Source organism: Diplotaxodon limnothrissa, linkage group LG15, assembly GCF_057381915.1.
Source record: "Diplotaxodon limnothrissa isolate DT_005_m linkage group LG15, D_limnothrissa_male_GT1.1, whole genome shotgun sequence".
Taxonomy (NCBI): Eukaryota; Metazoa; Chordata; class Actinopteri; order Cichliformes; family Cichlidae; genus Diplotaxodon; species Diplotaxodon limnothrissa.
In genome coordinates, this window is record NC_140610.1 from 38,032,099 (window position 1) to 38,103,953 (window position 71,855).

At 41.4% G+C, this 71,855-nt stretch overlaps 3 protein-coding genes across 3 annotated transcripts; all 3 read right to left on the bottom strand.

Moving 5' to 3' along the window:
* Positions 1-16,698: 16,698 nt before the first annotated feature.
* On the bottom strand, positions 16,699-26,578 carry LOC146617945 (uncharacterized). Its single transcript, XM_085373651.1, has 9 exons — positions 26,389-26,578; positions 25,927-26,079; positions 25,179-25,284; positions 24,860-24,983; positions 22,235-24,592; positions 21,935-22,103; positions 17,942-18,104; positions 17,703-17,835; positions 16,699-16,865 (listed from the first exon to the last, which is right to left on the bottom strand). The coding sequence occupies exons 1-9, from the start codon at positions 26,451-26,453 to the stop codon at positions 16,699-16,701; spliced, it is 3,438 nt and encodes a 1,145-aa protein (XP_085229777.1). The 5' UTR covers positions 26,454-26,578.
* A 1,332-nt stretch (positions 26,579-27,910) lies between these two features.
* On the bottom strand, positions 27,911-35,471 carry LOC146617946 (alkaline phosphatase-like). The gene is made up of 11 exons (XM_085373652.1): positions 35,396-35,471; positions 35,053-35,169; positions 34,015-34,130; positions 31,910-32,084; positions 31,359-31,531; positions 30,926-31,051; positions 30,728-30,797; positions 30,315-30,453; positions 29,245-29,435; positions 29,040-29,156; positions 27,911-28,182 (listed from the first exon to the last, which is right to left on the bottom strand). The coding sequence occupies exons 1-11, from the start codon at positions 35,469-35,471 to the stop codon at positions 27,911-27,913; spliced, it is 1,572 nt and encodes a 523-aa protein (XP_085229778.1).
* A 2,329-nt stretch (positions 35,472-37,800) lies between these two features.
* LOC146617947 (alkaline phosphatase-like) lies at positions 37,801-56,709 on the bottom strand. Its single transcript, XM_085371822.1, has 11 exons — positions 56,616-56,709; positions 55,844-55,969; positions 46,246-46,361; positions 44,763-44,937; positions 41,548-41,720; positions 40,620-40,754; positions 40,455-40,530; positions 39,577-39,711; positions 39,227-39,418; positions 38,914-39,030; positions 37,801-38,081 (listed from the first exon to the last, which is right to left on the bottom strand). Exons 1-11 carry the CDS (start codon positions 56,707-56,709, stop codon positions 37,801-37,803), a joined length of 1,620 nt encoding a protein of 539 aa, XP_085227948.1.
* Between the last annotated feature and the right edge of the window lie 15,146 nt (positions 56,710-71,855).

A 71,855-nucleotide genomic window follows, 5' to 3' on the forward strand; every position in this document is an offset into this window, starting at 1 on the left:
TTGCAGCTTTTTTCACTGATTATTAATGCTCTTCTGCTCTATGTGCAGCCCCCCCCCCTCCAAAAAAAAAACAAAAAACCAAAACAAACAAAACAAACAAAAAAATAAAAAAAACAACCCACTTGTGTTTGCGCTAAAGCAGCAACACATTGGTCGTGTTTCGAGGTGTATTTTTGTGACAAACTCCTACCAAATGCTTAAATGCTTAAAAGCAGTTGAACAACCAGTGGAAACTGCCTGATGATCAAACTCCTTGTTTACAGTAGTGATGCCGTTGCTCCAGAATGAATCTGTTATTCACTTACTAATGATAAAATGCTACACGTAAGTACATTTACTTAACTAGACAGGTGTAAAATTAGGTGCTGAGGAGGAGTTGGGCTTCCCATTACTGTTTTCCCGTATGTGCGTGTTTGTGTGTCTGAGTCTGAGAAGGAAGATGGCACTGCTGTCTAGTTCCGAAGTAGATGATGGACTGTAGCTCGTATTCCCATTCCCTCTCATTAGCTCGGCCCCTGAGAATATATGAGGTTACTTACCTTCCCTTGCTCTCAGTTCGTGGCCAAACGCCAAGCGTCGGATCAGGGTCATTAGCCTCGCTATTTGGAACAAATGGCCTTCGATAGTATCTCAGCTATAATACAACAGGAGCAGATTAACCCCTTGATCCTTGAAGGATAGCATGTTGAACACATTAGGACGAAAGCAGCGATCAAGGCGGTGATGATGTTTATTTTTACTATCATTATTTGTCTGTTTCTGGCCTCTTTATTCATGTGTTCTTTGGTTGTTTTGAGGGGATTTTTTTTCTTATCTCTCTCTCTCTTTTTTTTTTTGGTTGTTGTTGTTTTTTGCAGCAGATTTTGACAGTTGGAATCTCATTGCATTTCAGCTAAACATCACAGCTGTTTGCCTGAAAACAAAAACCACAGAGAGAGAAGTGGGCAGACGATCAAAGCCCAAGGAGGATTTGTCTGGCAGATAGAGGCTGGGGCTCTGCCTGCGTGGACTCTCTCAGCACAAGGTTGCCCCCTCATATCGCCAGCTTGAAAATTAGAGCTCACGAAAGGGAGCAATGCAGTCACAACAACCTCCTCCCTATTGCAGTTGCCTTCTTAATACATTGCGCGTGTGCGTGCGTTTTCTTGTCTTTTCTCCTTTATAGCCAGGTGCCTGACACTACACAGTTTTTTAGTGCAGTATCACACCACTCGTAGTACTGTAAATAATTCACCTGACTGATTTTGAAACCCTTCGGATTTGTTATGAAAAGAGCCCTCTACGGGAAATTTGGGATTATTTCCAAATCCGTAGGTACAAAAGGAGATAATCCATGACTCGTTTGTGTTTTGAGCCGCCAAGGGAAAAAAATGCAGCATGCTATATGTTTATTTCTGTCTAAGGTCACCAAAACCATCTTTCCATAAGGTTCCTTATGAGGTTTGTGGCCTATCGGGGGGGGGTGTCTTCTGATGTCTGTTTTGAGCAGAAAGACACACCCAGAGGATGGATATAATTAAGACTAGTGCCTTTTTGTGAGTAAGGAGGGTGTTTGGATAACTGCTCTGGGTGGTCTAGCACTACATGTCTCTACCAGTTTTATTACAAACAGACACAATGCGGTAAGAACACACATGCATTCTAAGAAAGCGGACAAAGATTAGCATGTACTGTGCAACGTAAACATACACGTGAAAACAGCCATGTCGCTGGTTTCCTGCTTCCCTGGGACGTTGTTTGAGCATGGCACAGCAAATTTAAAAGAAAAAAAAGATGAATTGATCAAAGCAGCGGGCAGACATATGTGACGTTCAGGGATGTGCACTTAAATTTACACTGTTGCTTTACAAAGATCATCACATAGCTAACTTTAGCTTCGCCCCAACCATCACTTTGGCAGTGAATAGAAGCCAGATGAGCCAGAAGGGGATCATTTATGTACATAAGGTACACACAAAAACCATAAATGCTACTCTGGAGTAGATTGAAATATTTTATTTTCTTAGTGCAATTATGGAGCTTAATGAACCTAAGACAAAACCTAATTAAACTGTGGGATTTTTCAGTAAAGAGCCCTGGTAATTGTTTGCATTTATATAATGCTTTTCTGGTCTTAGTGATCGCTCAAAGCACCACTTTGTACCAATAGCACATTGGGTACGATGACACTTTGATAAACACATACACAGATACACCCACATTTTTGGTATTTCAACTCAAGGGAGCCCAATAAAGGCTAAATTTTAATTTAAGACTTGTGACTGAAATGTACAGTTCGCTGCTTTGTCAACTATCCGATAAATCACTGTGGAGTTTAAAAACTGTCATGCTAGCTAACCGCTTGATGACAAACTATATTAAGGAGGAAAATCAAAATATAAAGAAGTGCTCTCAACCATATAAAAGTTAAACGTCTAATTAACTCTTTTAGAAACAAACTCTAATTTATTCAAGGCTTTCTTGTACTTGGTGGAAAACAAAATGCAATGCCAGTCAATCCCACAACAAGGGCTTTTCTACCAGTCACTTCTGATTAATAGCGTCTTCTTGTTAACACATAAACACCGCGTCTACCATCAGACCCTCAAACGTCTGTTAATTTGCAGCTTTTTCCCCCCTTTGTGTGAATTGGCTCATTTAGTCAGCAGGGAGAATGCTGATCTTGTAGCATTGGGTTTGAAAACACATGGGTGGTCCTGCTTTCTTTCTGGGTTTTTTTTTCTCTTCCCCAAATGTACTGAGCATAAATTTGTGACTCCATATAGGGACTTTAATGATGAGAGTACTCTCCAGGGTCTCGTGAGTCTGCTTACTGGAGCAATAAGAGGGAGATGGCAGTAAGAGAGGTGGAAAAAAATACAGTGAAAGAGAAATGGAGAGGTGGGAGCGAAGCAACGCACCCTTAAAAACCGTCCAGACAGAAATAGTAAATTGCATATTCTCAAAGATGCAGGAACTGCAAACGGGTAGGAGGGATTTCTCCTTCATTTGTAGTGAGCAGCTTTCCTCTGCTGCACTGTTTCACTGTATTTAACATCAAAGCAAACTATGAACAATTGAGGCAATTTTTCATTCGGCCAAGGTCAATCATTGTTCTTTCTCTGGGAATGTAGATCTGGCTGCGAAATTCAGAGGAACCACATTTCACTGGCAAGTCTATTTTAGCAAGCCACCTTTTAACTAAACCGCTGAGTGTGTGTGTGTGTGTGTGTGTGTGTGTGTGTGTGTGTGTGTGTGTGTGTGTGTGTGTGTGTGTGTGTGTGTGTGTGTGTGTGTGTGTGGTTTAGATTGTACATGTAATTATAAAGAATCTTCAGGTCCATTTATTAAAGCTGCATTGTGATTTTTTTTAAACCATAGTTTTAATTAGAGCTGTGTCTAGACTGCTTTTAATAAACCTGTGACTTATGTATGTAATATGAAAGGAAAAGCAGATACTGCATACAGTAAAATGCCACACTTGAAATTGACCTTAAATTCTGCTCGCAAATTTATACAACCCTAATCCTGGATCAGATTCAAGAACCAAAACTCCACTTGCCATGTTTACATAAACAAAAAGTGGAACTGGTTGACATATATATAGTAAATGCTTAAACACTGAATATTTAGACACAGAGATATATTTAGACCTCAGCTCTTGTACTTGCTAGATCTAACCACGACCACATGAACTTTCTTGCCAGGAACCAAACGGTTCTTGAACCAAAGAATATAAAGCTAAAAAGGACTCTGAGAGACTGGTTAAATCTATGAACAGCAGGCAGCTTAAAGAAGTCATTAATACAGCTAAAGTAGCTTAAAAAAGGCATTTATGAATATGTCTTCCATGGGAACTTTGATGTGTTTTTTGACCACAAATGAACAGGCAGCTTTGAGAATACACAGAGTGACTCATTATTTGTCTCAATGGGAGTCCAAATGGCACTTGAATCAAAGAAAACATCAGGGGATGCAGAGAGGGAGGAAAAAAACGGAAAAACACAAAACATGACTCACTAATGAAGAAACTGAGTAGATGCAATTTTGAAAAACTACAAATAATGTAATTTATGCTAACTATGTTTAATTTCTTGGTATTGTCAGATGATATTACCCAGTGCCCACATATGCCATTATTAGCGTAGTCATAGTTTCATATTCTTTGGATGACTTCTTCTCGTTAATTCGGCTTTTTGATTTGCCAAAAGTACAGAAAGTAAGTTCTGTAAAATGTAGGACTGGAGTTGAATTATCAGGACCAACATCTAACTACACACACACACACACACTGTACACTTGAAACAATGTTAACACAACAAAACACATTTTTAATTTTTTTTTCTTTTATTCAAAATTCCCTGATATTGTTTAAAGCGAGCAAACCAGAAGAAGAAAAAAGGGAAAAAAAAGTATAAAAACATATTAAGCTTAATATAAAAATATTAAATTATTTATAGGTTTGGCTGAATTTTACAGAGTCAAAGTCCTTTTTTCCCCCACCTTTCCATCTGGTCAACCTAAGATTTTCTACTCAAAAATTCTTTTTGATAATTCATTCTGCCTCCGTGCACATCCCTCTCAGCCCTGGTGTGTAGAAATGTCAGACACCAAGATTTATAAGGCATTACATTCCCTGCCGTCATAATGCTGAAATTCTTTCATGTTGTGGGCATCACATAATCACTGATATATCATCTTTAGTAAAACACATGTAGAGGCTACCCCGGCACATGATCACAAGCAGGTTTCTTTTTTTTTTCTTTGACAGACTCCAAAGTGACTTCAAAAAGGCTCGTTCCTCATATCCGTGATATCAGGATTCTTGTACTTCAGGCAACAACGTACTGTCTTTCTTTCTTTCTTTCTTTCTTTCTTTTTAAACACTTACTTTCAACTCATTTATTTTCTTTCTTCAAGATGAATCATGTATTAATCTACACACATGCTGGCTCTGTGTCATTGTTCCTTAAGACCACCCAGAGTGTTTATATGAATCGGCTCATGAGTGGGCTCTTTTTTTTGTACATAAAAAATTGTGTTGGTTCTTTTTTTATTTTTTAGACGGGGTTTGGTGACGTGCTGACGTATTACACCTAATAGTGTTGACACATCTGTCTGCGATGTTGAATCATTTACGACATATTTCACCACCACAAAAATATTTTTGGAAATGGAGGCATATATAAACTAGTCAGCGTGAAAGCGCCGCAGTGGATAATAATGCGGGAAATAAAACCCCGAAACACTGTGTCGATTGCAAGAGTGTGTGTGTACGTGAGTGTCTTCCTTTTTGAATGTACGTGCATCTGTTTCTTTGTGATTCATTCACAGAGATTACGCATCCGTGTGTGTGTGTGTGTGAACTCCTGTGAGTGTGTGTGTGTGACATTTTAATGACAAGCTTTACCAAACAACACCTGAATTTATCCTATGCTTTCTTCTCTGTTTGTTTTCTGTCCAGGTCCAGACTTGAAGGAGGCACGCAAGCACAGAGACACACACATAATGGCACCTAGAGGCTGTCTGCGGTCTACCACCACCCTACCCCACCACACACACACACACACACACACACACACACACACACACACACACACACACACACACACACATGCATGCCAGTTACGCTAAAAATCTGAACACTGAAGGAGGATCATTATGGCCTCCTTCAGGAAGCAAACAATGTTTTCTAGTTTTCTTCTCCAAGGAGAGAAACATTGACAAGTTATATTCGAGAAAGCTACAAAATTCAGTCATTTAAAGAGCTTTGTAGTTTCCAGTACCAGCACTGTTAAAAGCTGTTTTTTGGTTTGATTTAATGCGAGATGTAAAAAAACAAAACAAAAAAGCTTAAATGTCAAATTTAAATTCTCACTTTTTTTATTTCTAATTTTCCAAGTCTTTGCTCATGTCATATCTCATATCATTTGCGATTTGTCCACGTGTGCACGTGTGCTTATGCCTGCTTCGTTTTTCAATTTCTATTTTCATCAGTCAAAACCCATCCACACAAGTCAAATTTAACAGCTGCACCACATATCCCACAAGCCCCCTAACCCACCCTGTGTCCCTCCCAGGGTTCCCAGCATCCTGCTTTGCACACACTACCAAAAACCCAGGCATGCTGAAATTACAGTGTGTGGAGGAGGATTGTGGGAAAGTGTTCCCTCCCTCTAACTCTGTATTTGCCCTTTTCTGTTTTTTCCCCCTTCATTCTGCTACAGTTTCGGACGTGTTCGGCTTAGTTTGATGTTCGGTTAAGTGTCAAACCGAACGTTAAGTTGCAATTTGCATCAGCAATAAGGGTGACTAAAGTTCAGCGTGATATTAACGAGGCACGAATGTGGCGCTAAATAAGATTGACCCTGTTGTATTGATTAGTCTACGGCTAGGGTGATAGTCTGTCCTGTTCTGATACCATCAGGGAAACGGCGTGTTTGTGCATTTTATGAGCTTGCACGCACACAGCTCATTAGCATATAAAGATTAATTCATTTGGTTTGATGTTCTGTTCAGTATGTCTTCAGAATGTCACACTGAGGTATGTGTGTTTGTATTTATACTACAAACACACTCAAATGTAATAGGATTTGTGTGTTGAATTCAATTTGCGAGGTTAATAGAAGTAACCAAGAACAGTGTTGGACATAGAGTTACACACGATCTGCTGCCAGCTTGCAAATAACTGTGATTTGCCAGATAAGACCAAGTAGTGTCAGCTACAGAGGCTTGAACTTGTATTCAGCAGAAAATCATTGGATTATGCAAAGTGCAGTGCTCCTTGAATCAGTTGTGGCATTGTGCTCGCGGTTTGTAGCTTCAGGTTAACTGAAAGCACCGCCCTCGCACCGACCGTGTTCCTAACCAGCTCTAATGATACACCCCATCAGTTCAGCTTCGCCTGCACCGGGGTTAGCTTGGTTAACAGTCGGCTGAGGTGAAGCGTGAGAGTGTGTGTGTGTGTGTGCCAGCTATTAAAGCACTTCAGAATCAGAGTGGAAAGGACTCGCACTGCTAATGGACGTGTCTATTGATGTTCCCATTTAGCGGCACACTGTAAACGATAGGCCAATGATTGTGTTCAAGACGGAAGGAGGTGGAGGAGGATTGAGAGCTGTTTGGCTGGGCGATGATAATGACAAAGAAGGTTATTATTTGGCGCCCCATGGAGTCTCTCTGGGCTTTGTGTGTGATGGGGAGTAGCGAGAGAGGGTGAAGAGGTGCACTCTTTCTCTCTGTCTCTGTCTCTCTCCCTGCCTACTAGCTATTATTCCTTTCTCGCCCCCCCACCCCTGTCCACTCCTCTCATGACATTACTTACTGCAGCCAGTCTACATCCATCTCTTTTTTAGCATCCTCCTCTATTTCTCTTTTCTTTGTTGCTTTTTTCTTTTTTAACTAGATAGCACAGATAGCTGTTGTGACAGTAAATATAAAATAACAGTAAAAGAAGTCAAAGACAGAATAATGCAGCAGTGGCAACAAAGTAGTTTCTCTTTGTAAATTTTTTAGGATAACAGGTTGCAGTTAAAATATAGATTTTTTTTTCACACAGCTGTGTGTGTGTGTGTGTGCTGTCAGTTCTAATCACTGTGTGTGTGATGAATATGAAAACAGTCAGGCTGCCTGCAGGTTTGGCAGGAGACCACCTCCAGCTGGACTCAGACCCCTACTCAAGTGTGTCTGTGTGTGTTTTGTGAACGGGGTTGTACAAGTCAGCTTGTATCTGTCAGTGCTGTGACAACCTCAAGAGGACATAACAAACAAACCCCCAAAAAACAGTTATATAAATAAAACACTGCAAAACACACAACAAATCAAAATCCCACTAAGAAAATTCATCAAGTTTAAGCAGCTTTAATAATTGAATTTGATGCTTTTCTTATTTATAATGTAAAACTATGCTATATAAGCTAGAATGTATTGAGACTGGATTTAAAAGGTAAGGTAACGCTGCTTTTGATAATGTCCTGTGTTACATCATCTATCCTTACTTGCTTTTTGGATTTAAGCAACCTAATTCTTTCCATTCTAGCTCGTCAGTCCTTTGTTTTATGAGTATTTGTGTCTCGCGTTCTTTTGCACTGCTGATTCTCAGGCCTTAAATACTTAGTTTGTCCCAAAAATTGGGAAATTGCTGTGTTGCAGCAGTCAAAACATGGGGAAAAAAACCCATCTTATAATAATAATCACAGGGTGAGACTGCTTAGAAAGGTTGGGGGCAAAAACACTAAAAAGATGCTTAATTAACCAGCAATTAGCCTCAAAAGACTCAATAGATTTATTTAGTATTTAAAGTTGGAGCTTAAAGTAGAGCTTAAACATAATAATGCTGATGCTGTGGTACGAGCTGGTAAAGAGTCTCTTATCTGTTTTTTCATCAGTGGAGCTGAAACACATGTTGGGGAAGGTGTCAGCTGCATGCCTGGTTAGTGGACACAAATATCTCATCAGTGTAGTAAAAATCCATCTATCATTCTGCGTGTGCACACGTCTGTAATCGCAGGGTGGCAGATAAAGAGGGAGATGCCATTCCAGCTGTGAGGGGACAGCGGAGGTCAACACACACACACACACACACTCAATCACACAGAGCCGGAGGCGCGTGAGCAGGTGAGCATTAAGTCAGGCAGCTAAACAGATCACGTCGCGGTATGATATCTGCAGACAGGCAGACAGAGGAGGCCGGTCTGTACCTGCAGGCAGAGAGCAACAACTCGCAGCACCCTCGCCAGGAATTTCCTCCCCCTCCCGAGAGAGAGAGAGAGACATGGAAGTGAAGGAGAGAGACGGGCATTAACTGGGGTTTCCAATTTTGTTTTTATGCATATCCAGTTTCTTCAAGCTATTTAACCCTAAACCTGAATCCATTTTTTTTCTTATGATATTTTAATCATTTACTGCATGTGTGGGAGCTCCAGAATTCTGGCACACGTAATTTCACCCATTAAGGCCTTTAGAAATGTTACCATGAACATTTTTGTGTTAGTAGTGTACCGAACAAAAGTGGATAATCTAAAATATATTCCTTTTGTTAACTCACAACCGATAAGAACCACACAATCTGAATTGAAATGTTTTTTCTTAGTTTTCTTAGTTTCACATCTCACCAAGAAAAAAATCTGTGTGTTCCTCTGCCAAAATAGGCATCAGTAGTAACCTTCTACACTAGTGAGACAAAGATCGAACGAGAAGGGTACAAATCTTACGTAGAGAAAATGAATCCTAAACCTTATGGTTGGTGACATTTCAGCCCAACACTTATCTTTAACACCATCTGATGAAACTGTATAGACAGACATTACAAAACTCGATACTGTGCTATTGGGTGCAGTCAGTTCTTTTGTTGTTTTTCGAGTAATTTAATCACCTCTTGCAGATGCCTTTCTGGAATTACAGGTATGTGGTTTTTTTTTTTTCTGTTTTCACAGTACTAACTGTGAAACACTGACAGTATCCATTACACCAACTTGTTCTACAAGTTTCTGTATTGCTGGGACTCCTTTAAAGTAGTTTTGTAACAGTACTTTGTTTTAAGTCTGTTCAACATATGTGGTGGTAATCTGCGGCATCCTGTATCACATTCATACTGTGGTCTCTTACTCTGGACCACCAAATAGCGTCACCGAACCAACTGTGGGATGCGCCGTTGCTCAAGAGAACGTCAGCATTAGTCATTAACTAGAGAACCCCTTGAGTCACTTCTCCAGCTTGTGCACAAATATTATTTTCCCCTTTAATTTCCTCTCCTTATTCTTAATGTTTGCGCGGCCCCTTTTCAAAAGCTCTTTATAGCTTATAGTTAACCTAAAAAGAGAAAAAAAAACCTCCTGAAATTTTCACAAGTCTCAAATCTGCCTCCACCGCATCCACTTATCTAAAAATGTTTCAGTGGTTAAATGTCAGAGCTGTCTGTGCCATTAAGGCCAGCATGTTTGAAGGAAGGACACCCATGCCAGCCCTCTCCCTCCTCCCTTTTCTGTCTCTTCTTATTCCTCTCCCCACTTAGCTTTCTCATAATGCTCTAGCACAACCCCCCCAACCCGTGCTGGTTTGAGGGCTGATGTGCAGACCTTGTCATTCAGATAAGGGCCACATTGTCAGCTCAGGGCCCTTCTCTCTCTATAGTTGCATGTCCCAGATCTTTCTTCCTACTGTCATCTTCATCCTGCGGCCAGAGAAGACCTTATAAAGCTACATTCCTTCTCATCCACTTCTGTCAATTCCAGCGCTGTCACTCAAATCACTGTTGTGGAGAGTGAAAAGAGACCAAGTTAACGTGTCCCTCGCAGCAAGGACTGTGCTTTTTGGTCCAAGATTGGCTGTCATCAGCTAACAAATTAGTTTTATTATTACTATTATTATTATTATTATCATTATTATTATTGCTCGGGACCTAAAAGCTTCAGAATGCCAAATTAACACATGCGATCTAAAATTCTTCACAAATGAATACTGCTCATTGTTTTCCTGCCTAACAGTAAAGACAGAGCCATCTTGCTATTTTTAACTCTCTGTTTTCTGTGTAAAAGGAGTATGTGGCATGCGATGAGATATCCGCCACATCAGCTTAGTCACTCCTTATCCTGCCCTGGAAAAGCGTCCCAACAACGTTTTTATCATCCGACCACATCTTGACTCACTGCCACAGTTGCCGTCACATCGTATCTAATTGCTCCAGCAGCTCCGTGGCATTTGATTTCTGTGCTTCTCACAAACCCTGCAACTTGTTTTTTGTTTTGCTTTTTTCTCTCTCTCTCTCTCTCTCAAGTTGATTCAGCACTGTGTAATAAAGCCATTGATGCAAAATGGTGGATAGTTTCTTTACTGTTTTTAGTGTAAGAAGAGGAGGAAAGAAAAAACACCCCAGTCTTTGGCCACAGCGCCACATCATAGCGAAATGGCAGCCGCTATCGATCAGGGTGAGTCGGCAGTTTCATACCCGGTGTCTTCCTCATCCTGCAGCTTGCATGAAGCTATTCAGGCATGCTGGGGCCTCTCTAGACACCACGCCACTGTGCTTTCAGTAAACTATATGCCAATTGGCTGCAGCCTCCACCCAGGTGATACGTTTACTAAAACCCACTATGAGTCAGGAGTTTCAAGATGACTTCCCTTTTCTAACTGTTATTTACCAAGGAAATGTTTTCTTACACACTGACGAGTTCTTTGGTGTAATAATGACCATGTGGCATGGAAGTCATTGGTAAATGCAGCTCTCCAGGCTTGATGGAAAATGTTCTTCTACTAAGAAATCCAAATAAATGGGTTTAGTGAAAAATTATTCTTGCTTAAAGAAGTTCAGCGTATATTTTAAAGTCTTCTTTTATACCTTTCTAGAGGTAGTGGATGTAAAAAAGGAAAAAAAGCTCCAAAAAGATGTGAAAGATGGCAGCATTGTGATTAACCGAACCTTTAAAAATAATGTTTTCTTATAATTTATCACTATTTATTGTCAGTTTATATTAACTGGAAGTTTGACTTGGATAGTATTAGTCATCTGATTAGCCTAACTGGAAAAGATGGTATAATTCAGGTTTGTTACAGTCATGACCTTGTCAGTGTTACTAAGAAAGGGAGGTTTGGTGAGAGAAGAAGAAAGAAGCTTTTCCCTCACAGAGAAGATATGCTCCCGCCAAGCAGACTGTCATCCCCAGTCACCATCAGGTCTCTGCTTGCCCCAGTGAACATTCAACGCTGTCGGTGAGTTTGAGCTAAATTGAAAGAAAAAAAACCATCGACCGTTGACTGTACCCTGTGGCTAGTCTTTGTCACAGAAAAGAAGAAAAGAACACATGCAGAAATCTTTGCACAGACATGGTCTTAGAAGGGGTGGGGCTCACGAGGAACGCATCGTCCATTCTCCAGAAACACAAAATACTTGTAGCTTGCAAACCACAGCAAAGGTCACAATCAACATTCATTGCTGTCGGTGGGTTTAACTGTGTGGGAGAGCTCACTGAACGATGAATGCAACTGTGTCCCAGATTTCATCCGACCGTCACAAGGAATAGTGTCACGTTATGCTGATGATGGTGTTTTTTAGTTCTCTGCTTGCCTCTGTCCCTTGCCTACCCTTAAGAGCAGTAAACATGGACGGTGTGAATTGACAGGCAGTTCAGATCGCATCACGATCACTTTGGGGGCTGTAGACTTGGGGGAGTGGGAGCTGGGGAGGAAGAAAAATGTTGCAAGAGGTAGCTTGTGAAAAAACTGACCTTTGAAGAAACGGTGCACATGCCTTGTGTGTGCATCGGGGATTGTATCAATGATTTAGAAATTGTAAATACTGCATAAGAATAGTAACTATTAAAGGTTAATATAAAATACTGGTAATTATGGTTATTGGACATATATTCTATCAGCCTTTTAAATGGTAATTTGTCAGTTTTAAAAAAACATTTGTTTTTCTAATACAGTGAATATATAAACACATTATTATGCATTCCTGTTGTTGTATATGTGTATTTTTTCTGTGTTATAAAATAAATGATTGAGAATTCAACCCTTGGTGATGTGATGAGTCTTTCACATAGATCTTTGTTAAAACCAAGTTAAAAACTATGCAAGACATTAATGCAACTGAACAAAGCTCCATAACACTAATATATTTATATATATTATATACATATTTTAATGTAGTCAAGATGTCACGTTTCGTCTTAATAATTAAGGATTGTTATGTATTTTATAACTGAACTTGCAATATTTGTTAAATGATGTCTTATGCTCTTAGTTTTTACTAATCTCTGAACTTTTGTTCACTGAGAAGAAATGTTATCTAAATTATGTAGCACAAGTGCCTCTATATAGTTATACAAATGTAATATTGGTGAATAAATTGAGTTACAGTATTAAAGTAGAGTGTGTGTGGGGGTGTGTATATAGCTTTATACATACACAACACCAGGACTTAAAATCCAAACAATCGAAAAGATGCAAAAATAACTTCCACAAAATTGTTACACATTAAATACACAGTTTTTACCCTTTGATTTTTTGTAGTGTGGTTTCCACTTGCCATTTATAAATTACGCAATATATGCCTGCAAAGAGTTTTCTATTTGAAAATAGCATTAAATTTAAGGATTCTCTTAAGTTGTGAAAATATTCTTGTATATGCGAAGCTACTCTTTAGACTCTTTCTAAAGTTTACAAAGTGCAAGGCCAGAGAGATGCTTTTTTTGCCTAGGGTTTGCTGAGCTACCTTACCAGGAAAGTACCTGCTTGTTTTTCAAATGAAAAACTGATGTGTGCCGATTCTGTATTATAACACTTCTTGACCAGCAAAAATCAAGAACAGTACTGGTGGAATTGGAAAACCCCTGCAAGTGGTCTTTTAGTTTCACTTTAGTTTCACCACATGTACTGTAACAGTAATTTGAAGCTTTAAAAGCAGGCCTACTTTATATTCTTTAATTTTAGACATACCTCTATTTTTGCGATTGCTTATATTATGTAAGTTAATGTCCATCATTTTAAGATGTTATCTAAAGAGTCTAAATTCAGAAATGTTTGCAGGGGAAAGAAGCAGTTACTTAATTTACCATTTATAAGAGATGTGCAGGCCTCGTTACTGGCTTCAGGACTGACACCAGTGGCAAATAAGAGTACACTTAGTGTTCTTGTGCAGATCATGTGAGAAATATTGCCTAACCACTAACAAGAAGCTGTAGATGATACAGAATGAGTCATGATAACAGTAATTAAAGAACATTCTTTGAAAATTAGTTGTGAATATTTTACCAAGTAGAGAGATAACTCATTCTCACAAAGCAGTTTTATGCGCACTGTTAATGACTTTGTGTGTTTCTTTGTGTGTGGGTGTGTAGGAAAGATGCAACCAAAGGTCACATTGATTTTTTTTAAGGGGGGGAGGGTACAAACAAAATGAAGGCGTATCAGACTTAAGCACAGTTCAACGATCTGCATGACATGTGGGCTACACCAAAAACCACCTTCAGTGAACTACAGCAGCTAAAGAGAAGTTATTACGTCAAGAGAATTGCCTTGTACACATAATAACAAAATTAATTACTTCCTTTGTCCACTAGAGGGCCACCAAAGACTGGGAATAAAGAAAGGACAAACCAGTGAAGCAGTTTGCAGATATATTTTGTTTCTTTTGTTACATTGAAATCACAGAAAGTCAAAATAGAGCATGTGATCACACATTTACATAAGTTGCAACAATGTATTTTTGTGCATGACAATTCAAAAAACAGTGAAAATAACAGACTACAGAGAAGGGGCTTTATTTTTCATAACAACATGAGGGCTAAATAAATCTACACAGTTTTCATGCTATTACACACTTAAAATAGTAGAGTTTGTTTTCATACCACTTGTATAAGAGTTAAAGGTTAATGCTCTCATATATCCAGCGCTTTACTCGCTCATGGAAAAGTTGAACGTAGATTTTTATTTGGGGGGGGGGGGGGTGCAACTCATGTATATCTAAAATGCAATTCCAGTTGTTAGAATTAGTGTTGTTTTGTGATATAAAGTAATACCTGGAGCTTCCACATCATCCTGACACTGTAATAATGTCACTACTTAGCCTTCCTTTTTTTACATGTCTTATGAGATAATTGAGATATAACTTACATTCAGAATATCCTGAGTACCACATGAAATGGCCTGAAACATTGAAACTGTTTCTGCTACTGACTCAGAAAGTCTGCTGGGCTTCACATATGCAGATCATGGAGATATACTTCCAACCAGCTAAAGCATTCGTGTACTTCCTTAAATGGGTCAGCCACAGTCAAATGGCAAAACTGGGTTTAACACTATTATTTTCCAGTAAACTATGTAATTGTATATGGAGTTGGCCCTAGTGATGAAGCTCACCCGGCTTTAGTTGGAATCACAAAAAATAAATTGCTGCTTATTTTATATATGAACAGAAATACCCTCCAAAAACAATGGAACACAATTTCATTTGCTCTAATACCAGTTTGTAAATGGTACATTTGTTTTTCAAAAACATAGCAAAAAAGTTCATAATGATATTTTTTTATGATATTGATGAAATGATATTTATTTAGTTTTAACTGAGCTTTTTTTTTTATACTTTTAAAATAAGTGTTAGAATTACTGAGCATATCTTTTTATTATATTATTATTCAAAGCCATGCATGAAGATCACCTGACTATAACCATTTTCATATCAATCTGCTATGTAACTGTATTACAGACTGTGGAGAGGATGCTGCAGGGTGCAGTGTCAGTAAATGGCATACGTCAAAGGGCACAAATTAATATGCACAAAGGAGAAACATCAATGCCAAAGGTCAGATTTAAAAACACATGATTTAAAAATTAAATCAATTTTAAGCAAACTTTCTCTTATTAGTATGTGCTTGTTATTCATTTGACGTGGAATGTAACATCTCCATTATTTCAAGATAAAATCCAAATTGTTGCTGCATTACATTAACATTTATTTGTGTGTGTGTATATATATATATATATATATATATATATATATATATATATATATATATATATATATATATATATATATATATATATATATATATATATATATATATATATATATATCTCGTTCCATATGGGTAACCTGCAACTGCTATTAAGTGCAACCACTCTGTAGTGTCTGATGCACAAAAAAAAAAAAAAAAGGTTCCTTTTAAAGTTGTATATCTTTTTTTATTAATAATGGATACATCTATTTCATAACATCAGAAAGTTGCAGAAATAATCATAATAGATCAAATGTTTTGCCAATAAAGTGTAACATTTGTCTGTAGCTGACCCATAACGCTAAAGCATCCTGCCTCTACTGCTGATTTTGTAAACACCTGGATAGAAATGTACCCACATCAACTTTTTTTTAATGCAATTTAACTGAAATACTATATTTACAAATGACAAAAGATCCTATTTTAGAACACAATGAGGTTCTAGGAAACCTAACATGCTAACCCACAGTTAAAAAGCCCTGATAAGTACAACATTTTTTTAAAAACAGAAATAGTAACCTGATTAGGTGTTCCTGTGTTTACTGCTCTCCTTGCTTCTTTGGAAAATTTTGCAGTCATAACCAATTTATTCTACAAGAGTCAACAAAAGTAACCAAATGGGAATAATGTTTGTAGTAAATAGCTTGATCTTGATTTCTATTATTAAAATCTTGAGTTTTTTAAAGTTTTGTGATAATATTGTGTCATCGTGTTAACCACATCTGGCCAGACCAAACAAAGTATGCTCAGAAAATAGCTCTTCAATCTCCATGAAAAAATTAAATGCAAAATGTGTGTTTTCAAAGTGAAATCCTCAAGTACTCTTTAAAAAAAACTACAAGTAAAAGATCTCAGCTAGCATAATATGAAACAATAGAAAATGTCTGCTAGTTGGGGTTCAAATCCATCATTCTCTGCTCATGGCGCAGCGTTAAATACGCTAAGAGCACTTTGAAGAAGGATATTTTAAAATATGACCACGATATACATTTAAGATGCTATAACTGAACTTAATGTCACATTTGTCAAACTGCAAATCCCTGGGTATGAGGATTCAGTGTTAGTTTATCAGCAAAAGATGATAAAATTCTGGTAAAAGTTCCAGAGCTCTTAATTTTAAAGTCATTACTCAATCTTTGTAAAATGAAGGATTGCGTCGTCTTCTGAAGTAGTGGTATTTTCCCTTCTGGTGTTTAAGCAGTTCACACCCCACTGCAAGTGGGTGTCTCTACTGTCTGATGTCAGCTGGTCTAAGCTGTCTTTCACCCTCAGCCAGGAAGATCTGCATGGCACGGTACAGCAGGTGGATGCCGAGCTCCCGTTTCTTCTTTGTCTGCCAGTTGGACACGATGCCATAGAAATCCCCTCGCTTCTGATTCGTGAGCATCTTCAACCCTGCAACAGTTGAGAAAGTCAAGTTGCTTCACTGACAAATCTATCAGTGTTGTCAAACACAGTATTGCGTTTAGCAGTTTGTGAAAACCAAACCGAGCACCTATCACAGGTTTAAACAGTAAAATGTTGGTATTAGTTAATATCGCTCAAACTTAATGCTGCTATTAGATACAATTTCTCTATTTTTCCTGAATGTTTGTGTTAATATCTTAAAATAATACAGTTTCAGGGTTTTTTTGTCCTCTATCCGCCCATTTTTATTTTTTAACTGCTTATAAGCCATTCACATAGAATGCAACATGCACCATGCTCTAAAACCCATTCTTTTCCATTGCTTGCACTGCACAACAAGAGTTTCCTGTGGCATTGAGAAAAGCGTGCCAGCCAGGGCACACTCGCACATGGATCTCCACAGGTAGACCCAAGCGGCTGGTGGATCTGAACCCCAAACCTTTTTTGTTTTTCCTTAAACACTGCACCACTGTTCCATCACTTCAGAGTAACTTAATATATGCAGGGTTGCCAAAGAAAAAAGATACTCAGACAATTATCAATATTAAAAATTACAATATTCCAAGAGGTCGCTAGGGCTCAACAACACGGACGTATTAAACATGGAGGTGTACACTTCAACAGTAGTAATTTAAGGCACCAATGAGGCAGTGATGAGCCGCTAACATCATTGGTCCTTCCCCTATTTGGCTGATGTTTGCAAGGGTGGTTTCAGATTCTGATACATAAAAAGAGGGGGAAGTACTCAGCAGTCGTGCTGTGGATTGTAGTGATGTTATTATTAGTTATTTCAGTTTTTGATAAGTTTCGCCCTCATGCACTCACCAATCGCCTCCACCATACAGGCCTCTCTTGTGTAGGCTTCCACAGGAATAACATTTTGGAAACAATGCAGAGAGATGACACCCTGCCCTGTGTTCCACACCTGAAGGATGTGCTGGACTTTGGAGCACAGTTTCTGTGACAAGGAAGAACAAAAAAAAGAATCAAACTACATATTTACTACGCGATTAAAGACTATTTCAATATGATATATTAATACCGATCAATATTTGCATCCTTACCTTTGAGGTTTTGTCACCTTTAAAGTATTCTAAAGCCTCGTACAGATGACTGTAGGGACGGGAGCGTTTTCCTTTGCCAACATAAAATATAGCATGGATAAAAGTCTGGAAACACTCCTTTGGGGTCATGGTGTGACTGCGAAAGGGAAGGTTTTTTGTCACTCTGTCAGAGAGGGAAATAAACGATTCAATTAATATTTTTAGAGTTGAGAGGTGTTTATGGTATTCTATTTTAAAACTACATTTGGCTTAGACATTTAAACTGGGGGTTTCAAAGATGGTGCCAGTGTGCCGTCTTCACCTCTCCTTTCAACCCCTCTTTGTTGACTTTTGCATTGTATTCCTCATTCTCTTGGTAATATTCTCATCAGGTGGCAATGCACTAATTACTTATGACTGACAAACACTTAAATCTTCGATTCTCTCACTCCTATGGTTCCGATCCATGCTGGACTCTGGGAGACGCCACCCTGTCACAATCGGACTCCTCCACCAGCATATCCTGACTACCCCTACCCACCATGTATAAGAAATGCTATAGGAAGCGGGGCAAACGGAGTGGTATTCACGTCCGTCTTAAGGCTTACCTTAAACCACAGGCTATGGCTAATCCACATGCTAGCATGGATATTCTACGTCTTCTCTCCTCCTCCCGTGATTGCCTTCTTGCCAGATCGCTTAGTCGTCGGTGGATCTGCTTGTCGGACGGCAAGTTTACCCAGCCCTCCCAGTCCCATGCCTGCCTATTCAGACCTGGATAACGTCTTCCAGAGGTGGCGTGCATCACAGCAACCTAAGCCGTTTGCGACGCACTACGAGTAGGGACATGGCGCCCATGACACGGATGGCTCTACTAAATGTAAGGTCGCTGGTGTTTTAAATGACTTTTTCCTCGCCTTGGGGCTGTTTTGTTCCTGACGGAGACTTGGATTAGCCCTGGTGAGACGTTCTCCTTCTCGGAACTTCTCCCCCCAGACTGTGCCTTCTTCAGCTCACCTAGGCTTACAGGCAGAGGTGGTGGCTTAGCCTCAGTTTTTAAAAATAAACATAAAATTCGGCAGCTCCCCTCCCCTACCTACCCTAGCCTTGAAGTTCAATTACTGGAGTTGGCCGATTCTTCTATAACTCTATGTGTTGTGGTCTACCGACCGCCAAAATACAACAAGGCTTTTATACAGGATTTTGCTGAGCTATTAGGATCTGTTCTTTTTAAATATGACGGTGTTCTTATCACTGGTGATTTTAATATTGATATCTGTTGTAAGGATGATCCATTAGCCAAAGACTTTCTTGCTCTAACTGACTCTCTTAACCTTGTTCAGTGGCTAAATGAACCAACCCACTCTAAAGGCCATACCCTTGATCTGTTTTGTTTTTTTCATATGAAGTTTGTATTAAGAACACTGACAATGTTGGGATCTCTGATCACTTCCCAGTTATTTCTGATGTTGATTTATGCACCCTGAGGGCCTCAGACGCCCTATGCCCATAATTAATTCTGAAACTGTGGCTAATTTTTCTGTGGTGTTCGTTAATTCTGCACCCACTATTACTGATTGTCCTATACCTCATACAGTTGATGACTTTGCTAATTCTTTGCTATCCACATGCTCCTCTATCCTTGACGTTGTAGCACCTATTAAAATGAAATGTCCTCAAACCAATTCCCAACATTGGTTAAACGACTCAACACGTGCCCTACAACGTGTGTGGTGCAGAGCCGAGAGGAGGTGGAAAAAAGACAAGCTCGGGGTATCCTTTGATATCTTACGTACCAGCCGCCTGAAGTTTCAAAATGCTGCTAAAATGGCTAACGCAGCTTTCTTTTCTGAAATTATTGAGACTAATGGCCCTAATCCTCAAATGTTGTTTAAAATCTTTAATTCAGTGGTTAACCCCTGTCATGAAATGCCGACGGTGTCGTCTCCAGGTCTCTGCGAACAATTTTTAAATTACTTCACAGATAAAATTTTATCTCTCAAGTCTTCACACCCTTTAGTTGTGAGCCTTGCTTTCACCCCAGGATGTTTATCAACCTTTCATCAGTTTGCGCCAGTGTCACTCACTGCTCTTAAGCAAATAGCTGAAAAACTGAAAAATACAAATTCTGTACATGATATTCTCCCATCACGCATTATCAAGGATAGTTTTGATACAATTGGGCCCAGTATTTTAACTCTAATGAATTCTTCATTGCTTTCTGGCCATGTTCTGACAGCCTTTAAAAATGCCATAGTGCAGCCTGTTCTCAAAACAAGAGCCTCGATCATAATGACCTTGTGAACTACAGGCCGATTTCCAAACTCCCGTTCCTGTCCAAAATCTTGGAGAAGATAGTTCTCTCGCAACTTCATTCATCAACATCAGTGATAAATTTCAGTCTGGCTTTAAACCACGTCATAGCCCTGAAACAGCTCTGCTGAGAGTCCTTAATGATCTTCTCCTAATTGCCGATTCAGGTGGTTCAGCGGTCTTAGTCTTACTGGACTTGTCCTCAGCCTTTGATATGGTGGACCATAATATTCTGCTAACGAGATTAGAACATACAGTTGGCATTAGAGGTGACGCCCTTAACTGGTTTAAATCCTATCTTTCGAACAAGGTCCCCCTCTGTCACTCTGGGTACCTATTCTTCCTCTGCAGCATCCTTCTGCTGTGGCGTGCCTCAAGGCTCTGTGTAGGGCCCAATGTTATTCTCACTCTATATGCTACCTCTAGGCTTAACCGTTGAAAAATGCAACATGTCATTTCATTGCTATGCTGATGATATACAAATTTACTTTCAGCTAAGTGACGATGTTGCTGTCACTGCACTGCTTCCTAGAGTGCATGAGAGAAGTCAAATGGCTTTTGGGCAACTCTCTTATCTTAAATGAAAAGAAAACCGAAATTGTGGTGTTTGACAGTCATTTCCCCCAGGGCCAACTAGTTGATACCTTTGGATCCCTTGCCACTTTTCTCTCTGACACCGTTAGTAATCTAGGTGTGCTGCTGGACAGCTCTTTCAAATATGACAAACAAGTGTCCTCTGTAGTCAAATCTAGCTTCTACCAACTGCGTCTACCACATAAGGGTCTTGAAAAGCTTATTCATGCCTTTGTGACCTCTAGATTAGATTAATGTAATTCCCTTTACTTGCTGCTCTTCTCCATAGATTACAGCTTGTCCAAAATGCTGCGGCACGCCTTTTGACTGGTACCGGAAGGTTTGCCTCTATCACCCCTGTCCTTGCTGATTTGCACTGGCTCCCCATCAAATTTAAAATATTGCCGCTTACCTTCAAAATTATGAATAATGCAGCCCCTAGCTATCTCGCCGAACTTCTTAGACCATACACCCCTGGGAGAGCCCTCAGATCGTCCGACCAATTACTCTTGGTACAGCCTCGATCTCGGCATAAGAGCAGAGGTGACCGTGCGTTTGCCCTGGTTGCACCTAACCTGTGGAACAACCTTCCCATTGCTATTCGCGCATCTGACTCCATCCAATTATTTAAATCACGATTAAAAACTCACTTATTTAATCTTTCTTTCCCGGTTGGTTAACGCCTGTATTTTATACTTAATTCCAATTTTATCTTTCTTAATATCTTATTCTACTTAAAACCTATGTGTTTTTAGCAAGTTTTATTTAATATTCACTTTTATTCTTGTGTAATTAGTGCCAGTGACCTGTTAGCATATTCAGTACTTTGTTAATTCATGTTTTAACCTGCTGTTTTATTGTGAAGCACTTTGGTATACGGTTGGTTTTTAAATGTGCTATATAAATAAAGTTGTATTGTATTGTATTAGACACAAACAAGCCCATTACTAGCTCAATTTAGACAACTAATATGACTAGAGATTTATAGGGGTGAATCCAGAACACAAGTGCTCTCTGATGCATCTACTGAAGTGTGAATGTGAACATTTTCACACAGTCAGCAACAACTCATCTCCTCTGAATGCACAGAAGAAAACAAAACATAAATAAAAATGACGGCAAAAGCACCTTGGATCAAGCAGCAGGTAGTTGAAACTGGACTTGATGATGCCCTCTCTCCACTTCCTGTTCTGATCTGGTTGGTCAAACTGCTGGCACAAAGCCTGCTCATCAGCCTGGCAATTGGGAAGATTAAAGGTCTCCAGAACCCTACACAATTCTGGACTGTAACCTGCATCTGTAAAAATAAAAAACTAAATGTCAATGTATGTGTTCATATATTTTAAGAGTAGATATTATATTTAATGAAATGTTACAACAGAGCTCAACTTACCTTAAGTCACTTAAAAACTTGAAATAAAGCATTACCTGCTTGTGGTTGCTCTAACTTCTTCTGTTGATATTGTGACTGGCAGTTGGACTCCTGTACCAGGCGGCACAGTCTTCGCATGTAGGTGGGCCTTGTACGACTGCTGATGGGGCCTGGACTTTCCCCCAGCTCCACCAGCCTCGATCTGAGCTCCTTGTCAGTTATCCCTCTGATTTCTGGCAAAATATTGTCCACACACTTCTCATTTTCCGCCTTCTGTACCTCCACCTGGGGTTTCTGATTCTCTTTTTCTTTGCTGTCCACCATGTCAGCATGCAAAGTACGCCAGTCATAAAGTATGGTCTCCTCACTGCTGGTAGTACTCACGCTGGAGCTGAGGGAGGTGTCTGCTGTAGGTGGGACATGGGTCTCAATCAGTTTGTGGCCGCGTTCAGTATCTGTGTACAGGTACTCTACTGGTTCGTCCACATCCTGAATGTGTGGACGCCCTCCAGGGGTGTAGGACAAGTTAGCCAGGTGCTGTGGCCTACGGCAGCTTGAAAGCCTGCTCATGCTGTACCTCGGTGTGCAGCCAGTACCTGGGGTGCAGGGAAAATCAGAGTCCTCCTTGGATCTCCTTGGAGAACCATAGCTGGAGGTGGATGATGACGACACAGAGTCTGGCAGAGAGCTACAGTCCCTAGTTATCCAGGCATCTTCATTGTTTAGGCTTTCTACCTGCTCCTCATGAGGGGTATCGTTTACATTTCTCTTTGTAGTTGTCTCATCTGAACATGTCAGATCGTCAGTCAGAAATTCCCCGTCTTCGGTGAGATTACAGTTCTGTTCCTGCATAGCAAAAGCAATCTCTGCAATGTTTCTCTCATAAGCACTGACTGAATTGTCATTATTGCTCTCGAGTAGAAACGTGTCACACAAAGTCTGTGACTGAACAGCAGAGTCTGTCACACTTGTAGAGAGGAGAAGCGTATCAGCCTGGCTGTTACTAACACTTGAGCCTCTGAGAGTACTGGACTGTGTCTCTTGGCAGTCCACAGACAAGCACCCTCCTTCTGTGGGTCTGCCTGAAAAGCAGTGTGCACTGGATGGTAAGCGTGGTGAGTTATAAAACTCTTCACTGGTTGGAGATCTGGGAGTCTGGCGGCGTATTCGAACTGGTGTAGGCAGGGTATCTTCGAACAAAGATGTGGAGAGGCTCTCAGTTCTGCTTGTTCTCAGCGAGCAACGGCTCATTCTTGAGCGTGTCCTGCCTGTTACAAAAGGACTGGGTGTGAATGGATGATCACTTTTTTCTTCTACTGCTGCGGACTCAACAACATCTTCCTTACTTGGACTGTCTACATCATTACCACCACAACCCTGAACTATATCATTGTTTGGATTTTTTACTCCAGACAAGGTCAGTTTATTAAGCATACCTGATAAACGCTCAACCGTTTGAGGTTTGGAATCAGTATTAGCTTCCATATGAATCTTTGTAAGTTCACAATCAGAATTTGTAGAAATCAGAGTCTTTCTGTCTAATGCGGTCTTGGCAGAAACATCATCTGCTGCACTAAGTGAAAGACATTCAGGGTTTACAGAGGCATCCAGAGCACTGGTGTAATGGTCACTCTCACAGCTACTATAATGGCTACTACTAGTTCCACTGCTGCTGCCGGCAGCATGGCAGTGTACTTTGTTTTCATCACTGTTCCCCTGAGCGTCTTTTACACGCTCTGTTTCCTGTTCATCATCACTTTCTTCCAAAGCACAGTGAACAAGCACTGTTTTCTCCAAGTCCTCTTCTGTGCTCTCACTGCTTTCCCTGCAGAAAATGTAGACATGATCCGGTGATGTGGCGTCAATGCCCTGCTTGTCTAAAATAGTAGCCATGCGTTCTGAATCCAGGAAATCAGAATACTCAGATATGTCAAAAGGTAAGCTGCGCTGGCAGCCATCAACAGCAGGATTCTGCTGGGGAGATTCGGGGCTGAAAACAGGGTAATATTCATCCACGTCATCCCTGAAGCTCACGCTCTTCCGACTTGCTCGCATGAAGGAAACTGCAGGGAAGTTGGAAGGAGGGATTATGCCATCAGGTGAAGCAGTACATTCCTCGCCTTTCGATGTGGTATCATCGGTACAATTGCCATCTTCTTTAAGATTCGATACTGCAGCTGCAGGCTCCACCGCAGACATGCGAGTGCTTGAAAGTATGGAAGGATAAGATGGTCTGTGATGCGATACACTTCTGCAACTTAGTCGTCCATTAATGTTAGACAGGTTAAAAAATGATGAGCGCCTTGTGCTGCTCAGTGGGGCTTCTCCAAAGTCACTTATCATGGATGTGTGGGAACTAAAGCTGTAGTCCGATTCAGGATAGCTGGACATGTCTGTCTGGTCGGAATACAGAGCTGTGAAGGAAAAAAATGAACATAGTTTAGTCTGTCAGCAAAATTCTGTAAAGACAAACCTGAAACTTTTCTTATCCACTCTTTACACCCTGGCGGGGAGTTCTGCAGGTTATAGTTCTTGTGTTTTTTCATTATTTGATAGTAAAAACAGGTAATGCTACTGCCAATGTTTTAACTCCTTTGGTTTCACAATCGGTAGCGGAGCTTCTCAACAGCGCTCTCAGTGTGATTATACAACTGTCAAAGACTTGAAAAAGGTCATCTTACAGTATTGGAACTGAGGTATGTCATCCTCCTCAGTGTCTGTTGGGCCAGCCTGGTATTCCTGAAGGAGATGGGCACATTTTCGATTTTCCTGTTGCTCTGCAAGCTGCTGTGGAGTGTTTCCTTCCTGGATTAATAAAGCGGAAGTAAGAGAAAACTCAAAGTAAAATGTTCACTATATTCAAAGCAAAAGATTAGAATTTTATAGTATACTTTACAGTACCCTTCAGGTATTCTCTTGAAGTTGTCACAAATATAAACAACAGATTAACCTAAATGTTCCCAAAAACTAGTCTAAAAGCCACAATTAAGCAATTCATACATTATCTTTGATATATGGATTCCCTCCGTTCATCAAGAGCAGCTTGAGATTTTGATAACATCCCCACAGTGCAGCAACATGAAGAGGAGTGAGGCCTTCTGATGACCTAAAATCGACATTTCATCATTACAAGTCGGTGCAAAGTTTATGAAAAATCTGGCCAATATTTCAAACAAAACTACTGATATACCACGGTAAGTAAACAAATACAAACAGCACAATGTTGGCAATTCTGTCTCTGTAAACCACAACAGTAGATTTTAAATGAAACAATCCAGATGGGATTGGAGTGCAGACTTCACTTTTTGATTCAAAGAGTTTAACAAAACTTTTGCAGCAATTGTTTAGGAATGACAGTCATAACATACTGCAAAAGCAACCCAAGAATTTGTATAGAAAAATAAATAAGATGTCCTTCAACGGGCAACCCAAGAGAGCATGTTTTTCAGCTACTGAAGACACTGGCATAGACATAAACAAACCAGCAACTGAAGGTGGCTGCATTAGAGGCCTGGCAGAGCATGTCCAAGGCTTCTACACTTCAGGCAGTCATTAAGTGCAAAGCATTTTCATGCAAATATTAAATACAATCCTTTTATAAAATGGGGGACTATGTAGTAGTGAGTTAATACAATGCTTGTGTTAAAACCCCAGAACTAAGGCTGAAAAACTGTCTTGCTTCTTTGACTTAAAATACACTATAGTGACTAAATGTATATGATGTTAAGTGACTGTTTTGGATCTATACCTTATATTGGGGTCAGCTCCATATTGCAGCAAGGTTTTCAAGCATCTTATGTTCTTCTCAGTTTCTTTGCCAACAGATAAGTGTACAGCAGCTACCCCTTTGGTACCCACCAGATTGGGGTTTGCGCCTTGTAAAAGAAGTTGCTGCACAGATCTGTCACGAAAGCAAGACGTGTTACACTGACAAATACAAACTAACATATCGAAAAATGAAAACACCCGTAACAAACTAGTAAGGACTGAAATATGTAGCTATGTAGATATATAGAGTTCATGCACACTTAATTTTTTATTGGAAAACCGACATCGTGGATAGTATTGATTTTCTTTTTGAGAGATCAGAGCTGGATAAGGTATACAAATGTAAAAACGTAAATCGTAATGTTAGTCTGACGTGGGTGGCTGTAGCATGTTTACAACACAGGACATGTCAGGGGAAAGAAGAAAAAGGGATGGACCTCACCTGGGATCTCCTTCATTCACCGCTTTACACAGCTGACTCGTCAGTCTCCTCGTGTGTCGATCCATGGCCAGCGATACTTGTTTTTTAATTTATCTAAACTCTGAACATCTTCCGAGCAGCGTGTAATAAACTACGTGGCTCTGGCTCACGTTAGCAAGCAGAGCTAACGGCGACTTGCAAGCTGCAGAAATCGAGCTATTGTTTGCGTACATTAAACTACGTTTTCCTAAAGTTTAAGCCGGCAAAACGTTAACATGATTTTTTTTTCAATGCAGCTTGGACGATTGGGCGAGCGTTTCAGATTCTAAAGCAATAACTCACAGTTTATCTACATTTTGTTTTTTTACTTTTCGATGAAGCTACGGTACATTGTTTTCAGACTTCCCTCCAAGCCCCGCAGCAAACGGAAATCCCTCCCACATGCGCCTCTGATTGGACAAAGTTAACCAATGAGGTGATAGATTCATTTAAAGCAAGGCACAAAGTCTTTGCCTGAAAAACTACTGATGTCTTTGTAGGTCACAGCGTTTCTATTCCACTGCTGTATTTTATTTTAGCTTCAAAACTTTTAATTAATAGACGGAGTCACATAAAACTCAAATGCTCGAACACACACTGCTAATTAACTCATTATAATGCAACAAATGCTTACATGAAATGGTACTTCAGAATCATTAAGCCACTCAAAAATACACATGCAGTCTAATATCAAGGAAGGCGCACAAGGCAAAGCTGAATATTAATATCCCTTTACAAGATACATTTGGCAATTTGCAAGAGGTTCAAATAGGCTACTTAAGTAGGATAGGGACGGAGACTGCCTTAGTTCTATATTTATTTATTTATTTATTATGTTTATGTATTTACAACTAATATTTTTTTCTGTTGAATATAAATGATTTATGGGAGGTATTTATGAATTTAAAATGCGTATTTTCTGCTGATGATACTACTAGCACATGGTAGTGGGGAAAATTTCGATCAACTCCTGGATACTGCAGAGAAAGATTCTGATACTTTCACGAACCAGTAAACTCTAATAGCGAATAGGGGTTTATATTGAAATTGATAATGTATCCAAAACTAAATTCTGAAGTGTGTTATTGGGTTGTAAACAAATAAGGAAACCTCACATAAAACACATGACAACAAAAAATTCTAAAAGAATCACATTATTACATACAGCCAAAGTATGGCTGTATGTAATGCAGTGCTTGACAGTAACTCCAATATTTGTCAATATGAAATCTCTTGTTTATTCAGTACATCTCCAATATAATTACAAACATGATTTTATTTACAGGAGCTTAACACAGCATTAAAACATTGCTCTATGCAATACTAACAGAAATGGTTTTCACTGCAAAGTTGTGTCAACACTTGGAAATTACATAAAACAACACCGCTGTCTAAAACTACTGCATCACTTTTAAATTACACACAGTAGAGCGAAAACAATAATTTATTCCTCATCCAAATTCTCAGATAGCACCGATTTTCCAGGGATAGATATCATGTCATCTCAGATAGAGTAGAAAGGAAGTAGAAGGAGGCTAATCAGAAGAAGCAGCAGGCTAGGGTGGCTTGCTACAGCATGGCTGCCTTCAGGTAGTTGGCAGTCCACGTAGGGTTCTATGCATAAAGCATAAGCCATCACATGAGCAATGTAGCTCTGTTCCTGGACTCCATCAAAAAGATGTGACATGGGACCTTTGGCAAAAATGGCTACATCCTCTATGCCGTGGGTCTCTGAATCAAGAGGGACAGCAGTCTGCTGGACGTAGTTGTTGTCCGCTGAAGGGAAACAAGAGAGAAGACTTCAGTATTAGCTGCATAGCTTTAGTTAGATCAGTGTTGACAAAAAAAAGCCAACAGTTGGCTTACTAAACTAAAACGCATTGTACTGATGACATTAGCTGTATTGATAATGGATTGCATTTATATAGCGCTTTACAATTCCACTATTGTCTGTGAAGGTTCTCAGCCATCCAGGTCATCGTAGTCTAAGGTGCTTGGAAAGAAAAGCATTCCACTCTGATTCCACTATTCATTCACTCTCACACACTGGTGGAGGAAAGCTACAATTGTAGCCACAGCTGCCCTGGGGCAGACTGACAGAAGCAGGCTGTCATATCGCGTATCTGGCCAACAGAGGTAGGGTAAAGTGTCTTGCCCAAGGACACAGTGACCAGGACAGAGAGCCCGGGGATCGAACCGGCAACTTTCCGGTTACAGATGAGCGTCCCAAACTCCTGAGCCACAGTCGCCCCGTGATGAAAGCAGATGAAGACACTAACCTGTTTCATTATCGTAATCCTTACTTTCTGACACTTAGTAATGATTCATAAGTAGTCTTTACAATTCAACACTCCTATGAAAGTACTGTACAGAATTTTTTCTAAATCATCTGCTGTTTATAGCCCTTATTTCAAATGCTGTACCGTCAAAAAAACAACCTGAAAGAATGGTGTATATATACACAAGAAGCTGTATTGTCCATTCAATGAAACTCCATTGCTGAACGTTTGTGAGGTGACAGTGAAAAGCTAGATTGAGTGTTTTGTGGCAGTGCAGTTGGTTTACTGTTACACCACAAGATGGAGCTATTGCATTGATTTGGATTCCATAAAAAGATGCTCAGTGTCACTTACTTGAAATTGATTCATTCACATCCGGGCGACTTCCATTGGCAATCTTGTATCCTGGTCCATTCCCATACACAGCAGTGGTGAAGTGTTTGTTGTCAGTAGCCTTGGTATCAGCGATCCCTGTATATCACAAGGGCAAATTACCACTCAGAACATAAGATGAGGCTGACTTGTTAATGCTAAAGCTTCTTCCAAAAGTGCATTTTACCTAGAACAGGGTTTCCTCTTGGAGAATAACCTCCAAAAGCAAAAACATGAGAGTGGTCTGCAGTGACTATAGTCAGAGTGTCCAGGTCACTGACGAGGTCAGCTGTTCGCTCGATTGCTCTGTCAAACTGTACAGCTTCATGGAGTGCCTTTTTGGCCATTGTTGCATGGTGACCGTGGTCGATTCTCCCCCTTGAAGTTCAGAAGAAAGTCACTGATAAATAAGCATCTGTAGTAGTACGTCTCTTGCAAAGTTTGAGATTGCAGTGAAAACGTAGGCGTCCCAAAGTACAGCCTTAATGCGACATAATGCTACAACTGTGACCAGCACATCAAATATTAGTTTGGCCAATGGTATTGCAGCAAAAGTGAGTTCCAGTTATGGAAAATGGCATGAAATTAATAATAGGATTATCTGTGGAAACCATTGTGTTAGTAACTGCTCCTTCATAGTCATATTAGACCACATTTCACTTGTTGGACACAGTGCCATGTGTAAAAGATGGAAATGGACAATGATGATGTCAATGTTGCATCATCGTAAACTTGTGTGGGGAAAGTCGTATTAATGCACACGCCTGAAGCAAGAGATGAATGAGAAGAAAAAAAACTGTCAGTGAGAAGAGCTTCTAATATGAACCAGCCATTTTTTCAAGTTTTAAAGAGAAGAAGAGCAGAACAGTTCATCTAAAAATAAATACATAAGAATGAAACATCTGTAAAGAAACACAGACAATATTTTTTTCACAATCTTCTATGTGCCAAAGAAGCAAATCTGTCATCAAAAGTAAAGGTGGACTTGGCAAATAAATAAATAAATAAATGAACACTGGTTTTACTTCTGCCTGCAATCAAGATTAATCAGCACTCAGCCGACCCTCCACATATCTCTGGTGCAGGCTGATACTGATATTGATTTTGCCATTGTCACAATATGAGAATAACATGAAAATATGCCACAGTTTTTATTCTGTCTGTTGTTGCCAATCGGACATTCACATTAAAAGGTCAACCATGATTTGTTGTTTTGATTAATATTCCTGATTTCTTTCTTTGGTGAATATACTATACTTATCTTCCACAAAGAGGAAAAATCCTTTGGGGTTCTTGCTGAGGATCTTGATAGCTTTCTCTGTCATCTCTGTAAGGGATGGGTCCATGGAGGGGTCACGATCCAGCTCGTACCGGCAGTCTTTGGGTTCAAACAGACCTTAAAAGAAAGAATTTGCAGGCTTCAGTTTTCCCCTGTTACATCTGCCATATTACATATAGTATATATAATCTTTATATGTAATAAATAAATAAATAAAATGGCACAAACTTGATAAATTCCTTAAAAACACTGACAAATGAGTTCAGCAGAATTTAGCGAAATGTCACTGTTTAAAAATCTAAGTTTTTTTATTGGGTCTAGAGTACTTAAGGTCTTGTGTTTTTCTTCTCTGTATGACGCAGTTGTAAATGATGCACCTCAGAGTTCTTACCCATCAGGAAGTCTGTCGTTGCAGGATTGATAGCATCAAAGTCAGCCTTGTTCCAAACATATTTAGCATTCTGTCGGTGGGGAACAATGACAAACGTGGAAAATGTTTGTTTTTTAAAAAAAAATGCTCAGTGATGAAAATCACGATACATGTTCAAACTAAAAACTGATGAGCACACTTGATGAAGGCACTGTTTACCGGTTTGTTCTTTAGCCATTCATCGACCAGATTTTTCCCGTCCTTTCGGACTCCTGTCTTATTTAAATACTCTGGGTCTTCCACTGTTGTGGGAAACATATAGGTACGACCTCCACCAAGGATAACCTGCAGAAAGAAATATATTCCCCTTTTGATTTTTGTACATGTAAAATACTTTAAAAAAAACCACATTTAGTGTATGAGGATTTATTCACCGAGTACTTCTGAGGTTTGGATTAGAAAGTGGTTTCTTAGGTTCGCTGTCATCCATGTTTTACAAAATTGTCGAGGAATCTGCTTTTGGTAAAATTTAATGACTTATCTAAAAGACCTTATCTGGTTTATTCAGTCTAGAGGTACCTTGATTTTTTTTCTATTCATCATTTGTGTGAGTGCACTGTTCATTTGCCTGCCCGTTTTGATTAAGTCTTACATTTATCTCTGTGTTGTAAACCAGCTGGTAAGCAATGTCACGGCACTCATTCTTGACTGCCTCATTTGGGAGATCAGCATCAGAATACCAGTCCCGGCTGGCAACGTGAGCGTAGGCTGCAGCAGGAGAAGCATGTTGAACTCTGGTTGTGGTGACAATGCCAACTGATTTCCCTGAAACAAGGACCAGATTTTTCATAGCGTTAACATATTTGCTGAGTTATACTTGGAGAACTTGAACTGATTAGGCTCCTGGAGGTTAACAAATTTTGTTTGAAAATGCAGGACACATTTATTTTTTAGATTTAGATATATTTAGATATATACACTTGATGTGAGGTATGCTACAGAAAACACGCCTGTTTAGATGTAAAATTGTTTTATTTATAGTAGTTGAATAGTTGTCCAGTTAGTAAGCTAATGCTGTACACTGAACAATAAATGTATATAGGTTATTTCTCTTGTACACGTTCGACTTTTAAGATTTTATTGCTTTGTAGCATCATTTTCATGTGCCTTAAAGTAGTCAAAGCTTTGTGGATGTGGGTCTACCTGCAGCCTTGGCACGGTGAAGAACAGATATGACTTCATTTCCATGGGAAGCCTGGCAGTCGTACCTTGGAGTGGCAGCACTGACCCCCAGAGTGCCATAGTTGGCTTTCACACCACACTGGTACGCTGTTGCTGTGCCAGCACTGTCTGGCATCTGCTGATCCACGTTGTACGTCTGCAGGCATCCGAAGCAATCACACATATTGCATGTTAACCAATATTCACGCTCACTGTCAAAGAAAATGCTGATTCTGTCATTGACATCAAGAAAATTAAAACACTGAACATTCATAAATTAAGTGTCCTAGATTTTTCACAAAAGTTATGTCACCTGACTTATAACACAGATAAAAAAGCCTGTCTTTGTTAGGCTGGTAACATGTATCCTGCTAGTGAAAGGGCAAAACCTGAAACCTTGACCCTTACATTAAAGGCATGACTTTGCTTTGGAGGAATTTCACTGCAAATTAATAGCTGTTGTGAGTGATGACCTTTATCTATGAAATGTTTTTATTCCCACATGATCCTGCAAGTGGTCACTCTAATTAGAATAAAAACATTTCATAGATAAAGGTCATCCGAATCATTGGATGATTTGATGAATATGGCAAATATATATATTTTGTGCTACAGCCATAGACAGTTTTTAGGAAAAATGAAGCCAATGAAGTACCTTAACCATGAATTCTATATGAAGGCCACCAGATGGCACTAGTTACCATAGAGGTCTGTGGGAAAACAACTTTGACCTTTGTGAAGACCCTTCTGCTCAATTCATGGGCTCAGTCACTCATTTTGGCTCACATTGAACACAAACTTAAGTCTGCTTTTATAGTTTATCTTTTGAAACAGTGGCGTTCCACCCTTCCAGCACATACTTGCAGAATCAATGCCAAGTGACACTGAAGCTGTTGTTTGTAATCTTGCCAGAGGTGGGACCAAGTCATTGTTTTGCAAGTCTCAAGTAAGTCTCAAGTCTTTATCCTCAAGTCAAGTCTCAAGTCTCAAGTAATGTCAGGCAAGTCAGAGTCGAGTCTCAAGTCACTGGTGTAAAAGTCCGAGTCAAGTCACAAGTCTGAAACTTTGAATTTCAAGTCCTTTCGAGTCTTTAAAAAAAAAAAACGAAAAAAGAATGTTGCAGTTATGCTAAATGTAAATATTAGACCATGTAATTTTTAAATCTGTGTTTTTCTCAACACATGACGAAATAGTGAACTTAGAAAATATACACAAATTGTGAAATTGCACCTCTTTAAAATGCAGCTCAATTAAACTTAGTTCCAAGAATAATTTTCACCGTCAGTTCTGAGATAAGCTGCATGTTATTCTTAGATGCACTTGTAGGACCGGCTTTAAAATCACATGACAAAAATATCATACACATTAAAAAAAAACTGTATCACCAACGTAGCCTGGAAAACATTTGCTAGTTAGATGAAGTCAGCTATCTCATCGTAGCAAAAGAGAAGCACCACCTACCGTTCTTTATGCAACTTCAACCGTCGGAGAAAGTTGGAAGTTGTTCCATCTCTGTCTGTGATTCTCTACTTGGATGTTTTGCATATTGCATTTCGGTTTTTTGTTGACTACTTCATAGTTTATGTACCTGAAAAAATAACTCCTTGCAGCATTTTTGAGCGTTTTTTTTTTCTTTTTAAAAAAAAATCTGGTTAATTTGATTGGCTGTGCTACAGCTCACGCACACATACGTACGGAGTGTGGTTTGAATAAATGAATGAATGAATTGAATTAATGGTGCACACTTTCTATATAATATAATATAGTATGCGTGTTAAATTTTATATTTGGGGTGAAATATCAAGTATTTTCAAGTAAACTAGTTCAAGTCCAATTCAAGTCCCAGGTCATTAGTGTAAAAGTCCAAGTCAAATCACAAGTCTTAGAACATTTTTTCAAGTCAAGTCTAAAGTCATAAAATTAATGACTCGAGTCTGACTCGAGTCCAAGTCATGTGACTCGAGTCCACACCTCTGAATCTTGCTTTCTGGTTGTTGTTTTTATCAGTAAGATTTAGAACCATAAAAGTATGTGCGATACAGTTAAGGATGCAAGTCTACGGAGTGTGTTGCTCATAGTGTTCTGACCTTAGAAAGGGCCAGGTGGGGGAAAGAATCCATAGCTAGACTGGACTCCTCCCCACTTACTCCTTCCAACTGGCCTTTGAGGATCCGGGCAGCAGTCACTGTTGGCATACCCATACCTGGAAGTAGGAGGAATCACACGTGAGTAGATAACATCAGCCAAGAGAGTACACTGTGCTCTTTGAACTCATTAGGTCCAGCTAATAAAACAGCTAGTGAAACTTGGTAAAGGACATTCTGGTCATCAGATATAAACCTTAAACTCTTCTAATGTGTCACCAATAGGTCATTAACTAAAAGAACTTTCCTATGTATTCTCACAAACACGTCATTTATTGAGCTGTTACATATTACTTATCAATCATAAATATTGATAAAACTTTAAATGTGCTGAAGACAGCATCAGTGATGGCAAAAGTCGAAGCTCATAAAATCATAATCAAGATATAAATTTGTCATTTGTACAGAGAAGCTGCTAAACAGTGATGTTGGGTCAGAGATTAAATAGCAGCAAATGTATGATTTCATGTAAGGCTATATTTCCACAACGGAATAAAGAAATTCGTTTCTGTTGTTTTACAATAGCGGAAAATATTTCGCCTGCTTTTGGTTTTGGTTAAATGGAATTAATGAAGCAAACTGAACTAACCTGTTATTAATTTCTGTTGAACGTCCAGACATGGTAGATGACTTCAAACTGTTTCCGATTTACCCTTTTTTGGTATTAGCCCGATTAAGGATACAAGAGCAAATATTGCAACCCCACATGCACTGTGGGCTTTGCAGAGCCTCACTTCACTTTGTTATGCCTGGCTTTCCGAGCAGATGATCATGTGTCAGTGTTCATCTCCTACCATGATTTTTGTGGTACCAAAATCTGGGGCTTTAAAAGACCTTATTATGTTTTGGTGAGTTACACCACAGTGATGGAGAGACTCAAAATGTCTTTCAGCTGAATAAATGAACTGAGGTACAAGAGGAAATACTTGATAGTTTAAAGAAACTTCATAAATGGTAGGAAAATTTCTTTCTTAGACTTACCATCTCCTAGGAAGAGGATGGCATTCTTGGCTTGGTGTGAATTACGTGGTTTATTTAGGGCTGCGTGAATAGCATTCCTTCCTTTATTGTTCCAGTAGAACGGTTCGAGCTCATCCTCTATAAGCGAGACAAAATAAATGTGAAGGTGGTTAGAGCCATTCAAATGTGTTTCTGTGTTTTTTTTTAATGAATAAACTGCATAATAGTCAGTTTTTGCAACACCGAATATGCATTGCATGTCTGTTACTGTCTTTTCTTTAAGCTTGAAATTGTGTTGCAAATTGAAAGTAATATTCTTAGTTTCTGAAGAAGCTCTCATGAACAAAATGTAGCAAATTCTTACTGTTAGCACACGAAGTCCACTGCACCGAAATGGAAATCAGTAATCCAATAAAAAATAGATAATGTCTGTTGGCCATGGTCTAGACTCTATATGAATGCAGAGAGAGAACAAGAGCACGTTTTCCTCACTCTGAAGCACCTTTATATATTCAGCCAAGGAGCAAAGGGCACATGAAGGAACTTGCAATTGAGGGAAAAGGTTTTATGCAATCTCTCACACACATGCACACGGGAGAAGAGGCAGTAAACTACGCAATGTCAGTACAAAATAGTTAAGAAGATCTAAATTTGCTTTGTAGAAGTAATCATTATTGGACCACGGTGAAATTAAAACCGTAGCTCACACGATAATGCTAAAGCAAAAGTGTTCTTTGCAGAATGTGAAACAGAAAGGAGTTTCCTAAAATTGTTGCTGTTAGCTTTATACCTAATAGTTAATTTGATCCCTTCTATCAGTATCATTACCCAGATTAAGTACTTTTGTGCATCAGCCAGCTAGCTAGACGCTTATAGATAAATATTGATCCCACAAGGGAGATCAGTGTGCCACAGCAGCAGGATAAAAAAATTAAAATTGGACCAAATTTTTTAGTTTTTTATTTTAGTTTTGGATTTAAATGTACATTTGCACAATGACTGAAACTTGCACCACTGAAGGAACAATGGGCTGTGAGGTGAGTTCCTTGATCCCACAGAAACGTCCAGATTGGAGATTTACTTATCTGGATGATTGAGCTAAGATGTGTTTATTAGTTTGTCAGCCCGAGTACAGACAGCTGCAATAAAAAGCACCATCTGATAAATGTTTACCAGCAATAGCTTTAATCACTCTTGTCTATAGCTACCATAAATCAGTGTGATATGCATAAAATTTACTGATTTGTTTTTGTTTTTCACTCTTCCACACTTTTACATTGCAGTGTTAAAAATCTGTTTACTGTACTTTATGGTCAAGTGGTCCAATTTTCACAAATTGTTGAAAGTTGTTTATTTTAATTTGTGGTACAATTAACTGAGCCATGAGTGTGTGTGTACAGGTGGCTTTGATCACACATCTGTGTGACGTTTTCAGAAAGTGGTTTAAAAATGTTCATTCTTTTATATCCACTGGCTTTGGTTGTTTGGACCAGGTTTGGGCTTATTGCAGAAAACAGTTTTATTAAAACAGGAAGATTTTGAAAGATTCAGTGGAATACACTTTTACAATGTCAAAATTTCATTTCTTACAGGGAAATACATGTAAGTGAGCCTGATAATTGTATTATTATTTATTTTATTTTATCATTATTTCACAGACTCTGTTGGAGGGCTTAACAGGAGTTTCAGTTTCCACATTCAAAATGTTAGCATCAGTATCTAAATCTTTTCTTAAAAGTTTGGGCAACAATGTAATACGCTTACTCTGGAACACAGCCAATCCAGAAAATGTAAAAACACATATGCTCTTTCTTGGCAATCTTTATTAAATGAAATGACCCATAAAGTTGGGCATTACCCAAAATATTTTCTATCAAATGGAGAACGATTTTACAAAGAAAACCAGATGTTCTATGCCTACACATCTGTAGGAAAAGAAATAGTATGAAAATACATTTTCAACTTGCTTATAAAATACATTCGTTTACAATCCAATAGATTATGGTATCAAGTGACAGGCAATTTAACAGAGAAACATAAAAGGTTAGGAGCTATTAAGGTCAAGACACATAATGAAGGGCTGATATTTTAACGCAGTCTTTCTGATTTCTTCTCAGGTCTGATAACGCTGGTACTCGCCATGACGGCTCATAATTCAGGATTACATTATCGTATTTTATTTCACCTGGACAGTGATGATCATGTTACAGCTCTGTGCCCTGTATACGTGGCCAATAGAAAAAAATGAGCTCAAATCTGTTTGTTTCAGTTTATGCTGTCCAAAGCTTTAGATTACACTGAATGTATTTAACTGGAGAAAAAAACATAATGGGCAAAACTCACACTTAATAATGAAAAAAGTTAGTGCATGTTAGACGTCACATATGTACATATAGGCTGTAATTGCCTTTAATAAAATACAACAAGTTTTGATGGCTCTGCAGTGGAAACACACGGAGGGCTGTTTACATATGAATTATGGTTAATTTGCATATGTAGTAGCTTGAGGTTCCTGCATAGCTGTTGGTATGCACCTGAATAGAGTTAGCACATGCAAGTTAAGCCTACGCTTGCATGCATGTTTGGTTAACTGTGCATGTAAATATGGACGTACAGAGAATCTTTTTTTCTCTTAAGAAATACAGTACTTTTATCCCTGGATTCTAAGTTGACAGCCTGTGCACATACAGTGCACATGCATACCCTGCGAGTGTTTAGTGCATATTGCTACATTTATACAAAGTAACACGTGTGCCGGATTGGGCGGGGTCATCTGAACAACAAGAGAACACAGAGAAGGAAAAACAAGAGGCTGGAAGGTGTGTTCACAGAGCCAGAGGAGGAATGAGTGTGACGGTGCGTGTGAGGAGGACAGTTTGTGTAAGGCTCCAAACAGGTAGCGTAGGCCATGACATGTGCCACATAATTCTGCTCCTTTACACCATGGAACAGGTGAGCCATTGGTCCTTTGGCATAGATGGCCACATCCTCCCCACCATGTGTCTCAGCATCCAGTGGCACAGCAGCCTGCTGCATGTACTCCTCATCATCTAAACAAAAAAAATGTGTAGCCAATCACCAAACAACCTTTCAGAATAAGTAGATGTTTCAGCGTTTCCATTAATTCACCATGATGACCTTATACACTCTACCTTACTTACAAATTCATAAACTGTCATTGGGATAAGAGACATACATTAGATTGCACTATTATCACACTTTCCTCATGTATCCTGTGGCACAACTGTGTTTTTCAAATCCTCTGTAATTTATTTAATCAAACTTAATAATATAATTTTCACAAACCAGAAAGGAATCTAAATCCCTTTGATTCAGCGACTAACGCGAAGCAAAGCGTGTAAAAATACCCCCAGTGGATGTATTTGGAAAATGACTGCAGTCTTTGTTTTGCTCTGGTTAAAGGGGCCTTTTAAGCATTGTGCAAAGGTTGAACCTTTATTCTCTTTTATCTCTACATCTCACAAAAACTTTTTGGCCTCATACGCTTACATTAATCATATAGATGTTGACTTGCAGGGGATAGGTGCCAGGTGGGCTGAGTGTACACTGGTTCCCAGAACAAGTATATTAAAAAGAGAAGGCATTTTTTTCACCTTAAGTTACACACACTTGTTCAATGACAAAAAACACACAGTGTAGGACAAGGAACATTGCTGTTAACCTTCCAAAGTACAGGAGACCTGTGCAAAGAACTAAACAGAAGACAGAACCATGAATCCGTAAATAAAATGACCATCATAATTTATCTCTGCTCCCTAGAGAAACATGCACAAGCCAACCATAACCGCATCGCTTCAAGGTGTCTGTGTACACATCAGCACAGACGAGTGCCACAGCTGAAAGATATTAATCTGTACTTACAGTAATCCACCAAAGTGATGTTCTCTCTAGTTCCATTTATATGGACGTAACCCGGGCCATTGGCATACAGGATGCTAGTGAAAGGCATTTGGTCGTCAGCTTTCTTTGGGGCTAATCCTGAATAATAAAAATAAAAAGAATGTAGGTAAGGAAGAGGCTAGTTCCAGTATTCTTCACAAGTGGTCCGTCTGCACCCTTTTTTTGTTTTACCCCTTTTTTCGCCCCTTGTACTTTTAATTTCACACACCAGGGCATGATTTTCATGCTAGTTTGAACCCACAATGCCTTCACGTGGCAGTGCTTTGAGTCATACCAAAGATGGGGTTTCCTCGAGCCGTGTTGCCACCAAAGGTGAAGACATGAGAGTGGTCAGCAGTGACCACAGTCAGTGTGTCTGATTCTCTGGTGAGCTGTGCAGCACGATGAATGGCACAGTCAAACATCACAGCTTCTGTCAGTGCCAGTTTGGCAATGCCATCGTGGTGACCGTGATCGATTCTCCCTCGTAACAGATAACAGAAAAGAGATTTAGACATTTAATATTTATTTCATTGTCTTGCAACTTAAGGAATTAAACCTCATTAAACTGGATCCACAAGCTAAATAAATAAATGAGTGTGCTTGCTGAGATTTTACATTACAAAATTGTTTTATTGCACTCATCTTCCACAAACAGGAAATATCCTTTTGGATTTTTCTTCAGTATTTGAATAGCCTTTTCTGTCATCTCCACAATGGATGGATCACGCGTGCTATTTCGGAAAACCTCAAATCTCATGTCTTTGGGCTCAAACAGACCTAGAAGCACGAACAAACAAGAAGAAAATGTTCATGTTGGACCAAAATGAATAAAAAATATGCAGCAGCACACAGCAATGTTGTGGTTAATCCAAACTGTCAGTTAGAACAAAAAAAAAAAAAAAAAAAAAAATGGAAACTGAAAGTCAATTTCAAAATATGTTAGAGTTGAACAGCTAAACCTTCTGACCCCGTCTGTAGAGTTAAAATCAGCACTGCAATCTCAGATCATTAATATGAAAATCTATCTAAGAATTGGTACACTTGCTCATTTAAGTTATATATAAGGCAGTTAACAGTTTTAAAGAAATAATTGCTAGCTGCTAGTCAAGCCTTCTCTGTGATGGCTTGTTTTAAAAGTAAGAACACCTTTAAATGCAGCAGATCTAATTTTCTAAATTTATCATACAAGTGGGTAATATGCATAACATTGATAACAAGATGATAACACCTCTGAGCTATTGGCGGCTGCATTGCTGTCATGCACACTGTGTTGTTTTATCACCAAAGCAGTAAGAGATGATACTAGTCAACATCATAAGTATTTACATGTCTATAAAGATTAAAGTTGGGTTAAGTGGACTCCTCTTCTTTCTAAGGCATTTATAAGATTTAATAACTTAGATATATGTAAACAGGTTTATGACTAAATTTTTCCCTACCTTTCTACCAATGTTAATATATTTAATATTCTGCAGTAAGTCTGTATCTGCTCATTAGCAGACCCAATATTAGTTACCCACCCATGAGTCGGTCAGTATTTTTAACATTTATCTCATCAAACTCCTTCCTGTGCCAAACATAGCGTGATTTCTTGTTCTGAAACACAAACCAGAGGAAACGTGACTCTGTGAGCTGTCGTGGGGGAATTGAGGAAATATTTGCACAATAATTGTCAATAATCCTACTGGTTTAGCCTTCAGCCACACATCAATGAGGTTCCTCTTGTCTTTGCGGTCCCCCTTGCGGGAGTTGGAGGTAGGGTACTCTGGGTCTGGGGTGCCTTTTGGAGTCATGTACATCCTGCCTCCACCGAGAATCACCTTTAAAAAACAACAACAAGCAGAACCACAAAGATGTTTGGCTTTTCCAACTTTCCTCATATTTCTTTGTACTGACCTTAAAGTTATTGTTAATTATAATCTGACAGGATAATCGAAATAAAACGATAAAGTCATGAACTCTGGAAATCACAATGGAAAATAACTGGGAACACAGAGTGCTCATTTGTATATGGCAATTAAAGATAGGCCAACAAGATCAATTCCATTATTTATTTATTTATTTATTTATTGCAATTTTATAGAAGGTGGTGCAGCAAAACAGGGTTCTAACAGGGTTCTAACAGGGCTGATCGAGCTTACAATCTTTGCTTTAAAGTGTTCGTGTACTGCTCTCATCAAGTAGAGTCATATGAAATTACACACACACACACACACCCTGACCTCCACTTCTGAGTTGCCTACAGATCAAGTATGGACTGTGCCTGAACGGACATACAGAACTCAAAAGAAAAAAGTTTGGTTCTCTGTAGAGCGTTTCCCGCTGGGCGGTGCCTCACAGCCCTCTGCCTCTGGGAGTGACCCTTTCAACAAAGGAGGCAAGAGGTGGCCAGGAGGCCTGTTTAACAGGTGGGTGCAGCCTGATCTATCTAGTGAAAGTCTAGACAGACCAGGCCAAGATTTTAAACGTCAGGGCATAATAAAAGAATTATCTGGTCCCTACCAATTTATATAAAAGTATTTAAATAAACCCTATTATATAATAGCTACACTGACAATTGATGTTATATCTTATTTGTTGATTGAAAAGAGCCAAACAATTTTTCTTTCTTACATCAATGTCAACATTGGTGACTAGCTGGGTGGCAATGTCGACGCAACCATGTTCGCGAGCACTGGAAGGCAGATCTGCATCACTGTACCAGCTGCGGCTGACAGAGTGGGCGTAGGCGGCTGCTGGGGAAGCATGCTGGACACGGGTGGTGGTCACTATTCCTACTGATTTACCTGAAAAACAATAGAAAACTGCAAATGAAAAATGGATAGAATACAGTACATCCAGGAGTTCACACTACCGGTCAAAGGTTTTAAAACACCCTAATTCTTCCAGTTATTGCTGTTTAAGTCGTTCAAGTCCAATGAATAATTTGAAATGGTACAAAAGTAAATAGTGAATTGCCAGATGTAAAAAAGAAAAAGAAAAGAAAAGAAAAAAAGGTAAGATTACCCAAAACCAAAAGTAATGTACTTTTCAGAATTATACAAAATGTTTTGTTTTCATGGAACACAAAATGGGTTAACAATTTAAAGCTGTTCGGCAGCAGTGGAGGTTGATGAAGCCTTAGAAGCTGGTGCTACTAAGTCCTACAGGTGTTCCAACTTTTCTGGATTACTTACAACCCCATCTGTCTGCATAAAAGTGTGTTGGAACACACTGTGGTACCATACCCTCATGAGCATCGGTTGAACAGTATTGTACTACAGAAAGTAAAGTGTTGCTACAAAATGGCAAGAAATAGGCTATTAATAATGGAAGAGAGACAGACCATCGTAACACTTCAAAATATAGGTCTTTCCCACAGAGAAAATGCAAAAAAAGTCAATGTGTCAATGAGTACAGTTTCCTTCACCATCACAAGGCACTCAGAAACTGGGGCACACTCTGTCAGGTAGAGATCTGGCAGACCCAAAGCAGCAACTGAATCAGAGGACAAGTTTCTGAGAGTTAACAGGTTGCATGACAGACAGCTCACAGGACAACAGCTTCAAGCACAGCTTAATAGTGGTTGCAGTAAGCAAGTCTCAGTTTAACTGTGAAGAGAAGACTTCGAGCTGCAGGTTTGACAGACGGGTCTCAGCAAGAAAGTCTAACATATAAAATGAAATCACCTCTTTCAAATAAATTATCTTGTGTTCTGACACCATTTCTCAACCCCTGAGCCCCTCACACAGTCTGTGTACCAACTTTTATTTTGGAATTAAAGCATAAAGATGATTATTTTTATGATACAAATTATATTTTTTTGTGTACTTTGTACCAAATAGTTTTGGAATTTGTTAGAAATGGGTTTGTGTCTTCTTCTGTGCCAGAGAACTCCAATTCTAAGAACTATCTGTTTTATTGGTGACAATGGTGAGATGATTTTGATAGAGGGAGGTGAGATTTGGAGTTTTCGAGCAGTTACGCTCATAGAATTTGTTGTAGTTACTGCTGTCAACACTACATTTGTAACAGTACAACACAGTACAATACATTATCTCTGTGGACAGGTTTGATGGTTCCATGTTTGTTTATTTATTGATAATTATAGAAGAACAATTTAAAAAAATTGCCTTAAAAGAACAATCCACTTAATGAACACCTTATCATGGTGGGGTGGTTTTGGTGCCCTAGTGATCTCCAGCAGTTATGTTATTGGAGGCAATTTGCCCCCATCAGGGTCTCCCAAGGCAATTTAGTTCTAGTTGAGCAGCTAGACCAGGGGTCAGCAACCTTTAGCACCCAAAGAGCCATTTGGATGCGATTTCCACGCAAAAGAAAACACTGGGAGCCGCAAATACTTTTTGACATCTAAAATGAAGATAACACTGTATATATGTATATATACATATTTTTTACCTTTATGCTTTGTGTGAACAACTAAGGTGTGTTGCTTAAATCCATGAAGTGCTACAGAGAAAATTACATTTTATTTATGTAATTAACACATTTTAAACTCTTAAAGAAATATAACAAAAGGAAAGACACCCAGCTGAACTAAAATGATCCATGTAGCAAACAAAAACTGTTGTGAGCCGCCACCTTTATATCACCTTTGGGCTTTTGGAGCCTTGACCAGATTTTTTAAAAAAATAATTGGAAAAAAAGCACCATGCTGCTGAAAAATGAAAAATAGGCGGACGCACCGGAGCGGCACCAGCAATCACGCCTCGCCACCTTAACGTCTGTGCTATCTATGCTGTTGTGTTGGTATGTGTCGGGCTGTGAGCTTTAACACCGGATGTATGTGTACAGCAACCGTGTGTGAAAAGTGGTCAATAAAGAGATGCTGAAAAGCATGTTCATGGAAACATCGTCGGGTCTGCCGTGATATGTTTACAATGGGACTTCTGCTCCTGAACCTCTGCGCACAGCGTCTGCAAATCGGGGCTGTACGAAGTGACTTTCATCTTTACGCAGGACTGTAAGCTGTCATCTATGAGGCGTGAGTGGTGTTTGTTTTTAATATAGTTCACGGTGGAGAACAGCTGCTGACATAATGTAGATCCGAAGATCCATAATTGGCTTACCTGGGGTTGAAAGTCTCAATAAATGCACGGCGTTTCGGCGGGTACACCGGCTTCCACAAGTGTGACGCTTATTTTGAGCGATCAAAAACTAATAGAAGTTAAAAAAGAACTAACATAAATAAAATACACTTCAGCTAATTACTTAAAAAAATAATTTATTTTCCCAAACCACGCAGAGCCGCACTAAAAGGACTAAAGAGCCGCATGCGGCTCCGGAGCCGCAGGTTGCCAACCCCTGAGCTAGACTATGTGTAGACCTCTATGAAGAAAACATTAGTGGTCTGTGTTACCTCAGCCATATTTGGTTTACCGGGGCCTTACCCTGCAGCCAAGGGTGCATTAAACGATTTAGTATATCGACACATGATGCAAATAAACATATATGTGACAAAAATATAGCAAACTCAATCTAATGTTGTGACACGACAACATTAGCAAACATTTGCAAACAACAATGCAAATTCACTTGAAACATGCACATGCCTTGACAGACAACCCTGCACAAATTGCATGTCATAAAGTGACCACAGGCACAAAGGTCAAGGCAGATCAGCGTGGGTGGTTCTCCTAACTGTATATATATTTTTTGAACGTTGAACCGTAATTGGCAAGCAACACTGAAGTAGCTTGTCAGATTATTGCTTTATTCCACATATTTTATTTTAAAGCATTACATATCTTAAGATCAGAAAACAAACTGGTTGACCTGTCCTTTACACAGCAAACTCACTACTTGACCAAGCAATCAACTGTCTTTACCTTGTGCTTTAGCGCGCCGCAGAACTGAGTAGACCTCATTACCAAAGGTGGTGTTACACTCGTAGGCCACCGCTTTAGCGCTGAGTCCTACTGTCTTTGCATTGGCCTTCACACCGCAGTGGTAGGCTGTAGCAGTGCTGGCACTGTCTGCTACCTGCTTGTCCACACTGTAGGTCTACAGAGTAGAAACAAAAACAGCATTAAAACAGGATAGCATCAAACACAGATGGACCATGTCATTATTTTTAGAAGTGAAATCTGCACATGCACATTTGGGGAGCTGAGATATTTTATGCATTCACTGCATATTGAAAGTAGCATTTTTGCTTCTCCCCTGAGAAAAATTGCTTGAATGTGCTTCATGTTCTAATGTGTTAAGTTGAAATGACTGTCACTTAAGTTGCAAAAGTTTCTGGGGATGATCTAAAAGATGGAGCCAGCTAGAATGTGTTATATCAGATATGTTCTCTTTTTGATTATAGGTTGGGATATCAGAGGCACCAAAGACACTAAACACTGATTCCTTCTTTCAACCACACAGTGATTTAGGGATTATGTTCAATCCAGGATGATGAGTTTAAATCTGTGTTCACATTTTCTACCACAGTGTCAGCATTTTCACTTCAGCTGTTGATTGCATTAGGATTTCTTTTTTCACGTGAGAGTTTGAGTGGCATGTGTCGTGTTAAGGGAACGAAGCATGTGAATAAAAAGACACGTTCAAGCCCCTGATCAGCCTTCCTTATAAAGGGGTATTCACCTGCAGTGCAAATCTGTCTTTGTCTCTATGATAGTTCTACTTCATGTCTCTGTACTGATTTACCAGGTGACTGTATTTCTACCATAAACACACACTCAAACACACATGCACATTTTACAAGAATGTGAGTGAAAGTGGGGAAAAATTCAAAGGCCACAGAGAAAAGGTACGTTTCTGTGAGCTGTTGCTAACCTGGAATGTGTTTTGAAATTTGTGTGAAAATTCCCCCCTGCTTTGTCACTTTCTTCACCAGGAGGAACACCTTTTTTAGGATAATGTAACAGTAAAATGCAATAATTTTCAAACACAGTAAGAAATGTTTTACTGCAGGTTTGAAAATACAGAGCTATTTACTGGTTAATATGTATTCCAACCTTCCAAGGAATTACATAAAAGCATTTTTCCTAGCAACCAACTGACCAACTCTAGAGAAAAAAAAGTAAAAAAAAAAAAAGAACATTAGATGTAATGTGAGTGGATACAGTTCAGTACAGGCCACAGAAGAACAAGAGCACACATTGGAAAAGTTACTCTACTTCTCATGAGTGGAGAAAGCAACTTAGAAGAACTATTAATAAAATACAAAATGTAAAATACATTTGAAGTGCAGCTGAGGTTATAGGATGACACTTTACTGGCTATTTTGAATTTCTTTCTACACATGAATAATTAATTGATGAATAATAACTGATGACCTGCAGGTCAGCAGTGCTGTTTTGTCACCTTAGAGAGGGCCACGTATGGAAAGGTGTCCATGGCTAGTATCGTCTCTTCTCCAGATCCACCATCCATCTGACCTCGCAGGATTCGAGCTGCTGACACTGTGGACACGCCCATTCCTGCGAGACAGTGATTGACGACCAAAGGTCACTGACGTGGTCAGTCTACATTATACACATTCACTGGACATTTTATAAGGTTGATAGTAAGGGGGCTCGATTCCCCTTGTTATTTCTTGAGAAATGCCTTAATTGTTCATGGCACACATTCAAAAGGTGATGGATACATTTATACATTTCAATGAGACTGATTCTTAGTCACCAGTGTTTAAATAAGAAAATGCCGAGAGGAGACTAAGAAAGAGTTTTGCATGCAACACAAGAAAACTCTAAAGCAGTGATACCTGTTCCTCATATGTGTACTTATTCTTTGTTGTGGTACTTTACTGTTCTAATGAAAAAGAGCTCAAAAGAGCTCATTTTAAGATACATTTTTTGCCATCCTGTATCTCATTTGGCATATTCTGTTAATATCTTAGAGCTTTTTCCAGGGGTAAGAATGTTTATGTTAGATTATGTTTGAAATCAGGTTGTAATCTTAAAGTCAATCTTATAGCTTTGGTTTTAGAGTAATGTACAACAATTGTAATGTCATTTAAACTTCCAAACTGCCCTTTTCTACACAAAACCATTAAGGGTTACAGTGAAATTTAAGTTTTCCTTTTGTTTCATTGCACACTAACCATGAAAAGGACCCCTTAGTAAGCAGAGGTTTCAGTTCATTTTTATCTATATGTCACCAAATTACAACAACAATCATCTGGAAGTGAGAATGTTAAGTCACAAAAATGGACTTAAAAGCATTTAATGAAATAAGATCTGCTATCTTCCAGTCTTTTTGCATCATGTTCCATGTGAAAGGGGCAGCATAAGTAAAAGCCCTCTTTCCCAGTTCAGTTCTGGCAAATGGAACATTGAGCAATAAAAGATCGCTTGAACGCAGGCTGTAAGAAACAGTACTTCTCCGTGTGAGCAGATCGCAAATGTAGGTGGGCATTTGTCCAAGCAGGGCCTTATAAATAAAGATGCACCAGTGAGCAAACCTCCTGGAGGACAACGAAGGCCATCCCACTCGAGCGTACAGATCACAACAATGGGTCAAGGCCCTACAGTTTGTAATAAACCGTAAGGAGGCATGATAAACTGAGTCAATCTTATGAAGACACTGGGCTGAAGAAACCTTTATTCATGCCCTTAAGGCAGATGACGTGTGATGACACGCGCACGACCCCGCCTGCACATATAGCCCCTGTCATCACAGTCATCCCTCAGTTCGATAGCCGCTCTTCACCAAGCCAAACTGCTCAGTGGGGCCACCTTGTGTTGTACCTCGTTCCTCTCCTTCAGGGAACAGAAGTTATAGACATAACTATTCGTTCCCTTTCAGTCGATTCACTCGGTACAACACATAAGTATGGGACATATATACACGCCCCGCAGAGCAGCCACCGAACCGGAATCGGACCACCATATCCTTAGTGAGTGGTAGGCGCATGGCCCCCGCCTGCACATATAGCCGCTGTCATCACAGTCATCCCTCAGTTCTTACGCTCTTCACCTCGCTGAGAACACCTCTGCTGAGTTGGGCTAGCTAGCTGCTGGTAGTTAGCTCCATTGTCTGCCGACTTGAACTTAGCTTAACTGCCCCTGTTGGTGTTAGCCTCCACCACGCAGTTGGTGTGTAGGCTGCCCGCGGAGCACTAATTTCAAGTTTTTTCCCGTGCAGCATTTTGCTTTGCGTTTTGGAATGGACTCCAAACCGAAGCGAGCAAAGCAGAAATCTTCTGTTCGCCCCTGTCCTCAGGGATGCAGTTTCTCTTTGCACGACAGCGACCAGCACGATGCCTGCCCTGTCTGCCTGGGGCCCGAAGCCTGTGCGTTTTGTCGCCAGCTCCGGCGCTCGACCCTGGAAAGACGGGTGACGTTTGTGGAAAAAGTGCTGGGACGCTTGGCTGTCGCACGGCATGACCCTCTCCTTTCCGAGTATGGAGCCCCGGCTTCATCAGAGTCCGAAGACGAGGATTTTCCGGTCGATGTCCCCACAATTAGCTGGGCTGACCACATGGAATATGTTGACGGGTTAGCCGATGACGAGCCGAAACCATGCAGGAGCGCTGACGGGCTTCAGCCTGGGTTGAAGCCCGCCAGCGCTCCCTAGGAAAACGATGACGTACTGGACATTGGCCTGGATATCCATGGTTTGTCGGAGGATGAGCAGGAGAGTTCATTGTCGGACCAATGTGCCGCCGCTGCTACGCCGGTCGGCCACGATGACACCTCTCTTTTTTTCCCTGTTTTGCCGTGCTGCTGAGAAGCTGCAGGTGGACTGGCCCTCTCCTCCTGCCTTCCCATGTTCCCAGACTTTCTCTGCGAGCTAACAGCATGGAACAAACCTCTGTCTACCCGCGTCACTGTGCCCGGCTATGGACAGTACAAGGAATTGGACGGCGCCGAGGGGGCTGGCTTAGCTAACCCACCCCCTATGGAGCCGTCTCTGGCTGCTTATCCCATAACCATGGTGTCGGCGGCCCCGCAACTCTGCCGTCCAAGTACTGCAGATTCTCTGCTTCGCAGCTGGAGAAGATTTATTGGGCTCAGGCCGGCACTGCTCACGCCATGAGCTCCGTCACCATGCTCCAGACGTACCAGGCAATGTGCCTGGTGGTGCTCGGATCGCTGGTTCCTGATGACATCCCGCTGGCACCTCTTCTTAACGAGGTCAGAGTCGCCACAGATTACATCCTCCGTGCGTCTCGCTGTGCAGTGCTCTCCCTGGGCAGAGGGATGGCGTCGACAGTAGTGGCGCAGGGGCACCTGTGGCTGACCCTCTCTGACGTCCCGGATAGGGACAGAGCTATATATTTGGACGCGACATCATCCCCAGATGTCAGCCCAAGCCCAAGCCCGCAGTTAGCTCTCACAGGCCCACCGCTGCTCTGACGACTGGCAAGAGACCGGCACCCACTGCTGAAGTGAGTGTGCCGCCAGCGAGAGCACATCCTCTGGCATGAGCTCCACGCCAGTTGGCCTGGAGCAAAGGCCCACCCTCGGGCCCCCGGCGGGATCCGACACCTCAGCCTCAGCCCTCCTAGCTGTGGTTTCGAGTGGAGAAGGGGTCCAGCAGCAGGGAGACGCTGTTTTTATCCCTCTGTTGCCGCACAAGAGGTGCCGCTTAAGTTCTGTTCAGGTTGTCAGCCCCAGAAGGCGCTGCACTTTCCTAACACTGTCTCCCAAGCACAAAACTCCTGCACACAAAATGCCTCAGGTCACTCCCTGTTCAGGTGTGTTAAATGTTCAGGTGACCACATAGAGAAAAGGTGCCTCCAACAAAATGTATGAATGTACATGTTTCCATGTTACAATCAATAAAGAGTGTTGTTTATTCTCAAACAATCACAAATGCTCAGCCTGCAGGCAGAATGAGCCAGGTCAGGCAGGTGATGCAGTCCCCTGCAGACAAACTGGGGGGCGACAACGCCCCGCCGACGGTGCTGCAGGTCAGCCGGCTGGCTGCTCACTTCCCTCAGTGGCGCACTTGTGCCCCCTCTCCGTGGGTGCTGCGAACCATTGCCATGGGTTACCGGGTCAAGCCGCCTCGTTTCCAAAGAGTTGTAAACACGACTGTCAACACCGAGGCGGCCATGATACTCAGAGAGGAAATAAAGGCGCTATTGCAGAAAAGAGCAACACGAGTGGTCCCCACTTCGGAGACAGACAAAGGTTGGTACAGCCATTATTTTGTTGTTCCAAAAAAAAGAAGGAGGGCCTTGTCCCATCCTCAACCTGCGAGTCTTGAACACGTATCTACGAACGTACAGGTTCAAGATGCTAACACTCAGACAGCTATTGAATGCAGTTGGCCCGGGAGATTGGTTTGCAACAATTGATCTAATAGATGCTTATTTTCATGTGGCTATACACCCGAAACACAGGCAGTTTCTGAGGTTTGTATTTGAGGGCGTAGCCAATGAATACTTAGTGCTGCCGTTCGGGCTGTCGCTCGCTCCTCGCACCTTTACGAAATGTGCCAAGGCAGCGCTAGCGCCCCTCAGAGAGAGAGGCATCCGCATCTTAGCCTACCTAGACGACTGGGCTCTCGTAGCTTGCTCCAGAGAGCAGGCAGAGACACAGCTGTCGCTGGTTCTGTCACACATTCAGACACTGGGGTTCTCTGTGACACATTCAGACACTGGGGTTCTCTGTGAACTTTCAAAAGAGCTCGCTAATCCCGAGTCAGCAGATTACTTTTCTCGGTTTGAAAATATGCTCGCTTTCCAGCCGCGCATGTTTGTCGGAGCACAGAGTGGCCGCGTTTCATCGCTGCCTCGCTCAGTTTCAGCTGGGAAGCAGACTGCGTTTCCAGACGATATTAAGCTTGTTGGGCATGATGGCATCTATGATCGCCGTGGTGCCACTTGGACTGTTAAAAATGAGAGCGTTTCAACGCTGGACTCTCTCTCACCGTTTGTGTGCATCGCATCACCTCCGGAGGAGGCTGCCGGTAACCGCGTCTTGCATGCTAGCTCTCCGTCCTTGGAGGGAGCCCAGGCTGCTGCATCAGGGCTCTCGGATTGGGAGGGTGTTGTTTCGCAAGGTGGTGTCCACAGATGCTTCCCTAAGAGGGTGGGGAGCGCTTTGCGAGGGTGCATCAGTGAGAGGGATCTGGTCCGCAGCCCAGCGCGAGCTGCACATCAACCACTTAGAGCTGTTAGCAGTGTTCTTAGCTCTAAAGCATTTCCGTCCAGTCCTGGATGGCCAGCATGTCTTAGTCAGGACGGACAATTCAACAGTGGTGTCTTACATAAACAGGCAGGGAGGAACATGTTCTCTTCCCCTGTTGAAGCTGTCTCACTCTCTGCTGTTATGGTGCAGTGTTCATTTTCTGTCTCTAAGAGCCACCCATGTCCCGGGCCACCTGAACCTGGGGCTGGACCTTCTCTCCAGGGGGGGTCCTCTGGTGAGAGAATGGAGGTTACACCCTTAAGTAGTGGCTCAGATTTGGGATTTATTTGGCAAGGCACAAATAGATCTTTTTGCTTCCAGGGTAAATACTCACTGCCCCCTGTTCTTCTCCATAATCGACCATGATGCACCCTTGGGCATGGACGTGCTAGCGCACCAATGGCCAGACGTGTATGCATTTCCCCCAGTGGAAATTATATCTCCAGTTCTAGAGCGAGTGCATCGGTATTCCCTCTCTCTGATTCTAGTGGCCCCTTGGTGGCCCACAAGGTCGTGGTATGCGGAGATAATCAGCCTTCTAGCAGCAAGTCCTTGGCCCCTTCGGTGGCTCATGCTGTCCTTTCTGCTGGGTCTACCACTCACTAAGGATATGGTGGTCCGATTCCGGTTCGGTGGGGCGTGTATATATGTCCCATACTTATGTGTTGTACCGAGTGAATCGACTGAAAGGGAACGAATAGTTATGTCTATAACTTCTGTTCCCTGAAGGAGAGGAACGAGGTACAACACAAGGTGGCCCCACTGAGCAGTTTGGCTTGGTGAAGAGCGGCTATCGAACTGAGGGATGACTGTGATGACAGGGGCTATATGTGCAGGCGGGGTCGTGCGCGTGTCATCACACGTCATCTGCCTTAAGGGCATGAATAAAGGTTTCTTCAGCCAGGACACGCGAGGGCGTGATATCCCATACTTATGTGTTGTACCTCGCTCCTCTCCTTCAGGGAACAGAAGTTATTGACATAACTATTTGTTTTATTTACTATTATACCTTCTTTTATCAGTCCTCTTACATCTATGTCAAAGTGTGTACAGGCTGTATTGAGGACACTTCCTTGACTGTTAAGCTCACCCTTTAAACATATAATATCTGTGTGAATTACTTACTTAAATAAGCAAGGAGTTTATGAGTTTTCTCAAAGAAAAGAAAAAAAAACTCACAATATGTGAAGTTCCAGCTCAGTTTACCCAAATGCGTACTTTCTCTTCGTCACAGTGCTTTTACAACATTCACAGTAGCTCAGGTAAAATACAATCATCACACAGACAGGAACAGTACTTTAACATTTCAAGTTCCAGTCGAATCTTTTAGATGATGTGAACCATCCTTTCTTGTATTATGAATCAACCTTATGTAAATCACTTGTACTTTATTTGAACACAATAAGGGAGAAGCAGCTCCTCATTAGCTTCTGTGATGCATTTACTTCACACACCTTAAACTAGATGTTAGAGTTGTCACAGTTAACATTTCTCATGTTACCATGTTGTATTTCTAAAACCCAGCCTCAGTGTATGTCCTGTAGACTCTCAAATGGAAACACCAATATCTAGATCTAGATCTAGATATTCATAAATTTCACCAGACCAGCTTTAATCCTAAGCTTTTGTTGTTTTTATGTGTTACATAAAAAAACGTTAACATTTTATATTTTCAAGTGAAAACACAGTGACATGTTTTGTTGAAGAAACAGTCTGTCTTCTAGTTCTCAGAGGTTACCGTTAGTTTTTCAAACACATTCGTTTTCATTTCTGTCTACGTGGTTTTTATGGATAAAGTGATTTTCAATAGTACAAGCATGTTTAACTTTTTGTTGCTCTCCAGTATAAATGCAGGAACTTGTAGGCTTTATTTAAACTGTCACAATTTACTAAGCAATGTCAAAAACAGGGTTGACCCATGATGCATCTGAACACTCCTGGAGAAGCCCGAAGCATTGTACCTCCTTAACTAAACAATCAATTTGTTGCCTGTTTTTTGCTATGGTGCCTACAAGTTTTCCTTTGCTGCTGTAAGCCCTTTACCATTGTATTTAAAAACCCTACTGTGGTGCATTTAAGTTTCCCTTAAAAGTCACACTCATAAAATTAAGAACAGGCTTAGGGCAAAGCAGGGCAGGAGAGATGTGTAAAGAAAACTCTGCTCACCGACCACCCAGAAATGCGACTTGATGGGTATGATTTAAAGCAGATATTGTTTGTCTTTAACACAAAAAACATTCTCACATCTTTGTGCCTTTAATCAGCTTCTCCCACCAAAACTGATTTAATCCCTCACCAGTCATAAAAGTAACAATTAATGGCAGAACAATTTCCAGCCAAATCTAATGCAGATGGAAATTATTCTCAAATGTCAATAGCTGCCTGTAGATGTTGCAGTGTCAGACTACAGCGCTACAGAAGGACACTTTGTTATCTCAAGAGTGGATCTTTAAGGTGGCGCCCCCACTGATGTTGATACTCTAAGATAACTAAGTTATCTTAGAGTATCAACTAATGTAGCAGCATAGCTAAAAGACAACTGCTAACAACAAACAATGCACTCTAAAAGAAACAAATGGCTCTGTAAGAGCTGTGCGAAAGAAAAAAAATGCACACTTTTGTTTGTGTTTGACATTTTTATCCGATTTATTTCTTTTTCTTTAGATGAAACTACATTAATCTCAGATGAAGCAGTGCTATGCTGCTATGTCAATAATGGGAATTCCATTTGAAGTTGGAAAGTGGAATTTCCAAGTTCCCAGTCACAATCTTCGACTGGAATGCTTCCTCAAATCAGAATTTCAACTGAGAAAGTCAGGACGGCACGACTAACCCTGATTTAATGATCCAAGATGGCGGATGTGCATAGGAACATTAGTAAAACTGTAAAACTTGTGATCTGTAGGATCACTGCTATGTATTTGTAACTCACTACATAAACCTCATGCATACATGAATGTGCTGGGGCAGTGTGTTTCAGGGCAAAAAACAAGTATACACAGTAAACAAATCTTGTGTTTACACACAGTAAACAAATCTTGTGTTTACAAACAGTAAACAAATCCTGTTTTTCCTCGCTTTTCCGAAATGACTACTGGAACGCAGCTCCCAGCTCTGACATCTGTCTTCAGAGGTAAATGCAGTACAGTATAAGCCTCTTACACAGTTTTGTATCATTGCATCTGGGTTCTGGTACTTAAACTGTGTGACAACAGTGGCAAGAAAATATCCCCACACCATTATTCCATCACCAGTGTCCTGAACTGTTGATACAAAGCAGAATGGATTCATGCTTTCATGTTGTTTATGCCAAATTCTGACCTATCGTCTGAATCTTGCAGCAGAAATCGAAACTCATCAGACCAGGCAGCACATTTCCAATCTTGGGTTGTCAAAAATCGCATGTAAAGACTGTAGCCTCAGTTTCCAGCTGGCAGCTGACTGGAGTGGCACCTGGTGACACCATGGCTGAGTGGGTCACACACCAGATACATGAATGGCTCTACATTGCTAAGGAACAAAGCAAATACTTATTTTCCTTGATTTTGTGACTTTCTTACTGGAACATCTTAACTCAGGAGTGGGAGTCACTCTAAGCCCACCATCAAACGTCCAGGGTAAATGGAACACAGAATAATCCTAATAAATACATTTGTGAATCATTGTTTCTGGGTTTGAATACTCTAACTGTGTGACAATGCTGCCATTATAAGGTCAAGATAGAAATTATAACATTGCTAATTGTTGCACTATTAAAAAAAAAAAAAAAACCCAACAACAACAGCATCGCTGATGTCTGACTTCCAATAAAGACCTCTACTATTGCATCCTATCTGTGAAAAGGCAAAGGTGCTAAACTGTGACACATGTGTGCCTGGTCACAGTGGACTGGAAAGAATTTTTTTTCTGCCAAACCAACTACCAGCTGTTCTCAGGATGTGGATCTCAGTGATTTTGTTCTTTTCCTTAAAATAAAATCTGAGTTACGGACACAATGGAAGATTCATAAAAATACAGTTTTAAAAGTGGCCCAGTGCTTTGAATGAGATAATGAGACAAAAGATTTTCATTGCCTCCTGTACACTGATCACACATCAACATTAAAACCACTAACAGGTCATCCACATCCCTCACCTGCAGTTCGTCGGTCTTTGACCAACGTGACCAGCCCAACAATCTAACAACCATTGACATCAGAAAGAAAAAGTTCAGGAACAGCTCGTGGAGCACAGCAAAGAGCCAAAGGCTTCCAACCTCCCGTGATCCAAAACTTGATGGAGCATCTCTGGGGCAGACCGGAGCAAGCCTGATTATCAGAAGCCTCACCTTTCAACCCACAGGAATGAAAGGATCTGCTGCCAACACCTCACTGCAAGACAACACAGCCTCTGACCTGTCAGCGCAGGTAGTGTTAAAAAATGAAAATCGGCCATTTAAAGTTTAAATGTCTATCACAATGCTACACCAACATATGTCTGTACAAGTATTTTTTTCCACCTATTCTATATTTCGCCCATAAAGTTCCAAAGCACTGCAGTCAAGCTTAATTTTCCCAAATATTTGAACCATATTTGTTGGTAATTGCTGAATGATATTTGATCCTTCTGTTTAGTCTTGGCAAAAAAAAACACAAGAACCCCAAAACCTCACATTGCTTGCCCACTTTGAAAACAGTTTTATAATTATGTAGAAATACTGTTACATCATCCACTTTGCTATGTTTGTCAGTGAAGTTGAAAGTAATGCATTTTCTACTAAATCTTTAGCCACAGCTGTGCCAGCACTGAATGCTGGTTAAAATTGATTTCTCAGAAGCTTACCGTCACCCAGGAACAGGATGATGTTCTTGGCCTGGTGCTCCCGAGGACGTAATCTGAGCGCAGCATCCAGTGTCGCCCTTGCTTGTGCATCCCAATATGCCGGCTCTTTCTCAATCTCATACAGGGCTGCTCCATAGAAACATGCATGGAGAAAGAATTAATGAGATGTAGGTGCAGTCTTGGATATGAGTAGATCTCAGAGATTTACAGGTAAACAAGCAGGCATGTGTGTGGGGCTGACTGTTTAGGGTTTGTGCGTGGGGGGGTTTCCATGTGCAGAACTTCATAAGAATTCATGTGTGTGCGCGAGCACACATTTTTCTCTCTTTAAGGTTAATGCCCTGACATATGCACATGTACTTTACCTTGATTCAGACAAGAAAAACAGGTTTCTTAAAAGGTGTCAAAGTGATAAAAACAGCCTTGAAGGCACTTTGATATCTATCCATTCATGCTCACGGAGAAGCTCTAGGGGGGAAAACAAAGCTAAAAAAGAAAATTCCTTTTGCCACACACTAAAACAAGGAAAGACAAACAGTCCATCCCAAAGTTTACATAAACAAGTAGACACGGACAAAAATACACTGACACCAGCTTATGTTCATCTTCAGCCACTGGCACCCACACACCTGCATTTTCAAAAGCAGTCTGTCTTTACTCACAGTCCCAGTTTGAGGTTACCTGCTTGAGTCTGTGTGTCCATTTTCCTCCCCACAAAGTGCTACTAATATCCCAACCTCAGGCAGCAATAATAACTCTGACGTCTCCTCACCTTGGCTGTCCATAGCGGCCCGGCTGGCAGGCATCAGGATGGGGCCCAGCAGGATAACCAGGAGACTGGGGACCCTGTAATGTGGTGTCAGCATCTCTGTTCCACACGACCTGGAAGCTGGAGAAATTGACACAGGCTTTCAGTGCAGACGTAAAGGCAGAGGAGGCACAGGCAGAGAGTGTGGCTGCTGAGACCTCCGGCCCTGCCTTTATAAAGCCCCGCTGGGTGTGTGTAGTAAGGAAGGGCCCAAGCCAGCTCATAGGCTTAGAGCCACAAAAGAGGGACGAGTGAGTGTGAGAGAAGGAGGAAGAGCAAGGGAGAGAGACAGAAAAAGAGGACCACACAGGAGCTGCACAGCATCATAGAATAATTCTTGAAAATGCACAAACCCCATTTTATTTTATTTTTTATTTTTATGATTTTAAATGTTACACCTTTTTTTCCCCTCCCTTCTGCAGTACCTTTCCCTGACTCCCCTGTTTTGTGTGTGATTGTGATAGAGATCTCAATTATTCTTTGATGTGGTATGTGCCTTCTGGATCTTTTTAAGCTGCAGTCCCTTTAACAGAAGGAAAAAAAAACCCAAAAAACTATCAATTTATGCTGGCATCCATCATTTTACAAATCATTACTGTGTCCCTTTCAATTTCGTCCCCCCACCAATCTCTTGGACAAACACTCAAAAAAGAATGAAAGGGAACAAAGTCCAGCTTAGTCTTGAGAACATCATAATTGAGTCTTGATGTCTTCTGTTTTTTATGTCAGGAAAACGGTCACATTTCCATTTCCCTCCCCTGAATTTTTGCATTTAAAAGACCCCAATATTTTCCCTCTGGCTAAGTCAACTTGGCCCGTTTTTCTGTGGCAAATGAAGCAGGGTTAGCATTTTTCTTCTGTGAGGTAGTGGAGCCCGACTGCAGAATGAAAATGTCTCCTCTCTTCTATGCAAACAACAGTTAATGTGTGAAATGAGGTGAGCTGGGCCAACTTTGTTCCGCACGGCCAGAAGCATCAAATTCCCGGTGAACAGCTCCCGCCTTCTTGAACGCGGTGTTGTTACAATTCTTCTAGAAGATCACTGCTTTCTGCCAACCGCTCATGCGTTGCCAACATTGGTTTGCAGTTAGTCACATGTGCCTAATCAAGACTGCAATAAAATCATAAAAGCAATCTGGGTAGAGAGGCCTCACATGATGTAGCCCACACCACATGAACTGGAAATACCAGTGGCATGTGCAAGAGCAGGAAAACTTGTGTGAGCATGTCTGAGTATTCATTTGTTATGGGTTTGCCCCAGAGAGAAAGTCTAGCTGGGAAAGTCAAATTAGTGTAAACACCTGGTAGCTGCTTAGGACTCAGCATGGATCATCCATGTATCAAGTGGTACTTTAGCCTCTTTGGGAAACAGAGAAAAGCACAACAAAAACAACTCACTTCTGCAAGAGAATAATTTCTTTGACATGCAACATTGTGATCCGTCTATTTCAGTGTTGCATGGAGTATATCTGGACTATTCGCTACCTTTAAGGGTAGGAAGTTTGATACGTTTCATTTAACCCAAGTAAAATAGTCACAGGAACTCAACTTGGCTTCTGCTGAAGAGTGAGTATACACGTATGTGATATTTATAGCATAGCAGATGGTGACTTGTGCACACATTGAGATCATGTATCAGCGGAAACTGTGCAGCAGGGTGGCCTTCCTCCATTGCGTGGTCTGTTTAAACAGACCTTCTATCCTTTCTCTACAAGGAAAACAAATCTCCGCAAATCTAAAAAGAATCCATCTTCTGAATAATAATTTCTGTTTGTCGCTGAAACAGTAGTATTGTTTATTTTGAATTTATATCAACTATGAAGAGCTAACATATCTTTCTAATGGTGAATATATCTTCATTTAGAATTTCATGTAACACTGTAGTTTTTTTTTAAATGTATAGAAAACTTGCAGTTTCATGCATACCTCTTCACACACACACAGCTCTTTAATTTCAGCATCTGGATCCTGGGTCAGATTCCCCTGAAACGTCCCTTTCCTCTGCTTTGAACACGCTGGGGTCTTTTAATGTATAGATTGCGTAAATTACAGTGATTACCTAGACTCTGCCATTCAAGGATTGGGGGGGGGGGGGGGGGGGGGGGGCATGTTTGGGTTCAGGTTGTTGAGGCAAGGATGTATGTGTGGGTGGTGCCAGACCACCAAACCGCAGTTCTAAAAGAAAGAGCCCAATCGTTCCTCCTGACTTTTAAAAGACAGCATTTAAAAGACCATTTTCAAGATGACACAGTGATAGAGGAAAAACAGCCTGGGCCAAGGATATTGATGGTGAAAGCTGCAGATGCTTGAGAGGACATCTTTAAAAACAGGACATTTAATAGGAAAAGATGGAAAAGACAGACTGGCTGCCAGATCAGAACTTAAAGAGGACAAAAACAGCACTGCTGGAACAATTAAACTAAGTCTGCAATGATGCTTGTGATCTGTTTTGGCCGTGTCGCAAATATGACCCCCCCCCCCCGCCCAGCCCCCGCCCCTTTTCTTTCTTTCTTTACTCTGAGCACATACTCATAGAGTGACATCCATGAAACAGATGAAGAAGAGATCTGGATCAATTTAAGAAGGGAACATAAATGATGTAGGCCATATTTATGAGCAGGGCTGGTGACTGGGATCCTATCTCAGAATAGTTGGAAGGCTGGCCATAAAATGTTTTATTGCTGGCATGCAACTGATTTGGAAATGGGGAGTGGAGGGAGCAATGAGAGGTGAAGTCCCCCAAGACCCGGGTCCAGGCTTAAGACAGCAACTCGTATCAGCTATGGCAAGATGGTGCTACTTCAACAAGAAACACTGACAGCTTTGAGAAGTGCGTGCAACTCTGTGATGTCAGACCAAAGAAGTCATAACATAGAAAAACAGTTAATTACTTTAAACCTATTCCCAGGTGTATAGCACCACTTTAACTGCATGCACTGAAAACTGTATTGCACGATGTCATAGAAATAATGCTTTCATGGGCGCTTGGTGACCACATCAAAAATGTCCTAATGATCGTTGGTTTGCTAACCTTTGCTCTGCTTCTGGCTCCCTTTGCAACATCGCAAACACACACACACGCACACACGCACACTCACACACACACACACACACACACAAAACCGACTTACCTGTGCAGCAACATCTATGGAGAAGAAGTATAATTAGAAACAGTATCATTTTGACTCAAAGCCTCAAAAACGTCTTCAACACCCCCACTCCCCAGTTTTCTCCACTTACTTCTTCTTGCTGATCCACTTCCTCGACCTTTGCCTCTTTCACTTTCTCTAAACACCAGGTGATTACAGTCTGCCTCTTATACTGCCTTCTGCAACAGTGGCTGATTAACTTTCTTTCTCACTGCCAGCATATCCAAAGACATAATAAATAACCGATGCAAAAATGAAAAGCTATTTCTCTTCCAGCACTACCATGTTGCTGCCTTGGCCTGAATCTTTTGTATGAGGCAGATGCGGAGTGGGATAAGGAAACACACTTGTTTGGACAAACACACATAAATGCACTCACCTTCTTACCAGTTTACATCAGAAACATCCATCAAATCAGAGAGCCGGGCCTGTTTTCCCTCCCTGCGCTGCCCATCTTTTCTGTCTACAATGGACTGAATCAAAGTCTTTTTCTCTCTTTGTGTCCTCTGTGGACACATGATTGTCAGCAGCTCACATAGGTTCAGGCTTTGTAGTTGGCTGTGAGGAAGAGCCTGAGTTGGTTTCAAAGGAGTCAAACTGGGACAAAGGGTTTAAAGAATAGACTCGAATAAACAAGTGTGAGGATGCTGTATGTTGCAAAGACACGAATATGTGCTAATGAGAGGTATATTTGATTGAAAACAGCCAGTATCGGGGAGCGCAGACAGCGTGGAAACCCAGAGAGAAACATTTGTATTCAGGATTGTTGAGCAGGTCTGAGGGGAGAGAAGATGAGTTCTAATCAACACGACTGTGGTGTAGGCTACCTGCCTCACATTCCTTGCCTCCCACTCAACTAAGCACTCTGCTTACCCTAGATACACTCCACATCAAAGAGCCCTCATTACAGAAGCGATCACACTTGCAGGGAAAGAGTCAGGGTGCGAGAGCAAGAGAGCACAGAGGGAGGGAGGGAGGGGAGGGAGGACAGGAGGGCCAAGGAAGAGCAACAACGCTCAGAAGAAGCAGAAGTATCATACAAAATAAAAAATCAATTCCAGCTGCGTTTTTCTTCAGCTGGCAAGACCTTGAAAAAACACAACAAACAGCTGCTGAGAACAATGTGCAAAAAAAAACAAAACAGCTTGAAAAATCTTATTCAAGCATAAAAGAAAGTATGTGAAGGCCAAGAAGATTAATTTTAATAAATCCAGAGTCCAGTCAGCGCAGTCAAATAGCATAAATTCAAAGTCAAGCTCCAGCTCCTCTTGGCTTTTGTTTTTCCTTTTGAAAGTGGTCCAGAGAGAGTTCCCCTTTCCCCCCACGGCCACCCAGGCATGATGCTTGTACTTGTGGGAGAACATTGTGTCAGTCGGTTAGGTCAGGCGACTCCACGACTGGCGCTTGAGGTCAGACGTAGGTTTATTTTTCTAGGCAGGCCCCTGCCAAAAAACATCCTCTGCAGTATCCTCAATATTCTCCAGGTGCTCACCAGACAGGGAATGTAAGCAGCACCGGAGGAGACTGCTTCTTTCGTTCAGCTTGTAAAGAGACTTTTATTTCTGTTTTACAAATTGACCATTTCGGTTGAAAGCTCACGCGTGGATTAGCAACACAGAAATTTGTCGCTGACATTTCTTTTCGGGGCTCACTCGACCACCCAGGGGACTTCATGCACTGATACATTTAAAACCCTTTAAAGCAACTCCTCAGAGTTTCAACCTCTGTCATTTATTTGACCTATGGAAGCAATTCAAGAAGTGTAAACTTTCACTCAGAATAAAATATTGCAGAGGCTACACAAAAATTCAAAAAATATTTTAAAAAAAAAACGTATCATTCTGTCCGATCCTTTTAGCACCACTAACATGCTAAAGTCTGCAGTTATTATACAGAAAACAGCTGCTGTTATGTATTGTAGATAGAAAGGGAATAAGCATCTTGCTAAAGCACTCTTCACAACCCTCACTCAGCCTTAGGAGGAAAAAAAAACTGCTCATACTTAAACATTTAGCTGCCCCCAGCCCAATTTCCAGATTCTGGTTGGGAGGAGGAGGGGGGCTCAAAGAGTCACCACAGTACTTTGTGTAAGGCCACAGTTTGAAGCTCAGTCTTTGCCTTGTTTTGGTGCCACAAAGTCGTGAATAATGAATCTGAACGCACGCAAAAGCTGGCAAATGAATCCGAGTGTGAGCGTCCCAGCAGAGGACAAATTGTTTCAGTGTTTTGTTTTCAACTGCGCTCATAAACTCACGACACGTTGCCAAAAGTTTTTTAATGACTTCATAATGGTGCATGCATAAAGGCCCATTATTCATCTAATTTGGAGAATTTCATAAAGAGATGGCAACGTAACCCTTCTATTTTCTGCACATTAACCTGTTGCACTTTATTATTATTTTAGTTCAAAGTGGTTTGTGTGCGTTTGGGTATTTCTTTTTTTGTGTCGTTATCATTTTTGGAAACATATTGCATGCACTGCCACTCTTAGATATGCTTAAAGAAGATACCCGCAAATTATCAAATTATATGGCATGTTTTCTTTTTAATTCCCATTTTTATTTAATCTTTATTTAAAAGTTATAAAGTGATAATAATTTGTTTCCTTAGGGAAAAAAAATTATTTTACAGCTTTTTACTTTTACTGCATGGAGATGAGCTTGTTTATGACAGAAGACTGAGCAAAAATCGATGATGAGCTGAAACATAACAACCCCTTATATTTGGAACACAGATGCTAAAGAACGTGTAAAATGGAATAATAATAATAATAAATGGATGAGATCAGTCATTGATTTTAACTGGAATAGTTTTATCATCCTCAATGAAATGGTACGAAGGACATGTGGAATAATCATAACTGTCTTATATAAAAATGAATCATACAATAAATTTATATCCAACAGAGGAATCCCCCATCCTTGACTTTATGATTTCTTCCAGTAACTCAGATACGCAATTATAGTATCAGTTTTTTAGAAGTGAATACATCTTTGACAATTTTCTCTTCATCACAGAGTAAAATCCTTTGACCCTCATACTTACAGTATGTATTGGGTCTTTTATTTGTTTAGTTATCTGTTCTCACCATCAATTTCCATTCAAGCAGACTGTGAGAGTCATTTTGTCTTTTCCACTAATTAAATTCTTTGCATCTTCCAGTGGCTTATTTACTGTAAAGTTTCTCCACAGATCTGATCTCAAATAGCCTTTGTTTTAAATCTCTCACTTGAGGCAATAAACCAAAAGAGATAAAACCTGTTCCTTTGAAGTGTGTGTTAGCCTTGTTAAATAACTGATGCTTCTTAACGGCAAACCTTGAAAAGAATCACAGAGGTTTGCTGCAAAAGCTCAGATAAAGACTATCCTTAGAGTGAATATTCTACTGCTGTTAGGACCATTTTTCACATCATTTTTAACATTTTTAAATGTTTGAGGCATAGCTCTCATGAGCCATGATTGTCCTTTTTATTTTTTTTAGCATGTATACCAATAACATGAGCAGAAAAGTGAGTCAACCAAAATGAAGACTGGTCTGAGAAATAAAGAGCTTTGTGTTATTTCTGTTTGACCACAAGATGGTGTCACTCCTTCCACTTTCCAAGCTATTTCTTCTTCATTTGAAACAATTATCATGGTCAGTCATTGTTTGCGTTCTCAAGAATCAGTCTTGAGTAGGGATGGGTATCGTTTAGGTTTTATCCGATACCGGTGCCAAATCGGTACTTTTGAAACGGTGCCGGTGCTCAAACGGTGCTCAAACCGGTGCTTAAAGAATGGAGCACACAAAATTGGTCCTAAAACCTCTCATGTTCAGCTGGTTTTTTGTAAAAAGATAACAAAGTTAGCCTTTTCTGCAGCTTTGGGGCATATATGGTATCACTCTTGGCTGGAAGCAGTGCTTAATCAATGGAAAAAACACAAACTTTGTCCAAAAACCTCTCATGTTTAGCTGTTTCCCTCTTTTTCTTTAGTCATTTTAGCCTTTTTGGCCAGGGTGAAGGGAGTATCTGCCATCAAACAAGAAGACAGCCGCATGTAGCTATGATGGTGTTTGCTAGTTCACCTCACATGCATTAATGTAATAACGTGGTACGTAAATTACACATGAACAACATTAAGCTACTCACGCAGAGAAGAACGGCTGCTGCTGCCATCATCATTTCTGCTACACTGACAGGGCTAGGGGCCAGGACTCTCCTCTTCGGGGTTTTTGGGGGATATTGCTAACTCCGGGTCCGTTAACAGGCAACCCACGCACAGTAGATGTGCTCGCTGTGAGGTCTCGCAGCAAGCTATCATACGGCGCATTTCTGGGCTTTTAAAAAAAACTCTATGCGTCGCCAGGTGTTTCATCGGATTTCAGGTGTTACCTCCTTTGACAGTATCACCTTAAAGCACTTGTTGCAGGCTGCTGAGTTTGCATATTTTGCTGTGAAGTACAGCCAGACTTTTGACCGCTTCGCCTTGGCCATTTTTAATCTGTAGCTCTGCTCTAAAAGAACGTACGTACCTGGCCCCGCCTACTATCCTCGGAAACGTAAAATGATTGGCTAGAATCTAAAGTGTATCACAGCTCAGGAAAAAAAAGCACCGAAATAAAGCACCGAAATGTGCGCTGCTTTTCGGTCTGGTTACTACCGTTTATGTCAGAACCGGTGCCATCATGGCACCGGACACCGGTACCCATCCCTAGTCTTGAGCGAGTTGTGATGCATATTTTGCTTCCCTTCCTTTTATAAGAACCCTTATTTAGCCAGGAACTCCTATTAAGATCAGATCTTTTTCACAGGGAAGAGTTGGTCAAGCAAGGCAGCCAAAAATATTAAAAATACAACAAGCTCAGCATAATATATAAGATTTCCTATTTTCCTATTTAGTCTAAAAACGCAAATTGTTCAATCCTTTCAGGTTCTCATTAAAAACTTCAGGCTTGCCTACACTCTCACCAATTCTTCCAGGAAAAGTGGTCAAATATTCAGTCAGAATTATGAAAGTAGCGTGTGGATAGTCTTTGGGGCCTTTTAGTTTGAGAATATGCTTCACTTCTGATTCAATAGTCTTCTCCATTTCTAAAACAAAAGGCAGAGTCCTGGGTAGTTATCCCCTTGTGGGGTTTGGCCCCTTTAGAGATGGTCTTGAGGGCCACTGACCCACTATGTGAGCCAATGTGTGAAAAAAAAAAAAATGGGTGGGTTGTCACCATCACTTTGAGACTTTCACCCAAATTATGATGTGACCTATTGAGGTCATCTGAGTCGTGGTATGAATTGAAGCACCTGGGAAGCGATCCCTGGTTGTGGTAAAGACCCACACCTTTTTTTCACACAAGTACCCATATGATGACTCACATAATCAATAGAGGGTCAAGGACCCTCAGGACCACCTCCAAAAGGTGACAAACCCCACTAGGGTTAAATACCTGGGACTCTACATCTTTTGTTTTAGAACAAAGAAGATTCTTGGATGAGAGGTGAAATGTCTTCACAAACCTAAAGAAGTCCAGTTGCCTTCTTTTTTCAGTCTCCTAAGACTTAACAGATTAGAAAAGTGCTTGTGTGAACGGGTGTGAGTGGATGAATGAATTAGTTGTATAAAGTGCTTGGAGTGCTCAGATAGAGTAGAAAAGCACTATATAAGAACCAGTCCATTTACCACCATGAACTGGATGACTGAGAACAAGCTTGTTGATGGCTATCGAAAATGTCTAGTCAAATGTAACTTGCTAAGAGATATTAAATCAAATATACCCCTGCATGTATACTTTTGATCCTTTTTTTCTTCCCCGCCTGTCCCGTTTGGTTCTTTTGCCATCAGAATTATCGTCTAAAGGCCAAGAAAGATGCCCAACGGATTTACTTTACCAAATGGACCAATACGGCAAGCCCCCTTGCCGTATTGGTCCATTTGATTGACCTTTGTTTTTATTGTTTATTTTATCTTAACTTGCTACACACGGGACAGACATGACTGGGGGAAAGAAAAAGGAGATTGAGAGGTAGGGGAAGAAAAACAGTGTGGAAGAGGAACGGTGATAAAGGGCAAAAAACAAAAAAACAAACAAAAACAGACAAAAAAAAAATACATATATCAATCACCTGGATCATCTGTTGAGAAAGGGAGGGAAAAAAAGAGCAATATAATAAACAACATCGTGATAATCTATGTAAATATAACAGTAAATGCCAAATGTTGAATATTATTTTGCAGCACGTAAGATCGACAGTGCACAGTGTGCTTTGAGGTAGCAGCCAAAAAAGGTGTAGTTTATGTCTGTGAGCACCCGTGTGTACACCTGTGAGCATGAGCGCGCTTGTATTCAAAAGGTTCCTTCATGTAACGATGTGCTAGAGGGTGTGGGGAGCCATTGCCCCGTCCACCAGGGCATGAAGCAGGTATGGAGGAGATCCAGGCTCCAGACATCCAGAGACCCTCAGAGCACAAGAGACCAAGGAAGACCAACGGAGCGGCAACCGTGCCACTCTCCCGGAAAGAGCTGAGGAGAGCCCCAGATGAGGGGTCACTCCGCAGCCGCGGAGCAGAAACCAGAGGGGGGTTGCAGGGACGTGCCCGTGAGCTCCGCCGGCAGCCAGCTGTGCCAGAGTGGACCAAGCCCCAGGCCCAGAGGCCGAGGGCACCCCACCCCCCAAAGGGGCCCAAGCGAGCCCCTGGCTCCGACAAGCAGCCACCAGGAGTGAACCGGTGCATACCTGAACAGCACACTGGACAGTACCGGTCTGACTTGGGAAACATGAAAAACTGGGTGAATCCGTAGACTGGGAGGAAGCTTGAGTTTCACAGCAGAGGGCGAAATGACCGTGTGGATGACATACGGCCCAATAAACCGAGGAGCCAGCTTGTGGGAGGAAACCTTAAGGGGAACATCTTTAGCCGATAGCCACACCTTCTGCCCTGGAGTGTACTGAGGAGCTGGTGATCATAGACGATCCGCATAGTGGCGGTGGCAGGCAGTAGCCTTCTTCAGTGCCTCCTGAGTCCGAGTCCAGACGTGGCAGCAGCACTGGAGATGGTGCTGGACGGAAGGCACAGCCAAATCAGCCTCTTCCTCAGGGAATAAGGGAGGCTGATAGCCTAGGGACACTTCAAATGGAGAGAGACCATTGGATGCAGAAATATGTGAATTGTGCGCATACTCTACCCATGGGAGATGTGCTGACCAGGTAGCCGGGTTATGGGAAACCACGCAGCGGAGCATGGATTTTAGTTCTTGGTTGAGTCTCTCAGTCTGTCCATTGGTTTGAGGGTGGTAACCAGAACTGAGGTTGGCTTGTGCACCTAGGGCTGAGCAGAAAGTTTTCCAAACCTGGGATGTAAATTGAGGTCCCCTGTCAGAAGTGACTTCAGCAGGAATTCCGTGGAGTTTGAAGACGTGGTCAATCATCAGTCTTGCAGTTTCCGTGGCAGTGGGTAGTTTTTCCAGGGCAATGAAGTGAGCTGCTTTAGAAAACCTGTCAATCACAGAGAGTATTACTGTTTTACGGTTGATCTGATATCCTCGTGTTGGTGTTGTTCCCAGATCATCATACTAAATGTTGTTCCAGGATCAACATTGCAAGTGACCAATCAGAATGTTGTGACATCATACTTTTGCGACTTCGGGAAAAACCGGCGTAAAACAAAAAACTGTACTAAAGCTGCGTGAAACCGCCTCTGTCCGCCGATCAACGGACCCTGACCCTAACCGTAACCCTTTAATAAACAGTAAGCAGAATTGATATTGTCCTTGCAACATTGGAATTTCATAAATGCACGAATGGCTTGGCGCGCAAAAGAATAACGTCACAACAATGTGATTGGTCACTTGCAATGTTGAACCTGGAACAACATTTTCATGATGGTCTGGGAACAACACCAACACGAGGATATCAGATCATCCCTGTTTTACCTGCTGACCTAGGCAGTCCAGTGACAAAGTCCAGGGAAATGCGGGACCAAGGATGGGAAGGTACAGCTAGAGGTTGTAGAAGACTGGAGGGTCGCTGATTTCTTGTTCCTGGCCCACACGTCACAGGCAGAGACGTATTCCCGCACATCACGCTCCAGAGTTGCCCACCAGAAGTGACGACGTAGTAGTGCGATGGTGCGGCCGATTCCAGGATGGCAGGAAAACCCGGAGGTATGTGCCCACTTAATTACAGCCAAACGGGCTGCTGTGTGAATGAAGCAGCGACCTGGAGGACATGTGCCAGGGTCTGGCTCGTCCTGTAATGCTCGCTGGATGGATTCCTCTATGACCCAGGATGAAGATGCCACGCGGCAGGAGGTAGGAGCTGGTTCAGTGGGTTCAGCGTCTGGGTCGTAAAGACGAGACATGGCATCGGCCTTGGTGTTCTTGGAACCTGGACGGAAGGAGATGGCAAACTTGAAGCGATCAAAGAACAGAGACCAACAGGCCTGCCGGGCGTTTAGACACTTGGCAGTTTTGAGATAAGTAAGGTTTTTATGATCTGTGAAGATGGTGAATGGGTGTTCAGCTCCTTCCAATAGGTGACGCCACTCTTCCAGGGCTAACTTAATAGCCAGCAACTCTGTCTCCTACATCATAGTTGCGTTCAGCTGATGAGTCGACGCGGGAAAAAAAAAAAAAAAAAGCGCATGGATGTAACTTGGCCTTGGGTCCTGAATGCTGTGAGAGGACAGCTCCGACACCAACATCGGACGAGTCAGCCTCCAGAACGAATGGCTTGGAGTGGTCTGGGTGACACAACACTGGAGCTGAGGTAAATAGTCGTTTGAGTCTACTGAATGCTGCCTCAGATTCAGGTGTCCAGATGAACTGTCTTTTGGTGGATGTGAGTGTAGTGAGATGAGTGGCTACCTGGCTGTAGTTGTGAATAAACCTCCGGTAGAAATTGGCAAAGCCAAGGAAATGTTGTAGGTGCTTGCGTGACGTGGGCCACTCCAGAATTGGCTGGATCAGTCTTCACCTGCCCCCCTGCGAGTATATAGCCAAGAAAGGTGACGGATTGTGCACGAAACTCACATTTCTCGGCTTTGACATAAAGTCGGTTTTCCAGGAGACGTTGGAAGACTGCTCGGATGTGGACATGGTGTTCCTGGGGGGTTTTGAAAAAAAATGAGTATGTCATCTAGATAAACAAAGACAAACCGGTTCAGGAAATCACGGAGCACATCGTTGACCAGGTTCTGAAAGACAGCGGGGGCATTGGTTAACCCAAACGGCATGACCAAATACTCAAAATGACCTAGGGGCGTATTGAAAGCCGTTTTCCATTGCAGAGATCCAGTTTGGAGATGTTGACTAGCCGGCTAGAGGGAAGCGGAGCACCAGGTAGAAGGTCGATAGCGCAGTCATAAGGTCCGTGAGGTGGCAATGATGATGCTTTGCGTTTACTGAAAACTTCTTGGAGGTCATGATACTCAGGTGGGACGAGGGTGAGGTCGACGGGATCTGTGTCTGAGGTGTTAGTGTCAGGGGAACCTGGCGGTAGGGCGGACGTGAGGCAGTGGACTAGATAAAAAAGGCTCCAATTAGCAATTTACTCCCAGACCAGTCTATGTGAGGGTTGTGTTTCTTTAGCCAGGGGTAGCCTAAGATGAGTGGTGAATCAGGAGAGGAGAAGGTGAACAAAGTAATGGCTTCACGGTGGTTTCCAGAGGTGACAAGGGTTACGGGGCCAGCCTGATGGGTTATCTGAGAGAATATTTGATTGTTCAATGCAGTAAAAGGGATGGGAGGATCAATTTTTTGGAGTGGCAACTGAAGGCGTCTAGCGATAGCTAAATCAATTAAATTTTGCTCTGCTCCAGAATCAACGAGAGCGTGGAGAGGGTGAGAAACCTGATCTAGACAAAGGGTGACTGGTAGAATTAACTGGGGTTTGGAACTGTAAGAGGATCCGCCCACCTGTATCCCTGAAATTACCGGCGGGCAGAGCCTTTTGGCCAAACCGGGCACTGTGCTAACCTATGCTCCACTGAGCCACAGTAAAAACATGCACCCGACCGAAGCCGTCGCTCTCTCTCCACTGGTGTGAGACGAGAGCGGCCGATTTGCATAGGCTGAAGCTTAGCCACCAGATATGCTGAATCACTAGCAAAAGAACGGGGAGAATGTGTGAATGCGAGAGAACATTCTAGTAGAAAGGCAGTACAGCGACACTGCTCAGCGACGGAGTAAGGCTCGGGTTCTGGGAATGCAGCATCGCGGAAAACTGAGCCTGAAGGAGTGGCCTGAGCTGGGGAAGACTGGGGAGATTCTGCCACGGGTGCAGGAGACGCCGAGGACGGGTATGGAGTAGTGGAAAGAGCTGACTGAATTTCCTGCAGGGAAGCTAAGATCTTAGCCTGAGTCTATGGCTTGGCACCGGGTGTCGAGGGCCTGCAACGCTTGCTCATGAGCCCCTAAACTGGCTCCCTGCTTGGAGACTGTTGCACGTACTGGGTCTGCTGAGTCCATATTCTGGCAAGTTCATACTGTCACGGGACCGAGTGTTCTGTACTGAACAGGACTCAGGCACAGAAACCCAGAGCAGAGACAGCAGACTGTGTAACAATAATTTATTAGGTTTAATCGCTAGAAACGCAGCAAGGGCAAAAAACAACCAGATGTGGAGTTTGACATGGCGTGGCCTGGGAAACGTGGCTAGGGCGAGGGCTAGATGCAGAGTGGAGCTGAGCAAGGAACAGTCACACTGAAGAGAGAGGACAGTGGAGTTATGGAGGTAGTGGAGGTAGCTCTGAAGTGGTAAGTTGTAAGTATAGCAGTCCTTACTTGCAGTAGGGGACGCAGAGTGTTGAGAGGGGGGGTGATGAGAATTCAGGGAGCTGAGTGGCGTGGCAAGGCTGACCTGAGATGCAGGGTCTTCAGATGGAGTGTGATGGCAGGAGGGCAGGCAGGTGAGGCACAGAGTGATTTTCAAAATGATTGCTTGGTATCCTGAGTCTGGAGGCGGCGCGTGAGCCAAAGTGAATCCAGCAAATGGGTTGATGACAAACTGGTAGTGAATGAACATCATCGTGTGGCTTAAATCCCTCTGGCTTGATTGCCTGCAATAGGCTCCAGGTGTGCAGGAGCTGGAGGAGGTGGCCCTGCCCAGGGGCGGATCCCAGGTAGGTTCAGGAGCCTTATGGAAATTCCAGCCACCCACCGCAGACCATGACAGACCCAGGTAGTGTTACCCTCTTCCCTGGGGTGGAGAGAAGCAGACCGCTCCCGACTCCACAGCAGCAGGGAGGCCCCACATTCCAGACCCCAATCGGACAGCCAACTCCTCCTCCCAGCCCCCCCGCCCCAACAGGCAACAGAGAACGGGGTGTGTGAAGACTCCAAACCTCCCTCCGCCCACTCATATGTAGTGTTGATGCATGTGTGTTCCAAGGTGCATTTAAAACCCAGGACGGCATGGAGCTACCTGCCAGAGAACAGCAGGTAAGCGCATAGCCCCTCCCGGTATACTTTCGATCCTATGTGTAATAGAGAAAACACATTCATCCCCATGGTGATTGTGTGTAAACTTTTGACCACAAGTGTAATCTTGTTTCCCCAAAAAGAATTCCCGTTTTATTATTGCAAAACATTTTCCAGTTTTAGTAGGAGAACTGGAGTACTACACACCTACAGTATATTGTGTTTTTCAGTGTAGAATTTCCTTGCCCTTCTCATCTTCAGTACTTGTTAAATTTGGTTCCTGGATTTAAAAGTCTTTCCAACGGGTTAATGTACATATTCAGCTCTCAATATTGCCTATTGTATGCATTTAGTGCTTATTTGTTAATGGCATACTTCAAAGTAACCCCCCCCCCCCCCCCCCCCCCCCACACACACACACACACACACACCACAGAAGCTATTTCTATGTATTCTATGTATGTATTTGTTAATTCAATCTGATATGTAATCAACAAGGACCGGGGAATTTTTAGCCACAGCCCAGTTGAAAATAGTGTGAAGTTAAATGGGGCAAATTCATTTCCAGCTTTCCTGTACTCATTTTGGAAATCCTTAACTGCTTTTTGTGTTATTGTGTTATTGGCTCTCTTTCGACTGCGGTTTTCATTTGAGTTATTCTTG

What these genes read in the sequence shown, in the direction of transcription:
- LOC146617946 (XM_085373652.1), bottom strand. Translation starts at nt 35,471, where the DNA reads ATGGCCAACAGACATTATCTATTTTTTATTGGATTACTGATTTCCATT. An exon ending in AACGACAGACTTCCTGATGG is followed by an intron (nt 30,454 to 30,727) that starts GTAAGAACTCTG and finishes CTTTCTTTTAAG; the next exon opens with GTCTGTTTGAACCCAAAGAC. An exon ending in TGTGAATGAATCAATTTCAA is followed by an intron (nt 28,183 to 29,039) that starts GTAAGTGACACT and finishes GTTTCCCTTCAG; the next exon opens with CGGACAACAACTACGTCCAG.
- LOC146617945 (XM_085373651.1), bottom strand. Translation starts at nt 26,453, where the DNA reads ATGGATCGACACACGAGGAGACTGACGAGTCAGCTGTGTAAAGCGGTG. An exon ending in CATACCTCAGTTCCAATACT is followed by an intron (nt 24,593 to 24,859) that starts GTAAGATGACCT and finishes TTTCCTTCACAG; the next exon opens with CTCTGTATTCCGACCAGACA. An exon ending in TACCTGCTGCTTGATCCAAG is followed by an intron (nt 18,105 to 21,934) that starts GTGCTTTTGCCG and finishes CCTCTCTGACAG; the next exon opens with AGTGACAAAAAACCTTCCCT.
- LOC146617947 (XM_085371822.1), bottom strand. Translation starts at nt 56,709, where the DNA reads ATGCTGACACCACATTACAGGGTCCCCAGTCTCCTGGTTATCCTGCTG. An exon ending in GCGGCGCGCTAAAGCACAAG is followed by an intron (nt 41,721 to 44,762) that starts GTAAAGACAGTT and finishes ATTGTTTTTCAG; the next exon opens with GTAAATCAGTAGGAATAGTG. An exon ending in CATCACTTTGGTGGATTACT is followed by an intron (nt 38,082 to 38,913) that starts GTAAGTACAGAT and finishes TTTTTTGTTTAG; the next exon opens with ATGATGAGGAGTACATGCAG.